At 42.4% G+C, this 58,138-nt stretch overlaps 3 protein-coding genes across 4 annotated transcripts; 1 reads left to right on the top strand and 2 right to left on the bottom strand.

Annotated features, from left to right (window-relative positions):
- Nucleotides 1-1,491: 1,491 nt before the first annotated feature.
- On the bottom strand, nt 1,492-8,744 carry LOC124136020 (probable glutathione S-transferase DHAR1, cytosolic). 2 transcript variants are annotated; one of them, XM_046501758.2, is made up of 2 exons: nt 8,696-8,744; nt 1,492-3,306 (listed from the first exon to the last, which is right to left on the bottom strand). In XM_046501758.2, exons 1-2 carry the CDS (start codon nt 8,728-8,730, stop codon nt 2,604-2,606), a joined length of 738 nt encoding a protein of 245 aa, XP_046357714.2. In that variant the 5' UTR covers nt 8,731-8,744; the 3' UTR covers nt 1,492-2,603. The 2 variants fall into 2 exon arrangements, with proteins under 2 accessions (XP_046357714.2, XP_048244641.1); XM_048388684.1 differs by lacking the exon at nt 8,696-8,744 and adding an exon at nt 8,520-8,682.
- Nucleotides 8,745-12,622: 3,878 nt separating this feature from the next.
- LOC124136021 (1-deoxyxylulose-5-phosphate synthase YajO-like) lies at nt 12,623-31,855 on the top strand. Its single transcript, XM_046501759.2, has 8 exons — nt 12,623-12,820; nt 17,582-17,724; nt 19,252-19,405; nt 23,390-23,563; nt 25,025-25,122; nt 27,665-27,837; nt 28,812-28,951; nt 30,089-31,855. The coding sequence occupies exons 1-8, from the start codon at nt 12,713-12,715 to the stop codon at nt 30,212-30,214; spliced, it is 1,116 nt and encodes a 371-aa protein (XP_046357715.2). The 5' UTR covers nt 12,623-12,712; the 3' UTR covers nt 30,215-31,855.
- An 11,533-nt stretch (nt 31,856-43,388) lies between these two features.
- On the bottom strand, nt 43,389-49,128 carry LOC124136022 (chitinase-like protein PB1E7.04c). The gene is made up of 3 exons (XM_046501760.2): nt 49,077-49,128; nt 45,345-46,594; nt 43,389-44,860 (listed from the first exon to the last, which is right to left on the bottom strand). Exons 1-3 carry the CDS (start codon nt 49,117-49,119, stop codon nt 44,006-44,008), a joined length of 2,148 nt encoding a protein of 715 aa, XP_046357716.2. The 5' UTR covers nt 49,120-49,128; the 3' UTR covers nt 43,389-44,005.
- Nucleotides 49,129-58,138: the final 9,010 nt, after the last annotated feature.

Genomic DNA, 58,138 nt, shown 5'->3' with positions numbered 1-58,138 from the left:
TCCAGTGATTGATACCATGAGCATCGATCCAATGGGGATACGATGACATGCATCAACCAAATCAGCGAACCTGACAACCCGATCCCGTTAGTTAGTCGCCTCTTCCAACAAGCATAGATTGATTTACCTTAATTCTTCATAACAAAGTTTCAGCTGCATGGAGGTATGACTCCATTATGCACATCTGAGATTGAAATAAAGTCAACAAAAAGCAGTAAAATCAGTCAACATGAACAATAATAACAAACAGCACTTCTTAAGGTTATGGATTTATTTAAATTCACATTTGTATAATCATATGAGGTGAGGTGAGGTGAGGTGAGGTGAGGTGAGGTGAGATGAAATTGGGGTTAATGTCGCGTCCAAGATTATTGCACTTATATAGCGACGTGCATGGGTTTGTGTGTGTGTGTGTGTGTGTGTGTGGCTGCTTAAATTGTACTAGTCCGGACTGATGCCGATTTATAGTGCTAGCTCACTGAGATACCATGCCGCAGTTTAACGTGAGTACCCCACTCAGACACAGTATACTGACTCCGAGCCGACCAGTCCTTGTTTTAGCCCCTTAATGCCGAGTGCCAGTCAGGGTAACAACAAGAACCATCTTTTAACGACGCGGCCGGGGATCGAACCCCGACCTTCCGCTCTCCGGGCGGACGCTCTACCACTAGACCACGGAGGCGGTCTATAATCATATGAAAACATTTGAAAACAATCATTCTTTTCAAGTTATCAAATGGAAGCTTTCAAGTGTTTCTAACATAAAGACAACCAGACAACATGTTCTTTTCAATAGTTTACATTTTCCACAAGACGTGTTGCATAACATGTTAAAATATCTCCCAACTGAGAACAGAAGAACTCCCAAATGATTTTGTCCTAATATGAGTGAGTGAGTTGGGTTTAACGCTGCTTTTAACATTGTTCCAGTTATATCAGGGCATGTCAGCTTAATGTGGGAGGAAAGCCCGAAGTGATGCAGGTCTCAGACGTTTACCACTTCGGTGAAACCCTAGAGCACGGTATGGTGCTGACAAACCTAGAAACATAATTAGGGTGAACCAGGATTCGAACCCACAATCATAGGTTTCTGGGGCGCCCAGGGGACACAAATCTGCACAGCGAATCGCGGCGCCTTAGATGCCTGGGCCACCCCTGCACCCCCCATTATGAAGGCAGCACTAGCTTTGGAATCTCTGCTTATCCCTGCACATGTGTAATCTCTACTGAGTTATGATCTCTCTGAGGTGTCTGATGCATAACCTAGGAGGTGAGGTGAAATTGGGTTTAACGTCGTCCAAGATTATAGCACTTATATAGCGATGTGCATGCAGTGTATGTGTGTGTGTGTGGCTGCTTGTACTAGTCCTGACTGATGCCGATTTATAGTGCTAGCTCACTGAGATACCATCCCGCAGTTTAACATGAATACACCACTCAGACACAGTATACTGACTCCGAGCTGACCAGTCTTTGTTTTAGCCCCTTAATGCTGAGCGCCAGACAGGGTAACAACAAGTACCATCTTTTAACATCTTTTGGTATGACGTGGTCGGGGATCGAACCCCGGACCTTCCGCTCTCCGGGCGGACGCTCTACCACTAGACAACGGAGACAATACCAAGGAGGCCCCTGAATTACCATTAACAGTTAATTACAGCTGGATGTATCAAATGTTTTTGTTCGTTAGTTTATACTAACTTAAGTTCAAGATATTGGCCTTTGTATTATTATGATATCCTAGCATGCACAAGTTTGTATTGTTACTCTCAACAAATGACAGCATTTTATTTCAGCTGGCACTTGAATTTTTTTTTCAACTTTGTAACTTAAACCAATGTAAATTGAAGCGTTTTTTCACAATGTATCTGATATTATCCAATCCTCTGTACTATAGGCCTCATTGCCAGGCTTGTAATGCAAAAAATAGCAGCTTCAAGACACATGGTCACATGGAAATTCTTCTGTTAATTTTTTTCCCAACACACAGAAATCACAGATGCTTGTTCGAATGCTATGCTCATCTGTACCGAGAATTTAAATTTAGTGAGTGAGTATGGCTTTACGCCGTATTAGCAATCTCCAGCAATATGACAGCAGGGGGCACCAGAAATGGGCTTCACACATTGTACCCACCCGAGAATTTATAAGCCTCTACACTGATCATGCTGATTGGGTGATCAGAAAGTTCATCTTAGGCGGAATCCGATCCAGGTGTCCTCATACATTCACACCGTAAATCTGAGTACAGGATCTGATATTAATGCGATTGGTGTTGATGCATGACCTTACAAGAATCAACATCATTGGTTTCAGGCACTATTATAGTAATAATTGAGTGAGTGAGTACGGTTTTACGCCGCTTTTAGCAATATTCCAGCAATATCACGGCGGGGGACACCAGAAATGGGCTTCACACATTGTACCCATGTCGGGAATTGAACCCGGGTCTTCGGCGTGACGAGCGAACGCTTTAACCACTAGGCTACCCGACCGCCCAGTAATAATTGAAGCTAAATGTACCGTTTATATCATATGGAGATATTGCTACATGTTTGGACTTTCAAAGGCTGCTTTGTCAGAAAACAAATACTCCAACACAGTTACTTGTTCACTACCATGATATTATGTCTCGACCAGCCCTTAATGATTTCTTCATCTTTAGGGCAGGTTTGTCGGAACACATCTGTATTTTCTCCCTTCCTGATATACTCAAGAAGTGCCACACAGTCCTCGGGGATTTGAAACCCTTGAAAATACTTCCCTGCTACCTGCACATGTCGCAGCTTAGGCAGCACAGAGCAGTCCAGTTCACAGATCCTGTCGCACACTAGAAACGGCCCTTCACAATCTGCACACTTCAAGAAGTCATCTAATGCCCTCAGCTCCTTAGCCAGGTCTTCCTTCAGCTTGGGTATAGACGCTGGGTCGGAATTCTTTAGCAAAGCAGCCAATTTCCCGAACACTCCGCTTGAGGCCTGTACCGCTGGACCACTGTAGTTCTGATGCAGATCTGGAGATGCGAAATTGTCGTGTATGTAACTTGTGATGGCGCCAGAGTCTGCGATCACTTTATTCTTTTCGTGGTCTACAAGTACTGGAACTTTTCCCTCTGGGTTCAGTTTCAGAAAGTCTTCTGTTTTGTTGGTGATGTCTATGGGAATGACTGTGACCAGTTCGGCTGGAATCTTCAGCTGCGTGTACATGTTTGCACGTTGTGAGAATGGACAATCGCCAATACTTATCCCATCACTTCCTGCCTTTACGTACATCTCGAATCTTGTTTTACTCATTGTGCTGAAAACTCTGTAATAACAAAACAGAACTTTCATTAAATCATGACATAAACTAACTAAAGATTATGCTACAGATCCGTGAATAGAATATCTTTGAGGGAAAATTAAAAGTTGTTTATTATTAACATGGAAGGATGTTCATGCTATTCACCACAAATAGGGGAGACCAGGGCACATTGGGTTAGTTGGTTGGTTTGTTGTTTCACGTCTCAATCAGCAATATTCCAGCTATATGACGGCTGTTTGTAAATAATTGAATCTGGACCAGACAATCCAGTGATTGATATCATGATCATCGATCCATGCAGTTGGGATCGATTGACATGCATCAACCAAGTCAGCGAGCCTCAACACCCGATCCCATTAGTCGCCTTTTATGACAAGCATTCCTTTTAAGGCAAGCATGGGTTGCTGAAGACCTATTCTACCCTGGAATCTTCACAGGTCGGGCACATTGGGACATGGTATGCATTTGGACAGGGGGCACATTGAGACATGGTATGCATTGGTCTATTGGGACTGGGGTACAGTGGAATATGGGATACATTTGGACATAGGGTACAGTGGGACATGGGGTACAGTGGGACATGGGGTACAGTTGGACATAGAGAACATTGGGACATGTGACACATTGGGACATGCATGGGTCCTTTGGGACTGGCATACATTGGAACATGGGGTACAGTGGGAAATTTGGCACATTGGACCATGAGTTAATGAGGCACATTGGGACATGCATGGGTCCTTTGGGACTGGCATACATTGGAACATGGGGTACAGTGGGAAATTTGGCACATTGGACCATGAGTTAATGAGTCTTTTGGGACTGGGATACAGTGGGACATGGGCTACAGTGGGACAGATGGGGTACAGTGGGACAGCATGTTTATTCATATATATATATAAAAATTAGCCAAGCTTCAACACAGGAAGTGACATCACGAAAACCATTTTATTTTATTGCGGAACTTTGTATATGTATCAAACACATGCTGAACTGGTGTCTTTTCTTGTTTTGGTATTTGTGAAAAATATATTTTTGTATGTTTCCATGGCAACAAACCGGACTTTGACTCAAATACACAAACATTCGTTTCTGGAGCCTAACTCGGAAACTGTTTGATATGTTATTATGAAACTTTGTATTTGTATCAAACACATGCAAAACTGATGTTTTGGTCAATTTTTATTACATGTTTGAATTGCACATGAATTGTATTACTTTTGTGTTTTCTTGTGACACATAAAAAGGAACATGTTAGGTGTCCCAATCAGCCCACCACGTGTCCAAGTCAGCCCACCAGGTGTCCCAGTCAGCCCACAACGTGTCCCAGTCAGCCCACCACGTGTCCCAATCAGCCCAGCACGTGTCCCAGTCAGCATGTCCCAGTCAGCCCACCACGTGTCCCAGTCAGCCCACCACGTGTCCCAGTCAGCCCACGTGTCCCAGTCAGCCCACCACGTGTCCCAGTCAGCCCACCACGTGTCCCAGTCAGCCCACCATGTGTCCCAGTCAGCCCACCACGTGTCCCAGTCAGCCCACCACGTGTCCCAGTCAGCCCACCATGTGTCCCAGTCAGCCCACCACGTGTCCCAATCAGCCCACCACGTGTCCCAGTCAGCCCACCACGTGTCCCAGTCAGCCCACCACGTGTCCCAGTCAGCCCACCACGTGTCCCAGTCAGCCCACCACGTGTCCCAGTCAGCCCACCACGTGTCCCAGTCAGCATGTCCCAGTCAGCCCACCACGTGTCCCAGTCAGCCCACCATGTGTCCCAGTCAGCCCACCACGTGTCCCAGTCAGCCCACCACGTGTCCCAATCAGCCCACCACGTGTCCCAGTCAGCCCACCAGGTGTCCCAGTCAGCCCACCATGTGTCCCAGTCAGCCAACCACGTGTCCCAGTCAGCCCACCATGTGTCCCAGTCAGCCCACCACGTGTCCCAGTCAGCCCACCACGTGTCCCAGTCAGCCCACCACGTGTCCCAGTCAGCCCAGCACGTGTCCCAGTCAGCCCACCACGTGTCCCAGTCAGCCCACCACGTGTCCCAGTCAGGCCACCATGTGTCCCAGTCAGCCCACCACGTGTCCCAGTCAGCCCACCACGTGTCCCAGTCAGCATGTCCCAGTCAGCCCACCACGTGTCCCAGTCAGCCCACCAGGTGTCCCAGTCAGGCCACCATGTGTCCCAGTCAGCCCACCACGTGTCCCAGTCAGCCCACCACGTGTCCCAGTCAGCCCAGCACGTGTCCCAGTCAGCATGTCCCAGTCAGCATGTCCCAGTCAGCCCACCACGTGTCCCAGTCAGCCCAGCACGTGTCCCAGTCAGCATGTCCCAGTCAGCCCACCACGTGTCCCAGTCAGCCCAGCACGTGTCCCAGTCAGCATGTCCCAGTCAGCCCACCACGTGTCCCAGTCAGCCCAGCACGTGTCCCAGTCAGCATGTCCCAGTCAGCCCACCACGTGTCCCAGTCAGCCCAGCACGTGTCCCAGTCAGCATGTCCCAGTCAGCCCACCACGTGTCCCAGTCAGCCCACCACGTGTCCCAGTCAGCCCACCACGTGTCCCAGTCAGCCCAGCACGTGTCCCAGTCAGCATGTCCCAGTCAGCCCACCACGTGTCCCAGTCAGCCCAGCACGTGTCCCAGTCAGCATGTCCCAGTCAGCCCACCACGTGTCCCAGTCAGCCCAGCACGTGTCCCAGTCAGCATGTCCCAGTCAGCCCACCACGTGTCCCAGTCAGCCCAGCACGTGTCCCAGTCAGCATGTCCCAGTCAGCCCACCACGTGTCCCAGTCAGCCCACCACGTGTCCCAGTCAGCCCACCACGTGTCCCAGTCAGCCCACCATGTGTCCCAGTCAGTCCTCCACATGTCCCAATGAACCCCAAGGCGGGGTAGGTTAAATTCAACTCTTCAATTTTTCAGGTTTTTATCAGATTCGCATGCAGTCAGCATGTCCCAGTCAGCATGTCCCAGTCAGCCCACCACGTGTCCCAGTCAGCCCAGCACGTGTCCCAGTCAGCATGTCCCAGTCAGCCCACCACGTGTCCCAGTCAGCCCAGCACGTGTCCCAGTCAGCATGTCCCAGTCAGCCCACCACGTGTCCCAGTCAGCCCAGCACGTGTCCCAGTCAGCATGTCCCAGTCAGCCCACCACGTGTCCCAGTCAGCCCAGCACGTGTCCCAGTCAGCATGTCCCAGTCAGCCCACCACGTGTCCCAGTCAGCCCACCACGTGTCCCAGTCAGCCCACCACGTGTCCCAGTCAGCCCACCATGTGTCCCAGTCAGTCCTCCACATGTCCCAATGAACCCCAAGGCGGGGTAGGTTAAATTCAACTCTTCAATTTTTCAGGTTTTTATCAGATTCGCATGCATTCAATATGAAAAAGATTGGCATAACAGATTATCATGAACATGCACTGGGTCAAGTTCTTATTTCTGATAGAAAATAAGAAAAATAGTATAAGGTCCCAATGTGCCCCGGTCTCCCCCACTATACAGGCCTCAATTTGCGACTAAAATGGTCGGCAATGCGACCTTAATTTCAATTTGTCTACTGTCTGAAATTCAGAGGTAGCCAAATGACTACCTTGAAAAATATCTTGTGGCGACTAAATTCTATTGCTACACAGCAATAGACACAAAAATAAACATGTCTGCTACTAATTGTACTCGCAAATAATTCCTCCTAAAGTCAACAATCAACCGAAATGCATAAATATTGATGTAATTAGTATTATATTTTAGTCGATGGTTTATTGGATAAGCAAGGATGTACCTATATAATCTTACATAAATTGCATCGTTGTTCGAGTCACAAATAACAATACTCAAGTACAGTTTCCCCTAATATACAAGACTTATACATGTAATAGTTATTTGATAAAAGATAATTTCAAATGCATTTTGGTACCTACAATATTGGCTTGTCTTCTTGATTTTACCACTGGCTACCTGGAAAAAAATACTTGTAGCCATATGGCTACTTGGTAAAAATTTAAACTTTGAGGCCTGCTAATTTATGTAGTGGCTGTTGAGACAGTGGCAAAAAACAAACTCTAATCAGACTATAGTGTTTGGAAATCACTATGCATCAATTATAACTGTGAGGCAAATGACAGATAATTTTCAACTTTTCTCCAAACAGACTCTCCATCTGATATCCCATTGTCCCACATTTGACATTGCTACTGGACCGCCTCCGTGGTTTAGTGGTTGAGCGACCACCTGGAGAGCGGAAGGCCTGGGGTTCAATCTCTGGCTCCGTCATACCAAAAGGTGTTAAAACGTGGTACTTGTTGTTACCCTGCCTGATGCTTGGCATTTAGGGGCTAAAACAAGGAGTGGTCGGCTCAGAGACAGTATACTGTGCCTGAGTTCATGTTAAACTGCTGCATGGTATTTAAGTTGGCTAGTACTATAAAATCAGCATTAGTCTGGAGTATTACAGGCAGCCATACACACAAAGTGCATGCACGTCTCTATATATGTGCAATAATACTGGACGTGAGGTAAATCCCCATTTCACCTCACATTGCTATTGACATCTGTTCAAGTTAGTCAACATCATCCAGACATTTGGCAGGGAAGTCAGGCAGGATAAGTTTCCATTCGAAGTGATAACTGTGTTCAATAAAATATTGTTCCCAACACAGTGTCTGTGTTCAAGCAGATCACGTTCAATGCCATGCTGGCACACATAGGCCCACGTTCTGTGAAGATCCGGGGAAGAATAGGTCTTCAGCAACCCATGCTTGCCATAAAAGGCCAACTTTGCTTATTGTAAGAGGTGACTAACAGGATCGTGTGGTCAGGCTTGCTGACTTGTTTGATGCATGTCATCGTATCCCAATAGCGTAGATGGATGCTCATGATGTCAGTCACTGGATTGTCTGGTCCAGACTCGATTATTTACAGACCGCCGTCATATAGCTGGAATATTAATGAGTGCCTCTGTAAACAACAAACAAACAAACAAAACCTAGTACCTCGACCCATCAACTGCCCCAGACTCCTCAGCACATTACCCATGTGTTAAGTTATTGAAACTTCTCCTCTCATCGTCAAAGACTCCACCGTAGAACGGCGTCGTTGCACAAAACAACCATAGCGCTACGACTGTCGTAAGTCTATGTTAAGGTATGGGAGTAGCGATCGCCTTAGCGCTAAGATAAGCAAAATGCCGGTAGGCTTGTGGCCTTCGGCGACGAGAACCTAGCGTACATTTGGCGGAGTTGCACTTGCAGTCAGTCGGGGTTCTGCCACTGTTATCTGCCATCTACAGGCGTGTCACTACCTTTAGAACACCATCTCGTCATGCAGACCTATCAGTGACATGTGACAGCTACATCGCGCCTATATCCATGTCTACACTATCACAGTCACCCAAAACTTCTTACCTGAAGACTTGTCGAACCTGTCTAACAAGGGACATTCCCTCAGCTTGAATCAAGGGAGGAGTTGTTTTTTATGAAAGAATATAAACTCTTTTACACAGGTTGGGATCGATGAAGTTAACTCTATGAGAGAAAATCACATAATGTCTTTAAAATAAATTATTAAACAACTAACACTGTTTAAATGATGCTATCGGTTTAAATTGTGAACTATGTGTATTTATGGTTACAGATACCTCCCTCACCAACAGTCCCTAGAGTTATGTCCCTCTATGTGCTGAGAAACCAAGCTCCCTCCCAGCGCGTGACACCTTCGTTTCTCTCTCCGCGAACGGGCTATCGCTGTGAGGAGCTTGTAGAGAAACGTCCATAAAATGTTTTCAGCAGCGTGTACAGCGTTTCGGAGACTTTATAGCGGTGAGGTGAGGCACGGACTGCTTATACAAGTCCGTGGGTGAGGTGAAATGGCGTTTTACGTCGTGTCCAAGAGTATTGCACTTATATAGCGACGTGCATGCACGTGTGTGTTCGGACTGATGCTCATTTAAGTGCTAGATACCGAAATACCATGCCGCAGTTTAACATGAAGACCGCAGGCAGACACAGTATACTGACTCCGAGCCGACCAGTCCTTGTTTTAGAACCTCAATGCCGAGCGCCAGGCAGGGCAACAAGTACCATCTTTTAGCGTCTTGGACGCGGCCTGGGATCGAACCCCGGACCTTCTGCTCTCCGGGCGGACGCTCTACCACTAGACCACGGAGGCGGTCCTTTTTTCGGTAAATTGGCTCTGAGCGTACATTATGAATGAAAAATGGCCACAAACCTTTTCATTGACACATTTCTTTATTCATATTTAAGTAATCAACCTGTTTTTGAATAAAATACAAGATGATCTATCGCTTTTGATCTGTTTACGGAACAACAGGGCTATTAAGACCGATAACAAACATCAACATCAACAAGCTTTAAAAATATTTACTCGTGTTTTAATAATGATGATTCTTTTAATAGAATCCGACCTTGGCTATATCGGACAAGTCCATTTTATGAACAGGGGGTTACATTTGGTATTTCCTACATATTCTCACAATCATCAGGTCGACCTTATCTCCCAATACCGATTGTCATATCTTTCCCACTTTTCGATGCGATCGTTCCGCCACTGCTTTTATCTGCGTTGCGCAGCTAAATCTATGGGGAACAACTCACTAGACGCTTCCCTCTCAAATATAACGTCGTCCAATATACGACGTAATGAAGTTGCGAGCACATGTTTGAATCTCCAAAAACGATGTCATGATAGAACAATGTTTTTTCGTTAAATAAACCACTCTTCGTTGTTCATTGTTCTTTGGGATTTATCACGTAGCTATTTTATATTTTACGATAAAAAACTCCCATTCGTCGTATATTTCTTATGTATAACACATACAGTTACTCTCTTCAATTTCAGCAAGGAGACAACATACGTCCAAGAATAGAAGCTGCATATTTTGTTTACATCTGGTCGCCGCGACAGCTTTATTTCCCGCTATTGGAAGTGTTGCTTGGCTGTTTGTTGTTTAAGCTTTATTTGTTTGTTGTTGTTTAACGCCCTACTCAGCAATATAACAGCTATATGACGGCGGCCTGTAAATAATCGAGTCTGGACCAGGCAATCCAGTGATTGACATCATGAGCATCGATCTGGAATACGATGACATGCACAAACCAAGTCAGCGAGCCTTACCACACGATCTCGTTAGTCGCGTCTTACGAAAAGCATGGGTTGCTGAAGACCTATTCTCTACCCGGGTCTTCACTGGTCAGTTTGTTGTTGTTTAACGCCACACTAAGCAATATTCCAGGTATATGACCGCGGTCTGTAAATAATCGAGTCTGGACCAGACAATACAGTGATTGACATCGATCTGCGCAATTGGGGTACGAAGCAATGCATACATTTGGGAGCCTGATCACTCGATCCCGTTAGTCGCCTCTTAGCATTTTTGATTTGCTGTTTTACGAATTCTTTTATCAAAACCTGATACAAACAAACAAACAAACCAAAAAACCCACCACCAACAACAACAAAACAAACAAAAACAAACAACAACAACCCCGATACAACTGTGTAGTAGGGGGTGGACTTAATACACGCCTACATGGAGTTTTGATGTTTTCTCCTTATATCATAGACATTACCGTGAGCACGTAACACCGGAAATACCATGTCAACAACTCCGTACTGAAGTACGCATTTTAATCCTGTTGTTACACTGTCTGGTTATAAAACGTGTTCATTGTATATCTGGACTTATGTTTGTAATCTATTCTAACAATTTTATTCAAAATATCCTTCGAAAATCCGGCATAGAATAGGTCTTCAGCAACCCATGCTTGCCGTAAAAGGCGACTATGGTAGTCGTTAGAGGCGACTAACGGGATCGGGTGGTCAGGCTCGTTGTCTTGGTAGAAGCATGTCATCAATCCCAATTGCGTGGATCGATGCTCATGATGTCAATCACTGGATTGTCTGGTCCTGACTCGATTATTTACAGACCGCCGTCATATAGCTGGATTATTGCTGAGTGCGGCGTAAAACAACAAACCAACCAACCAAAATGTCCTTCAATATTGACGCCTTGAAACGAAATTTTGCTGACAGAGAATAGATACATATATAATAAATGCCATGCTTTGACTCTATAAAATTCATATTTGTTGTAGTATGACTATTATGTGTCAACCTATTTCACTATCTAAATATAGGGGCGGTCGGGTAGCCTAGTGGTTAAAGCGTTAGCTCGTCACGCCGAAGATCCGGGTTCGATTCCCGACATGGGTACAATGTGTGAAGCCCATTTCTGGTGTCCCCCGCCGTGATATTGCTGGAATATTGCTAAAAGCGGCGTAAAACCTCACCCACTCACTCACTCACTATCTAAATATTGCAAGTACGCGGGACGCCCTTAACGGTGACTCACCAAACTGTTCCATACGTGAAGAATATCCGACAATATTACAACGTGCTTCGCTAATGGTGATTATTATTTCAAATATGCTCTAGCTATAGTAAACGGTGCAACTAAAATAACAAGATATTGAAGTGTGTATCCCGGGCTGGTTGTTTGGGATATCTGTCCTTCAAACACAGGAGTCCATCAGTGGGTCCACAACACTTTATTTGTGACGTAATAAACACAACATTTATACAATCATGATTATGGTAACGAGACAGACATGGCCAGGCAGCATCCCAGAGGCGTCAGAGAGCCAACCTGCCTAGCCGCTGTCCGAGGTTCAAGTCTCGACTGACAGAAAGTATTCTTCAACCAGTCAAATAACCGACCTACGGAAACCTTTTAGGGCCATTTGTTTTTTATATTTTTTTCAATACTAACTTGAAATTTCAAGATACTAAGTTGGAATTTCAAGAAACTAAGTTGAAATTTCAAGATACTGTCTCGAAATTTCAAGATACTAAGTTGAAATTTCAAGATACTATCTTAAAATTTCAAAATACTAAGTTGAAATTTCAAGATATTAAGTTGAAATTTCAAGATAGTTAGTTGAAATTTCAATTTAGTATCTTGAAATTTCAACTTAATATATTGAAATGTCAAGATTGTATCGAAAAAATTAAAAAAAAACAAATGGCCCTAAAATACGGAAGCCTTTTAGCGCCATTTCCAAAAAAATTCATATCCCTATTAACTGGAAATTTCAACTTAGTATCTTGAATTTTCAACTTAATATCTTGAAATTTCAACTTCTGTATCCTGAAATTTCAACTTAGTTTCTTGACATTTCAACTTAGTATCTTGAAATTTCAAGATAGTATCGAAAAATTAAAAAAGAATGGCCCTAAAAGGCTTCCGTAGATCTCTCTGCTCATCCATATTTCGTTATCTTCTCCTTTAGCGGATATAAAAGAGTTGACTCCCTTCCCAATACACTTTGTACTCTAGTTTTCTGACAGCTGGACGTGTGCTGCGTTGCGTTATTTTTACTTTTTGTCTTCAACCATAGTTCGTGATGGCGGCGGTACCAGAAGAATCCAAAGTGGTTTACAACTTTCTGGGCAAGTCTGGACTAAAAGTGGCAAATATATGCCTTGGGACAATGACCTTTGGAGATAACAACGTATGTAAACCTATTATATGCTACATGTTAAAATATTGTATTATTTTACCTGCACTGATAGCTTATGTTAATTAAAATAATCCATTTATTTTCAGTTTAGTAGATTTTGATACCCACCTCTCAGCATAGAGAAATTGAAATAATGGTGCACGTGTGTGTATCATGGTTTTGATTTTTTTAATAGGAGTGGTCGTAGTAACGAAGGAGACATCCTTGCATTACACCTGATTACAGCAAACGAGTACTTTTGCGGCAGGTCAAGGCTATCGAGGCTATCAGGGCCCAGATGCACTTCAGCGGTATAAATACGCACTATGTGATATATGCATGCACGGGGTGTGATGCATTCGTGACTAATGTGTTATTCCGGGACAAGCCGAATAGCGACTCGTGCCCATCTCATGGCAATTTTTGCACCGGGTTCCGTCTTCGCGCAAACGGACATACCTAAAGCAATTGTCAACTCGTTTCGTAATGGTTCACATATTTTTCCCTATATATTATATATATATTTCAGATGCAATTTAAAGCACATCTGGACATGCGAAATTATACAGTATGATTGAACACATTTAAATTTGTCTTGGGTATATTTTTAGATGCAAGACATATGTAAAATCAAAAATTATTTGCGAGGGATTCTTTGACGAACAACTTGAAATCATACGCACATTCTGACTGGTTTGTCGTATTTTCGCACATAACATTCAACGACAGGGGGACGAGTCTTCTTGCAGGTTACCAGTTGAAGGAAACGCCTACCCCATGCGAATTCACATTGATATAAGATTAAAAGGTAGAGACTGATGGTCCATAGGTCATTGTTTGGATGTGGGTGTGGGTGGGGAGGCTGGTGGGTGTGGTTTTGGCTGTAGAGACTGTTTTGTGTGTGTGTGCGTGTGTGCGTGTGTGTGTGTGTGTGTGTGTGTGTGTGTGCGTGTGTGTGTGTGTGTGTGTGTGTGTGTGTGTGTGTGTGTGTGTTTAGGGAGGTTGGTGGGTGTGGTTTGTGTTGTGCTCGGATGGGAACAAGAGGGTTGGCAGTAATTTAGAACAGAGTATTCTGACAGTCGCTGCTTCCGAACATACACTGCAGAAATGTATACGTTCACTGCACACAGGAAAACCAGCAAAGAACATTAACTTCGTTTTATTTAAAAAAAACCCCGCACAGCTAGATTTACCCCGCAAATGATGAAACAAATCGGCCTCTAAACAAATCCATGTGACAGATTATAGATTACCTAACTGGGTCAAGGTCAATAAGCTTTTAATATGTGAGTGTCGTCTCGAAGGCTAGTGGCTGTATTCATCATCATGATTAAGCCACCTGACCTATATTGTTATCATCCGAGATAACAGGAGCATGTTTGCATGCCAAAACAGCCTGAAGACTTCACGGTGAACGTCCAAGACATATCGCCTTATCCGTACTTCGAGACATGAATTGTACTTTGGTGAAGAGTCACTGAAGACCCGTGAAGATCCGGGGTAGAATATATCTTCAGCAACCCATGCTTGCCGTAAAAGCCGACTAAGCTTGTCGTAAGAGGCGACTAAATATGATCGGGTGGTCAGGCTCGCTGACTAAGACTTGTAATCGTAATTATCCTAATTGTGTTGATCGATGCTCATGATGTCAATGTAAGTGCGGCGTTAAACAACAACAAAAAACAACAACCCAAAAACATTAGTGAAACGAGTAGAAACAAAGTCAGGGTGAATCACACAGATTCGAATCTACGATCATAGGTTTCGGGCATGTCTGGGGCGGTCGGGTAGCCTAGTGGTTAAAGCGTTCTCCCGTCACGCCGAACACCCGGGTTCGATTCCCGACATGGGTACAATGTGTGAAGCCCATTTCTGGTGCCCCTCGCTGTGTAAAACCATGCTCACTCGGGCACGTCTGTTATTGTGAGCCACGATGGATTTATCGTTGCATGTACGGAGGAATTCGAAGATGTGGGGGTCTTACAATTAAACCCTGTTTACTCGAACTCCATGTACTCAATATATTGTTCAATCCATTTATGTATACTGGTGAAATATCGGCGTCCCGCTTGTCTCGAATAACGGATATCTCGACATTTGGGAATTCGAGTTGACGTTATTACACTATTCTTCACGGTAATCAACTCAGCCCTTCATAAGGGCTTAAGATTCGTTTGGGGGCACGGGTGGCCGAGTTCCCATAATTCGCTGTGAAGAGTTGCATGCCTTGGGTATGCCAGAAACCTATGATCGTGGATTCGAATCCCGGTGTGTCCTAATCATGGTTCTTGGTTTGTCAGCACCACACACTCGTGTGCTTTACTGACCTGGAAGGCGTTTGAGACCTGCATCACTTTGTACTCTCCTCCCACATCGATATCAAGCTGTCGCGCAGTGATATAACTGGAATACCACACAAAGTGGCTCTAAAACACCTTGCTCACTCACACATGAAGAGGGGGCACGGGTGGCCCAGTCGTCCAAGGCGCCGCGATTCGCTGTGCAGAGTTGCCTCCCAGAAGCGCCAGAAACCTATGCTTGTGGGTTCGAATCCCGGTTTGCCCCGATTATGTTTCTAGGTTTATCAGCACCATACCCGTGCTCGTGGGTTTCACCGAAGTGGAAAACGTCTGAGACCTGCATCACTTCGGGCTTTCCTCCCACATTAAGCTGACACGCCGCGATATAACTGGAATACTGTTAAACGCGGCGTTAAACCCAACTCACTCACTCACTCACTCACTCATGAAGATTTGTTTACAAGGGGAGACAAGCCAATAGGCATCGTTGGACTTTTGTTAGTTGGAGGTCACTCGCTGAACTTTGGATATTGGTCGTGGTCTTCTAGCAAGGACGATGCTGATTCGAGATATGTTTGAAATATGAAAGCAATATTAAAATATAGGTATCATTCTTATTTATATATTTTAAGCTGTGTGAAAAGGTAAGAATTTATTAATACCATCAAAGAAATACAAATTTATACTTGTCTAATGTCCACCGAATTTTGGAACATTCAAGTGAACAAAGAAATGTAAAACTTGCTACTTTATTGCACTCGCGGCCCGGATGGCTAGTGGTTTAAATCTGCACATTTCAATGCCTAAGTTCCGCGGGGCCGTGGGGCGATAAGGTAGCCTAGTGGTTACGTCGGTCGTCACGTTGAAGACCCGGGTTCGATTCCCGACATGGGTACAATGTGTGAAGCCCATTTCTTGTGTCCCCCGCCGTGATATTGCTGGAATATTGCTAAAAGCGGCGTAAAACCGTATTCACTCCGCGGGGCCGCATGTAACAGAAGCTTAACCATGTTCCTGTTGTTAAGCCTGGGAATCGTGTAAAGGATATATCAGCGATATTGCAAATAAGAATTTAAGAAGATGTATAGACCAATCCTATACGACGTTCTTAAACGACACTTGTCTGTGGAAGGTGGTGGTGAGGTGGAATGGGTTTTTAACGTCGCGTCCAAGATTATTGCACTTATATAGCGACGTGGATGCACGTGTATGTGTGGCTGCTTGTACTAGTCCGGACTGATGCCGATTTATAGTGCTAGCCCACTGAGATACCATGCCGCAGTTTAACATGAATACCCCATTCAGACACAGTATACTGACTCCGAGCCGACCAGTCCTTGTTTTAGCCCCTTAATGCCGAGCGCCAGACAGGGTAACAACAAGTAAGTTCTTTTAACATCTTTTCGTATGTCGCGGCCGGGGATCGAACCGCTCTCCGGGCGGACGCTCTACCACTAGACCACGAAGGCGGTCCTTGTCTGTTGAAAATAAGGACATGTACGTTAACCTGAACATCAGTTATAATGGCATGAAGGCGAATTCTAAACGCAATGATTATATACAACTGAGTGAATATCATTAATGAGGGGAAGTGGGGTGAAATTGGGTTTAACGTCACGTCCAAGATTATTGCACTTATTGCGACGTGCATGCACGTGTGTGTCGACTGATGCCGATTAATAGTGCTAGCTCCTTAGCCCCTTAACGCCGAGCGCCAGAAGGGTAACAACAAGTACCATCTTTTGGTATGACGCGGCCTGGGATCGAAACCCCTGACCTTCCGCTCTCCGGGCGGACGCTCTACCACTAGACCACGGAGGCGGTCTCTATCATTAATGAAATAGAACTTAGTTCACCTGTCAGTTAAAACTCGTGCGAACTTAGTTTCCTCTTCGTTAACTCGCCCGTCAGACGACCTTTTTAATCCTCTATTGTACTACCAGATGAACACGCTTCATGGGTTTGCTTATCTTTAACAGACTGAGGTGAGACTTGCTGTGTTGTTTTAAAAGTCGAAAGGTCTTATTTGAATTGAATGGCTCTGAATATTCTTTGTTTACTCCAACCCTGCATAGAAGCTTTTAGCATCCAGTAACTGGAGTGGAGTCTTGAGTCCCTGGTGAAGCTGATCTTTCAATCTCTCCAGACGGTTTTCAGACTCTCTGTAGACTCTCCTGCGGTTGAGCGCAGCTGCTTCAAAATCAATCAATCTATGTACTCGATTACTCAGGAGGTGTTGTGCTCGTTATGTTGTGTATATGTTTATTTATGGTGTATTAAATGTCTAGGAATGGTTAATATGCAGATGTTGTCCTTCATTATCCAAAAAGGCAAGTTTCCTGGAGACAGGTAATGTCTGCAACATGCGTCAGTTTGGGCTTACCTCCCACTTTAAGCTACAACACCTTGATAGAACTTATACAACTGTTTCAAGTTACCGAACCAACGACCCCCAACTCTTCTTTCGCTTCAGCTCGGCATGTGGGGTCAGACAAGCGAGGAGTTAGCTCACCAGATCCTTGACAGATACGTGGAATGGGGCGGCAACTTCATCGACACCGCAGACGCCTATTCCAGCGGCAAGTCGGAGTCGATATTGGGCAGCTGGATCAAGAAGTTAGTAGACTGTTGAGAGAGTTTCTGTGATACAGCTTGAGTAGGAAATCGCATTTGCAAGTTACTAGCATGTAGGTGACACCCAAATTGGCATTACTGATTAGCCTGCTGGTAGGTAACGGAAAGACCCGAGTGGTGACGATTTGATTGCTCTTTTTCATTAGCCAAAACAGGAATCCCAGAAATCCATACAACGCAGGTGTACTTTCTCTCAGTGGGTATGGTCACAAGGTGTTCACTCTGCGGGTATTCCAGGTCAGAATAGGCCCCAAATTCCTCATACCAGTACCTCATACCAGTACCTCATACCAGTACCTCATATCAGTACCTCATACCAGTGCATCATATCAGTACCTCATATCAGTACCTCATACCAGTACCTCATAACAGTACCTCATACCAGTACCTCATATCAGTACCTCATACCAGTACCTCATAACAGTACCTCATACCAGTACCTCATATCAGTACCTCATATCAGTACCTCATACCAGTACCTCATACCAGTACCTCAGATCAGTACCTCATATCAGTACCTCAGACCAGTACCTCATATCATGACCTCATACCAGTACCTCATATCATGACCTCATACCAGTACCTCATACCAGTACCTCAGACCAGTACCTCATACCAGTATCTCATACCAGTACCTCATATCAGTACCTCAGACCAGTACCTCATATCAGTACCTCATACCAGTACCTCATACCAGTACCTCAGACCAGTACCTCATACCAGTACCTCATACCAGTACCTCATATCATGACCTCAGACCAGTACCTCATACCAGTACCTGAGACCAGTACCTCATATCAGTACCTCATACCAGTACCTCATATCAGTACCTCATACCAGTACCTCAGACCAATACCTCATATCAGTACCTCAAACCAGTACCTCATACCAGTACCTCAGACCAGTACCTCATATCAGTACCTCATAAGAGTACCTCATACCAGTACCTCAGACCAGTACCTCAGACCAGTATCTCATACGAGTACCTCAGACCAGTACCTCATATCAGTACCTCATACCAGTACCTCATACCAGTACCTCAGACCAGTACCTCATACCAGTACCTCAGACCAGTACCTCAGACCAGTACCTCATATCAGTACCTCATACCAGTACCTCATACCAGTACCTCATACCAGTACCTCAGACCAGTACCTCAGACCAGTACCTCATATCAGTACCTCAGACCAGTACCTCATACCAGTACCTTCACTTGGTATTGTCATTGTGTAATCGTTCCAGATGTATCAAGAAATATGCATATACTGTCACTCACACACTCATTCACCAAAACGCACACAATCAATCAATCCTACCACCCACCTAATACTGACTCACTCACCAAACCCACCCCGACTCACTCAATCACTCACTCACCAAACCCACCACTCACTCACTCACTCACTCACCCAACCAAACAACCCCCCACTCACTCACTCAGTCACTCACTCAGTCACTCACTCAGTCACTCACTCACTCACTCACTCACTCACTCACTCGCTGTTTCAGACAAGAGAGGGAAAGGTTTGTGATCGCCACCAAAGTGAGGTTCCCCGTGTCTGCAAGCAACCCGAACAGTGTTGGTCTAAGTCGACGCCACATCGTGGAAGGCATCCAGACCAGTCTTGAGAGGCTTCAGACCGACTACGTGGATCTGTTTCAGGTAAGACGGTGTCAGGTATATGTCCAGTCAACCTCGGAAGAAACAAAGTCGGATTAACTGAACCTACGAACCGCCATAATGAAAAACGTCATTATTAATGGGAACACGGGGATAATTGTTATATCCGAGTCTCTCACAAGGAGTGAGTGAGTATGGTTTTACGCCGCTTTTAGCAATATTCCAGCAATATCACGGCGGGGGACCAGAAATAGGTTCAAACATTGTACCCATGTCGGGAATCGGGAGAACGCTTTAACCACTAGGCTACCCGACCGCCCCAGACGTTCCCGAAACCTACGCCGCACTCAGACAATCCGGTGATTGACATCATAAGTATCGATCCACACAATTAGGATACGATGACATGCATCAGCGAGCCTGACCATGACACTACCAACACCTAAATTCTTGAGCAAAACGCTAATTTCGACGACGATAAACACGTTGTCTTCCATCTCGCTGGTGAAGAAGAAATCGTGATTCATCGCTAAACGACATTCGTCTCCAGTTTCTCAAATTCCAATTCCAAGGCTGTAACGTATGGCACCAACCACTGTCGATGGATCTGTTGCAAAACAGGGACGATAACTGGTCTTGTGGGTCGGATTCCAGCGTCGCGAAGATGGTTCCTGACAGTCTGGTCCGATTTCCTCCTCAAACCAGGAATGCGTCCTGCAGTCTCCGTTGCTGTGGCATTGCGGTCGGTTCTCGGACGGTCCGTAGTGGAACTGTGTATCGGCCCCAAAGCCGGCAAATGGTGCCGTGGTGGACGTTCCAGTGGCGTGCACGCAACAGAAGACTGCGATTCCCCTCTTTGGATACGTCCTGTGGCGATGTTCCGATCGGCAACACTGAGTCTCGGCAATTTCGAACTTGAAAAATGTTGACAATTGATTGAAAAGTTATTGACTTATGCTTGCCTTTTTATAGCCACTACGACGAGTTACAAATGACATAACTTGCACGTGCATTTATCTTTACTGTTTTCCTCCATGACATTTTAGAACAAGTCTGAAAACAATGCCGTTTAAGACATTGCAAATCGACATGCATTGTCGAATATAAGGTCACTTGATTATATACAGACCGCCGTCATATAGCTGGAATATTACTGAGTGCGGCGTTAAACAACAAACCAACCGACAAACTCTCTTCGGAGTTGATTCTATATGAATTATTATTACCAACATTTTCGAATAACATATATCCAATTTAAATACCGACTTTTTTGTGTAGTCAGGTTCAAAGAACTACATACTACCTGTGCGTTTCTTATTTTGAAAATTGTATGCCTTGATGGGCGACAAGGAGGTCGTCGTAGTGGGTCATTCATCCCAAGTTGTTAGCCGAGGCTATCAAACTAGATAATGGTGCCAGGCTTTACATCGAAACTTCTCCACATGCAATAAATATAGAATACTAAACGAGCTCCCGTGTAATACCAATTTTATGAAACGAGTGAATAGTTGTGGTATCTGACGAGCGAAAGCGAGTCAGATACCACAACTATTCACGAGTTTCATAAAATTGGTTTTACACGGGAGCGAGTTTAGTATTTTATTTATTACTTGCAATTTATAACGTTTTTTTAATTATACTGTTGAGTATGAATTGGCTGACACCTACATGATCCAGGACATAGTCAAATTGAGTTTAACAGAATAATACTTCAAACACGTCAAAAGTTGAAACGTATGAATTTCATACCATGCAACGGGTCTACCTTTAGAATTCACAAAGTTATCGTAGGGCTAAGACTTTCGCATCTCACATACTTTAACTTAGACCAACGACTGTCGTTGCGCTACAATACGATCGCCTTGTGGAACGGGCCTTGCACCTCAAAGTTTTCGATAACGTCACAATACCCGATGACGTAATTTGTGGAATTTTGATGCAAGATCCATCGGCGAAACAATGCCATGTGACGTCAGCCTAGCAACAAGGTTGCTGGGGTCATCGAGTGTGCATAAGCTCCTCTCAGTGATCTATCAACTCCACACGCAATGTCGTTGAATAAGCCAAGAGATGTTGAGAGCTTTCAATATTTGTTCGTGAAACGTGTTCCGAGAGTACATAAGCACGCGTTTTGGTATTACACAATGTGTAATAAAGCTATATGTTTATTAAACGGGTGATCTCTTCACGGGCAAGTAATAAATCACAAGTTGTTATCCATAAAGTCGTCCGTTTTGTAATCAACTCTCCAACTTATAGAATGCCAATCGAGCAGTTATTAAGAGTGAGCTTAACAAACCTAACAAACTTACAAACACTGCAACTAACATAGGTCACATCATCACATAGAAGCGCAGCGTTAGCACTTTTATATACGAATGAGGCCGGGGGGGGGGGGGGGGGGGGGGGGGTCGCTCAAGGGTCGCTCCCTCAATCTGAATCTTGTCACATTGGGCACAAGGGCTGTGACGTGTCCAAATCTATTGTTTCAGCTCAGACAGTAACTATTTTGATACATGTATCAAACGAGCTGATCATGCCTACACGGAAGTTGACTGAAGCGTCATCTTTACTCAAACATATGCAAGTAAAAAAGAATGCGTGCATCGTCAGACAGAGCATAAGCGACTTGTAGTGTAACCACTGAGCTATAGTGAGTTATTGTCATTAAACAATGTATCACATGACAAACCACGGGACCGGGTAGTCCTGTGGGTACCCGGGTCCTGCACATGCTCCACCCGACCCGAGTACCCGAGTTACCCGTCCCAGCCCTATTGGGATCACGAGCATAGCCTGTAACGAACGTTGCCTTAAAAGCGTATCACAAAATTCCCCACAATTCACATACTGGTTTCTCATTGAACTGCAGATGACAACCATCGATTAAGTTTTCCTTAAGTTTGTCGTGTGGGATAATGGTGTACAAAGATGAAAATCAATTTTTTGTTTTGATCTTGGTTCTTATTGACATTCAAATTCAAGCAAATCGTTTGAGCTTTTGAGAATCCACTATACGGGCAGCGAAGGTCACGAACTAATTTCCCGCAGAGTGAAGGTTACGGATGGCCCAGGGGTCTGAGACGGCACCGAGCGCGGCATTGATTTACAGCACTTGGGGATGCCAGAAAACCTGTGCTCGTTGGTGCGAAACTTGGTTCGAATCGATTTGTGTCTAGGTTTGTCAGCACCATACATACATGCTAACTCACTCGCACACTCACTCTCTTCGGAGTTGACCCGTGAAGATTCCGGGATAGAATAGGTGTTCAGCAACCCATGCTTGCCGTAAAAGGCGACTATGCGTGTCGTAAAGGCGACTAACGGGATCGGGTGGTCAGGCTCGCTGAATTGGTACATACATGTCATCTATCCCAATTGCGTGGATCGATGCTCATGATATCAATCGCTACATTGTCTGGTCCAGACTTGATTATATACAGACCGCCGTCATATAGCTGGAATATTGCTGAGTGCGGCGTTAAACAACAAACCAACCGACAAACTCTCTTCGGAGTTGATTCTATATGAATTATCAATTTCCAGATTCATAGCCCAGAAAAGCATTTTAAAGAGGCTGTGTGGACACTGTTGTAGTTCCATGTACCTCTAAATGCCTATATTTTAAACATAATGGAAATTGCAATAGCCCACGAACCAAATTAAATGTTTTAAATTATTTCTAGAAATTAGTTGAAATACACGTGGCAATAATTAAAGTTGCACCTGTGTATTTGAGCAAAAAACAAGAAACACCTTTGAGCAAAGAAAACTTTGAATTTTCTGGACATATGGGGCTTAACCATCAACATCTAAATATGTATATTTAAAAATAGATATAAGATTGTTTGATACGGAGCCAATTACATCTTCATAACGGTATTTGGAAATGCACTGTAAATATAAACAGAACATAAACATAATTTTCGGTGCACCCGTCATTGTGCTGTAACATTACGAGCGATGTAAAGCGTGAGAGTGCACCTTCTGGGGCGTAGTTATGACGTTGCAGTTGTGACGTTGCAGATGCACCTTTGGGACGACGCCACCCCCGTGGAGGAGACTGTGCGGACGCTAGACGACCTGGTCCGTTGTGGCAAGGTCCGGTACATTGGGGCCAGCAACATGCTTGGCTGGCAGATGCAGCGCCTGGTCGACCTCACCCAGATGATGGGGACAAGCCCCTTCATCAGTTTACAGGTAGGTGCCATATCACCACAGACAGGTGCCATGTCACCATTGGCATACACAGAGGTGCTGGATCAAATATTCCTATAATAGAATGGGCATGGTTGGCTCTGTTGTTAGGGGCTCCTTCGTTTGCCGTGCTGAGTCAGGATCCGCTGACCCTGGTTGGGTCAGTTTAATATTGTAGAAAACTCCAGAGTGACGTTTACACCTTGGTGAACCTTGGGTTCTGTGTTGACAAACCCGAAAAAAATAATTGGTTGCAATCTAGGATTTGAACCCATGCCTCCGGATCACAACTGATCAGCCGAAGGGGCAACCGTGCCAACCAATTCCAAGAATGAGTAAGTGAGTGAGTTTGATTTTACGCCGTTTTTAGCAATATTCCAGCAATATCACGGCGGGGTACACCAGAAATGGGCTTCACACATTGTACCAATGTTGGGAATCGAACCCGGGTCTTCGGCGTGACGAGCGAACGCTTTAACCACCAGGCTACCCGACCGCCCCTAATTCCAAGAAGATACAATTGGTGTTGTTTAATGGGCACTCGCCTCTGGCTAATTGCAGTCTCAGTACGTTTGATCAACGTTTAAAACCTACTTTGTCTTCTAACTAGAAGTTTTGTTTTAAATACACTCATGACAAAGTTTCAAGACCAAGACATCGAGACCTAAACTGAACATGGGAACAGAGTCCCCCTTTAAGTATAACATGTACTAGTTTAAATTGATAAAATAAATAGAGGTTATCACGCGAGTGTGTTTTGGGATGGTAAATATCCGGCATTAGGAATAAACATTGTATGTAGCGAGCCTTGCCGAGCTTTTACTTGCCTTTCGCGGCAATCCATCAGTCTGTCCGCTAGAGTAACTGCCCTTTGTCAAAGGGAAGCTACTCTTACCCTAGTCTATGAGACGTCACGGCCACGTTCAGACGCTGTTGACAGTCGCCTGTCCTGCAATAATGTTAAAAAGTGCAATCAGATATACACAGAGCGACAAAACGAAACAAGGTAACAATTCAAAATATTTCGGCCAAATTCAACTATTTTTATTTGTGGAAAGGTTTCAAGGCGCAGAGGTCTACAAGCACAGATATGGCTACTGATCCCGCTTGGCTAGGCCTTGTGCCCTCGCAAAATTGTTTCGAAATTTATATCTCCAAAGTTGCCAAAACTTCTAAAATGCCTTAGCTACGTCACAGCTAGACACTGATTTAAGTATATTAGACTGTTCTTTTGATAATGATAGTAGTTTATCCAGATTCCCGATGGTAAATTCTGACTCGAATGCCAAATGACAAGGGCGACGCCATGTTTGTTTATAAACACTGAAAGTAGTCCCTACTTCACCTTTGATATTTGCATCTCTATCCGCATATGACCCAACGGATATCGTTTTTATCCGTTGGCTTTATCCTGCCGAGAAACCTACCCATTATATGATGAAATGATTTATTTGTGTTCTATAGCAACAATACAGTCTAGTGAGCCGGGATTCAGAGCTCGAGGCTTTCCAAGTGTGTAAGGCCAACGGTTTGGGTGTTCTACCATGGAGTCCCTTAAAGGCGTAAGTTGATCGAACGGCGCATTATTCAGGAGTGAGTGAGTGAGTGAGTGAGTGAGTTGGGTTTAACGCCGCTTTTAACATTATTCCAGTTATATCACGGCGTGCCAGCTTAATGTGCGAGGAAAGCCCGAAGTGACGCAGGTCTCAGACGTTTATCACTTCGGTGAAACCAACGAGCACGGGTTGGTGCTGACAAACCTAGAAACATAATTGGGGCGAACCGGGATTCGAACCCACAATCATAGGTTTCTGGCGTGTCCAAGGGACGCAACTCTGCACAGCGAATCGCGGCGCCTTAGACGACTGGGCCACCCGTGCCCCCATTATTCAGGAGACACGATGACCGAACTCTGTATATAACCTACAATAATGCCTAGAATCCCATTCCCCTTACACGCATAGACACCCTCGATCTGTATCGTCAGGACTCACACTAACCCTTGGATCCTTTCCCGTGGTTCTCGCTATCTCAAATTGCCAGCCTTTCACTGGCTATGATACTAGATCTAGAGGACCAATCAGAATGGGAGTTACACACCAGCCTCAATGTTGGTGAGTGAGTGAGTATGGTTTAACGCCGCTTGTAGCAATATTCCAGCGATCACGGCGGGGGACACCTTAAATGGGCTTCACACATTGTACCCACGTCGGGATTCGAACCCGGGTCTTCGGCGTGACGAGCGAACGCTTTAACCACTAGGCTACCCGACCGCCCCGCCTCAATGTTGGGTTGGCCAGTCCCATTGATTATGATCATGTTCACGAGAAATGAAACATTTAAAAACGGGCTGACATACAATAGAACGCACTTGTAAATATCTTATTGTTGACAAGAATGTCTTCATGTCTATTTAAAACAATGCTAGTGCTAATATTTTGGTATTAGGTATATATGTATACATGCTATTTTGTCAAATATTTTCAAAACCTCATTGATCTATTTTGGTATTATATACACAAAGAAAAAAGTTAAGCACACCCATATTTCTGAACCATGACAAATGGCAAAAAATCATGGCATGGGATGACAGACCACAGGAGCTGGGCGATACCAATGTCATCGGATAGAACAAACATTTGACAACAAATAAAGAAGCTATTGGTGAGTTGTGATTGAAATTTACTGACAAACACATCATGGTAACACAGGTACTGTTTTTGACCTTAGACAATACCTCCAAAAAAAGTATGGAGCTGCAGGATTAAGTAAACGAGTTACGTTGGATGTTTCATGTGAAAATGTTCCTTAAAGTCTCTACTTGACATGACACGTGAAACAGATCAGGAGCGGGTATAACGGCCACGTGCCCGGATGACGCATTCCACCCTACGTCTCATGGCTCCAGTCAGACGTTGGATCTATTGATGGGTCAACAACCACTCCTGAAGCAATGCTGCTTCCAATTGGCGTAAATCTTGTACAGGACGATCTCGTGCCTGTATATATATCATACATGTTCAAGGGGGTTTAAATCTTGGCTCATTGCAATCCGTTATTGCACTGGCCCTCATGTAATCCACGACTACATGCGAACGATGAGGCCTGGCATTGTCATCCATGTACTGAGGTCGAGTAGCAAGAGGGTGGTTGTCAAAATGAGGAACGACGACTGGCCTCAAAACGTCCCGGTTGTACTAAGCCCCTGTTAAGTTGACCCTTATGGTGACCAAATCCAACCTGCAATCATGAGAGATACACCCCAAACCATCACCGAGCCCCCGCCGTATACAACCGTAGGTTTAATATTCCTGGGGGCGTAGGCCGTTTTTAACGTTTGGATATACTGCTTTTAGAGATACTCGAGGGTAGCATGCTGCACGGACATACCATGCATGGCGCGTGAGCTTTCGTAAAGCATGACTCATTACATCATCTCGAGAAAACAATTCTTGCCGTAATTGTATCTTTCATGACTGTTACAAATATTGGGACCAAACAATAATGAGATATATTAGTGTGGGCTTAGCGTTTTTCTTTGTGTACATATAAATGTAATACTATTAAAAATTATCAAAAATATTTAAATGTTTTGGTATTGTATTTAAATCAAATACAAAAAATACACAACTTTCAAATGTGTTTTCTTTTCAAAAGTTCTTTAAATATGTTGGTATTGTATTTAAAGTTGATGGTATCAAATACAAAACACAAATAGTATATTGTGCTATTGTTGTACTTCAAATTACTTTCAAAAATATTAAGGCATTAAACATAAATACAATACAACATAATAAGTTCGAAAACTCGTTCAAACATTTTCGTATAACTACTGTACAATCAAATATTTTCAAAGCTCGTTTGCATACTTTGATATTGAATACACGACACTTTTCGTAGCTCTGCAACGTCGTAACAAAGAATAAAAGAAGCTGCTATCCATACAAAATGTCATGTACTCGTGTTCTTCCAACTTATAAATGCCTATCAAAGACCTCATATTTTGGTATTGTATATAAATGTGATATAATCAACTGTTATTCTGTTAAATACTTTCAAAAGTTCGTTTAAAAAAGTGATGTCTTTTTGGATGTCTATTTTCAGAGGTCTACTGACGGGCAAGTACAAGCGTGATTCTCGTCCCAAGGAAGGCAGAATAGGCTGGGCTGCGGAGAAGGGGCAGGCAGCCCAGGCATGGCCCGCGTGGGACTCTCTTCTCCAGGATGACCAGATTTGGAACACCTTGGACACATTGGAGGACATTGCGAAGAAACATGGTGATCACACGCGACATTTATAACTGAACATAGATCTTTATCGTCATACTTCAATTAGCACGACAATAATTCTGTCCTAGAATTTAGAGTCCTGAAAGGGTTGAGTACATGTTAGTGTCAATGTCATGGCATGTTAAATATTTCATGCACTTGAACTTTTCGGAGAATGTGGAGACTCCCAAACACTGCAGCCTTCTACATTACCCAGATTGTCAGAAGGGCTGTATTCCTGGTAGAAAGCCCGGGTACTCTCCCAATGTCAGTCAACAGATTGGGTGAGTGAGTTGGGTTTAACGCCGCCATATCGCGGCGTGTCAGCTTAATGTGGGAGGAAAGCCCGAAGTGATGCGGGTCTCAGACTTTTACCACTTCGGTGAAACCCACGAGCATGGGTATGGTGCTGACAAACCTAGAAACATAATTGGGGCGAACCGGGATATTTCGAACCCACAATCATAGGTGTCTGGCGTGCCCAAGGGACGCAACTCTGCACAGCGAATCGCGGCGCCATTAGACGACTGGGCCACCCGTGCCCCCCAACAGATTGGGAGGTACCAAACCTAAGGCACCGAGAACAATGGGGAGTCGGACAACTTGGTACTTGTGATGCAAGCGTGACATTTCGAAAGTGAGGTCCGCATATTTGCCATGTTTTTCCTGATTTTTGTCAATCACTTTGGTGTCAAAAGGGACAGAAAATTCAATAATATAATCGATTTCATTGGATTAAGGCAAAAGGACAAGATCAGGTTTGTTGGCCTGGATACATCTGAGGCTGTATACGGGCACATTCCAAAGAATTTTGTATTGCTCATTTTCCATCACGCCCTATACATATTCTGCGTCGTACTATATATTATCATTATTATTTACAAATTAAAATAAATAATGCAGAAAAGAGGGTTTGGGTATTATTATTATTATGATGATGATGATGATGATGATGTAGTAATGATATATCTGTTAAATTCCAGGCAAGTCCATTGCCCAAGTGTCTCTTCGGTGGGTTCTCCAGAAGGACATCGTGCCGTCGGTTCTCATAGGGACAACCAAGACGAGCCAGCTGGACGACAACATGGGCGCCGCGAACGGATGGAAACTGTCACCCGAGGACGTACGTACATGTACCAGCCGATTTCTGTCTCAAGAGACATGTATACGAAGTATAATAGCCCAAAACGTCTATGATTCATTCGTACATATCTATCTGTCTCAGCCTCAAATAGCCGACTATCCACTGGATGATGAGCTTAATTTTGAAATTGTCATCACACATAAAGGTAGGCACAGCATCACGTTTCGAGTGCCGGCTATGTGTAACAAAAACACAGGGAACTATACAAATTTTACTAAAATATTTGTTTGCTTTACGAGATTCAAAATTCAATACGACGTACTTACTTCAAGTCTTCTAACCTTTAAGTATGACTCCATGACTATTTTTATTTTTGGATGATAGTGGTTTATCAATGCTCGGCCAGTGATTATTATCAACAATCAATTTAAATGCAATTTCAAACACCATTAATCAAAATGGTAATATCCGAAATGGTCCTTTGAATATGTCGTTCTCAACAGGACATGACATCGGGATATGAATGAATAAGTTAGTATGGGTTAACGCCACTTTACACTATGAAAAGTTGATATACACAAAGCCCATCTTCCCGAGGCAGGGGAGTTAACTGACTTTAAAAGTCCAGTTTCCACCCTTGCCGAACTAGGTTTGAATTACTGGGCTCGATCGTTGCGCCACCAGTGGCTATTGCCAATTATGTCCCTTCTAAGCCTCTCCTATGGACCAATAAGATTCCACCTCTCGCGTTTGCTTCACACAAAGTGGTGGCGCTCAGTCAGGACGATCTGATCGATAATCAAGATCTATTTTGTGATACAACGGGTCTTACATCGCGAAATGCATCAAATCACGTGAGCACCTTGATTAAATACATAAAAAGATTTGTATAATATCTGCTGACAACGAGTTGACGGTGCACATGCTTTGCAAATCCTGCAATCGATCGAAATCTGCACGACAGTTTACGAACCGGATTTCGATTTCGGTGCGCGATTTTGATTGGACTATGCATAGACTCGTTAGTCCGGACAAAATGTAACTCCATAATACCAGCCTAGTTTGGCAAGGCTGGAAACTGGACTTTTATAGTCAGTTAACTCTCTTGCCTCTGGAAGATGGCACAAAGTCACGTGACTCTGCTTTCTGATGCTGTGAAATTTCCTTCTTTTGCAGATGGCAGCCCTTGATGCAGTTTCGGCGCCCAAACTTCCTTATCCATACGAGTTCAACACTCGTCTGAACAAAGGCCGAAGCAACCCGTTCGTTCCAACGTACTCCGTACAGAACAGTTCCGGGTAGTCATTCTTCTACCCAGGACAAGAAATCGCAATATAAGGCTGCTTCACAATAAAGAAAATATTTTGCTGTAGAACAAAGACAATATGAACAGCAAGGAAAACGGTTGATATATTTTCACAAACAAGATCAGACAGCTAAACCCAAATAACCATGACAAAATGATGCTTGATTGGAATTAATTCGAGTGTCTTAAGCGATGTTAAAACAGACATGGTCAGACAGAAATGTACGATTGTAATAGTTTAAGGGCGTGGCATTTGAACGGGGTATTTGGATCGGATTTACATCTTGGTAGAATCACAAGGAATGTGTCCACAAAGAGGGTTGTTATGACGATCAAGACGCTTACATGTTATGTTAGTAAGTTGGGGTTGACGTTTAATTTTATTCTGGTAATTTACAAACCGTCGGTATTTTATGTGGTGGCAAGAGCTACTCTCCAGGTAAACTAATGGGCAAAAGAAAATATACAACTGAACATTAGATTTGACCAAAACATGACAAGTCTCACCAAAACGAACTGGGCTGAACAGTGACGATACTCCGTCTCAAACGCATCACCATCGAATAGTCATTTCTTGTTTGTCTCATTTTTGTCACCATCAAACTTGGGTGTAGACTTTCTTTAGCCCGGCAGTTAAGCTGTATGTTTGTTTCCAGTTACCATGGAGATCTACCTAGTATCATCTGTTCCGAGAACGAGGGGCTCTCAGAAAAACAAATCATTGCCAACTTTAGTAGTCAGAACTATCTTTCTTGCAACATTTTTTTATTGTTTATTTGCTGTTTAACGCCACATCCAGCTATTTGACGGCGGTCTGTAAATAATCGATTCTAGACCAGACAACCCAGTGATTGCCAGCATGAGTATCGATCCACAGAATTGGAAAATGGTCTGGCCATGAGGCCTATAGTACAGGGGTTGGGATACTATTAGATACATTGTGAAAAAACGCTTCAATTTACATTGGTTTTGGAATTTCTAAGTTTAAACATTTTTTTTCAAGCTAGCTGAAATGAAATGCTGTCATCTGTTGAGAGTAACAATACAAACTTTTGCATGCTAGGATATCATAATTATTCAAGGGCAAAAAGATCTTGACCTTAAGTTAGTATAAGCTGGACATAAAGCTAGTGCATGGTATTCATCATCTAAGTCTTCTTTACAGAAATTGCATAGACTGTCAGCAAAGACATGGTGACTAGAATTTTTATATTTTTGTATTCGATGATAGATATTTTTCAGGTTGTAGTAGGGATTTGTAGATGCGGTATAAATATAGCCTTGGTGAATTAGATATACGATCTGACCATTCTTGCATAAACAAATCTCTTGTAATAAAACATCACAGTCCCCGCCCGATGGCATCATATATTTCCAAAGCAATAACTAAACAATGTATATTTTACAAATGAAACCAATTTATATAACCCAATTCATCATATTTACATAGCATGAAATAGCAATGCTTTGGATATTTACCCAGTTCACATGATATATCAGTATTTGAAGAAGTATATTTACAATATTCAGTATGTATAATTTTAATGCTTTTTCTTACACCATATTCTTCTGTACACCATAGTTCCGCACCATATATACCAATAAAGGTAAAATTTTACAATAAAATATTAAAAATATGTATGAACATTTAGTCTGGATATTTGAACTTCAATCTTTGAATAGGTACTAAAGTACTCATGGAAATGAAAAAACCCTGTTTTGCTTGATTTAATAATCGACACAAAGCATTACGTAGATGTAAATGCGAAATAACAAAACAACTTGAAAAGTACTAGTCTGGATTTGCTAGTTTTATCTCAGTGCTCAATACAAAATGTACTTTACAGGAGGTAATTTGTCGGCACTTTCAACATTAAAAACAAACAAACTAAGTCCAAAGTGACATGGCAGAAACAGGCTATAGGCATTATGCAAATTAGCCTGGAAAAAAAGTAATCAAAACAACAATAAAAATAACAGCTTTGTTTATGTACAAAATAATAATGCCATGTAAGTTGTTGTTTGAGAAGGGAATATGTTACTTTTACGTTCTGATATTTTGACGATGATTCACTATACAACAATGCCACTCACAAATCACTAACCACTGACAAATCACATACTCGTGGGTTTCAAGCACCTGTTTTCACCTGTCGTCAAGGTGTCATAGGTCATGGACATTCACTTTGATCTACTAACACCTGGTTATGCTCAGTTTCACAATAGTCTGTTTTGTTAATATTTTTACACACTTTTACGTGTAAAAAGACATAAAAACCTTTGATACGCTGTATTTGTGCCAATGCCCAATTAGTACTAATTGAGTTGTTTGAATATTTATATATTTTGTATATTAACTGCATTTATTTAAAATCTGAGATCGAAAAAACAGTTTTTTTTCCATTTCCGTGAGTACTTTAGAGCCTTGTTTGCCTGTTCAGTGGATGTAACATGCTTGTGTAAATATATTGTTACACACCAAGATATTTATAGTATGACATCACTTCAATCCGTTCACCCTTAATATACCATTTTTCATGTTGTGATAGAGGCCCTCAATTTTAAAAAAACCCATAACTTTACTCATATTCATTACCAGTGATCGATCATAGCTATAAACAATATAATCCTTTTCAATGATCGTTTCATATTGAGTGAGTGAGTTGGGTTTAACGCCGCTTTTAACAGTATTCCAGTTATATCACGGCGTGTCAGCTTAATGTGGGAGGAAATATATATATATATTCCGAGTCTGCTTCGTTGCTGTTTGGAGGTATATATACTCTTCAAATAAAAGAAACTTGACTATGACTTTCAAAATGTGATATAATGCGATTGTTTCAAAATAGGACACGGAAACCATAATTGAAACACTGTTTGAAGATCAATGTACACAATGTTCAAAACATTAATCGTGTCACCTAGACAGACACACGTACACGATACAGTTAATGTCGCGGGGTACAGAAAATGTCAGTATCGGTTGTGCCCTCCACGTGCATCAATCACCGCTTGACACCGACGACCCATAGATGCAATCAAGTTGTCAATAACATGCTGTTGGATGTGCTGCCATTCATGCTGAAGTGCATCAAGAAGCGCCGGAAGTTTTTGGGGCAGTGGATTCCTTCTGCGAACCCGTCGATCCAACTCGTCCCACAGATGCTCAATCGGGGACAAATCTGGTGACCGGGCTGGCCAAGGAAATGTCTGGATGTTATTGTGCTGTAAAAAGTCCTGACAAACACGTGTAATATGCGGTCGAGCGTTGTCCTGCTGGAACTGTCCGCCATAAACGTTGACGTGAGGAAGAACGTAAGGCTGTAGGATCAAGTCTCTGTAACGCACACCTGTCAATGCACCTGCCACATGCACGAGAGGCGTCCTACCACCCTGATGAATTCCGGACCATACCATGACACTCGCCGCCAAATGGGACAACCTGCTGCACACAGTTGGGGCGTAACATTCACCCCGACGTCTGTAGACACGTGCGCGCCCATCAGAACGTGTGAGTAGGAAACGGGACTCGTCAGTAAACAGTACATTTCTCCACCTTACACGTGCCCATCTAACCCTCTATTGGCACCAAAGCAGACGGTCCGCCAGTTGACGTGGGGTCAATACATGACGTCGAACAGGTCTTCGTGCAAAAAGTCCAGCCTCCCTCAGTCTGTTGCGTACCGTTTGATCTGATATTCTGCGTACCCCAGGGATCTGTGTGGTTGTAGACGTGGCTGTGGTAGTGCGGTCTCGGAGGTGTCGCAGCCGGATGTAATGATCTTGTGCTTGGGTTGTCACCCTTGGCCTTCCGGACCTTGGTCTGTCGTCAACTCTGTTGGTGTTGTTGTATCGGGTCCACAGTGCGGAGATTGTCTGTCTGGATACGCCAAAGTGCCTGGCCACTCCTTGCTGAGTTACTCAAGCTTGTAATCTCCCAATGGCGTTGTTCCGTTGAGCTGCATTCAGTCTTGGCAATCTGTCACCGCCTCTACTGCCGTTATAAGGACTGTATGAACAGCCGTTGATGTGGATTTTTATACCCATTCAGCAGGGGGGCCTGCATGCCCAAATGCAGGATCCTGTGCAGCACGTTTTTTACAGGCGGCTGCGTTTGGATGAAGCTGTAAAATTGATCCACAAACGCTACGTTTATGTGCTTTGCATGTGTTTTCGCGAATTATAGACATATCATCTTTCTGTTTGACTTATTTGGTTCTCATTTAATGTAATTATTTAGATATTTGGGAAAAAGTGTTTTTACATCTATGTCAAGTTTCATTTTTTGAAGAGTATATATCTATAAATCCTAGTATACATGTTTTAGCAAAGAGATCTGGCACATAGAAAAAGACACAGTCCTCCCACACTTATGCATTCTCCTGAAGTGTTCGTATAAGCCATCCTTAATATAAACAGCGATACCCCCACGATATCTACCTTTCAAATGAAGTTTCATTCGGGTGCAATGAAATATAGAGTAACCAGGAAATAGATCCTAAGAATGTGTCATTTTTAGCCCATATCTCGAGCAGAGCAAAGAAATGTTTATTTAAGATGGATTTTAGTTCTGTGTTTTTCTTGGGAGTACAGTCAATTGATATTATAATAGGGGACAGAAAAACCTTGTGTTGTGAAGACGGTTTTTAATTCGTTGTATGTTTTGTTGTTGTTGGTTTGTTGTTTTACGCCGCACTCAGCAATATTCCAGCTATATGACGGCGGTCTGTAAATAATCGAATCTGGGCCAGACAATCCAGTGATTGACATGAACATCGATCCACGCAATTGGGATCGATGACATGTATCAACCAAGTCAGCGAGCCTGACCACCCGATCCCGTTATTCGCCTTTTACGACAAGCATAGTCGCCTTTTACGGCAAGTATGGGTTGCTGAAGACCTATTCTACCCCATTCGTCACCACTCGCCCCTTTCCATAACCTGGAAGAAGACTCGTCCCCCTATCGATGAATGTTATGTACGAAAATACGACAAACCAATCAGAATGCGCGTATGATTTCAAGTTCTTCATCAAATAATCCCTCAGAATTTCTTTTTTTATTTTACATATGTCTTGCATCTAAAAATATACCCAAGACAGAGTTAAATTTGTTCAATCATACTGTATAATTCCGCATGTCCCGATGTGCTTTAAATTGCATCTGAAATATATCTAATGTATGGGGAAATATATGTGAACCATTACGCAACGAGTTGACAATTGTTTTGGGTATGCCCGTTTGCGCTAAGACGGAACCCGTTCACAAAAATGGCCACCAGATGGGCACGAGTCGCTATTCGGCTTGTCCCGGAATAACACGAGTTGGTCACGAATGATTCTACACCGGATCTTCACGGGTCTCGTCGTATGTATTCATATGTACTTGTCCTTGGTCAAAGAAGTATTTCGTTGGCCTCGGTCGTTTCCAAAGGTTGTGTTTTCATTCTGTGTCGTCGTGATGGCGTTCCATTGTTTGTCCTCAAGTTCTCTCCCTTTCTCGCTGACCCACACGAATGAGTCTTGTCATTGACAGTGTCATACTTATAAACATGATCAGATACAATGAGGTTAGCAGTATTCTTCACCTATATTTCTGTGTTCTGTATATACCTTCCAAGTTGTTTCCTCGTCTCTCTGATGTTTCTTGTATAGTCATCACCAACTCTATAGGTCATGTTAAATTTCAGCAAAGTTCTTGCTTGCTTTTTCACGTTTTCTTTGAAAGAAGAAAACTTTGCCATGATAGGCCTGGGACTCGTCTTTGTTTGTAATCTATGAAGCCTTTCCAGATAGATGTCATCAACATTATCTAGTTTCAATGTATGTTTCATAAAATTTCTTATTTTATCTTCTATCTTCCCTTGTTTCTGCAGCATCATCATCTATTCCAAAGATTATCATATATGATCTTCTCATCTGTGCTTCAAGCCTAGCCGGGCGGTCGGGTAGCCTAGTGGTTAAAGACCCGGGTTCGATTCCCTACATGGGTACAATGTGTGAAGCCCATTTCTGGTGTCCCCCGCCGTGATATTGCTGGAATAATGCTAAAAGCGGCGTAAAATCAAACTCACTCACATTCAAGCCTAGCCACGGAAGTTTTAAGTTGTTCATTTTCTTTCCATAAGTTGTCATTTTCGAATCGTCCTGTTCGTTTTTCCCTTCATGTATCACTTCCTTCCTATCATCAAATTTTCCCAAAAGTTCGGCCAGGGAGTTTTTTTAATTTAATTCGGCAATTGTTTGTACATCACGAAAGATATCTTTCAACTCTTCATCTGCTTCTGACTCGCCATATGGGGCTGTGTCGACTTGCAATCTCCCTATCCCACATGCAGTCAGTCTTGCTTTAACGGATGTTATGTCCGGGACCCGGGTTAGGCTTGACACTGCCGCTCACAGGAAATTATCGCTTAATTGGTCAACCACACACACAAATGCACTTTAGCACTAATCCCTGTTCCTTCCCACGTTGTGTGCTTAGTCCAATTTTTATCACACATTGTACCCATGTTGGGAATCGAACCCGGGTCTTAGGCGTGACGAACGAACGCTTTAACCTCTAGGCTACCCGACCGCCCCTATCTCCATATTAAGTTTTAAAGCGAAACAGTGCCAGGAAATGTGTTTTTTATAGATGGGCTTCGTTCAATTTCCACACATTCAACAGCCTTTCAGTTCTAGAGTGTTCTATGTAAACATCCAATGGTTATATTCGTATTTATTTCTAGTGTTCCCCGCCGTGATATTGTTGGAATATTGCTAAAAGCGGCGTAAAACCAAACTCACTCACTCACTATATTCGTATTTGCCACGTGATATGGAGATAGGACACTCTGGTTCCAACGTTGGATTGAAGTCACATGCACAAGGTAGGATACTTTTTTCATGTTTCATAATATTAATGAGCTTCTGAACATCTCATGATGATGCAAATATAATCGACAGACAGACAATTTATTCAATAAAAGGCCACTGGCCCAAAATACATACCTATGCAGGAATAGATAAAGCCTGCGCAAAATGACATATTTACAAACTGGGAAAATATACATTATTTACATTTTTTTAATACTTATTCGCAGTGGATTATTTACTATTTACCCTAAGTTGATGAGCTTTGGTAAGAAAAATAGATATCTTGTATCAGTTACCATATGCATCTGAGGAAATAATAGAGATAAAGTTATGCTGGAGGTTAGAGGCAAATATAATTGTTTACATATTGTTACTGACATTTAACAATCACAGTAAATATTGATGTACAGACGTTTTCACATTTCCCTTTTACTTTTATTTCGGAGATGGATTAGTCTGGTTCTAAATTAAAATATTTATCCTCATACATACTGCACAATGGACATACAACATTTATTTAAAATATGACATGAATTTCTTTCATGTTTTCAGGTGTTCTAGCAGCAGGAAATGACACAGATGAGATCGTAGTTCATGTATTCTCTTTCCTGTTACTGGCAGATCTACTTCTAAATGTGTGCAGAACATGTAAACACTTCAACTGTCTCACTCATCAATCACCGAAACTTTTGAAAGATTTTGAATTCCATGGTAGAAATTTGACCTCGTCCCGGCTACATAAACTCTTTTCAAAAGCAAGGTATTTCAAAAGTCTTCAAATCCCATTAACGGTTGTTGATGGTCCAGTATCGGTAACTGACTACATATTTGTGACAGAAGGACTAAAGTGGCTTAATATTAGTGGCAAAGAGTTATCAACTCTTGCCTTTCTGGAACTGCTAAATCTTGAATGCTGCATCCATCTTTGTGATGAAGACTTTTTGATTATCAAATCTTGCTCGAATGTTGAGCACCTGAACGTGAACTACACAAAGGTCACACCGACACGTTTAACTGAAATATTCACTTTCACAAAGAAATGTTTCAAATTGGAGGCATTTGGTATTGAATTCACTCCTGACAACTGTATTGAGTTTCTCAGTGTTGCTTACTTCTCCTCTCTACATTTCTTTGATCTCAGCCTGGAAGATTCTTTTGCCGAAGCAGACTTTCTTTCTTATATAGAGGAAGAGTTTGTTGATTGCCGGTATAGACTTAGAGTCTAAATCATGAATGGAACAATGGATCTAAACAGTTATACCTTTGATTAATGAAGTGGGGGAGTCTGAAGGGCCAGAAGAAATCTTTGAGGTTGAACCTATTATCCAGATGGAATCAAGTGTACCTGGAGCTCTGAACATCCAAGTTGAATCAACTGGATTTGTGTGTGAGCAAATTGCAGAGACAGTGGAAATAGCAACAATGGTGGAGGAGCCTGTAAACAACATCTTATCAGTAGGGCTGCAAGAACCTGAACTTGAGAACTCATCTGGAAGTGAAGACGTGGACGTGAACAACAACACTGTTACTGCAGATCTTCCTGTCAGAGGAAGAAAACGTAAGAGGGATGCTGATTCATGGAGCAAGAACCGGAGAAAGAACAGGAGGCAGGCAGGTGAAAGTCACAAAGGAACTCGGGGACAGGATGTTCCAAAACGGAGTCCAAAGAACACACAGGATTGCCATGAAACCTGCAAGTATAAATGCTCTCAAAACATTGACCCTTCTGAAAGGCAGAACATTTTTTAATCATTTTGGTCTCTTTCTGATGACAAAAAAATACCACTTTTGTAATAAAACTGTCGAAAGGTGTTTGAAAAGGAGGAAAAGAACGGAAAAGAAAGAGCAGGAGGCATTATTCCTTTGCTTACCACTTCTTTCTTAAAGAAGAGAAACTCCGTGTCTGCAAGGACTACTACATGACCCCATTAAACATATCTCAACGCAGGGTGTCTTACTACTTTGAAAAGAAGCATAACACTTCCACAGTAACACCTTGTGAAGGTGACAGGCGCGGGAAACTGACAAAGAACAGAATTTGCATAGAAAATAAGCAATTTATGAGAGATCACATAAACTCCTTCCCTACAGTTGAATCTCATTATTGTAGACAATCCAGCCAAAAGAAGTATCTCGACCAGAGTCTGTCCATTACTCAAATGTACAGACTTTATCTTGAGAAGAGTGAAATTCAAAGTCAAACTCCAGTCAAAGAACATCTCTACCGGACAATATTTAACACTGAGTTCAACCTAGACTTCCACTCCCCGAAGAAGGATAGGTGTGACAGATGTGAGGAGTTCCGTATGAAGGAGAAATACAACTTGTTAGATGACAATTTGAAAGCTGCTCACACTCAACACATTGAATCAAAACAAGCAACCAAGACAGACCGTGACAAGGATCGTCAGGGTAATGATGTTACTGTTTATTTCGATCTTCAAAACGTTATCACCTGTCCTCGGGCAAACATCTCCAGCTTCTTTTACAGGAAAAAAGCTATCAGTTTACAATCTCACAGCTCATTGTAGTCTAAAATTCCACTGGCTATTGTGCCATTTGGCATGAACAACGGGCAGGTCGAGAAGCCAACGAGATAGCGAGTGCTCTTGTCGCTATTCTTGAGCGAATAGATGCTGAACATCACCCAGACACAATAACATTGTGGTCCGATTCATGTGTGCCTCAAAACAGTAATTCGGGTATGGCATTTGCAATGATAGATTTCACTAAATGAACGTCTGTATCTTCAATACAACAGAAGTTTTGTGAGCCAGGACATTCTAGCATACAGGAAGTAGACAACATCCACAGCCACCTTGAAAAACAACTAAGTGCATCTGATGTGTTCAGTCCTCTCGGAGTGATGAAGTCTTCAAGAGGGCAATGAGGAAGCCGATTAGCATCAGTCAGGTGAAGGACAACCAATTCAAAAAGTATCTAGAGGCTTCACGAAACTTAGACTTCAAACATGTTCCTTTTTCCAAGGTGAAGTCATTGAAGTACAGCAACAAAGATCTGTTTGGCTTGGCGTTCAAGAAATCATTTGAGCACGAAGCTGATTTGGAACATGTTTCACTTCGTAAGCGTGAGATGTCAGTGAAAAGAATGTCGTCACCACCAAGAAGTCATACTTCAGTGGTATGGCCATTGAGCAAGCAAGTTTCTGGGATTCCAAAAAATGGCCAAAGAGAAAGCAGCAGACATCAGAGCCATGTTAAAATTTATGACCCCAACGGACAAACGATTTATGAGTGGCCATATTTCATAGGTTGTTACTGAATAAATGTGTCAGTCTGTTCTTTATCAGTTTCCCGCGCCAAAATGAAATGCCCGGTAATAGTCCGGTTGGATAATGATAAAAACAATGTGTGAAGAATAAAATGGTATTTCTGCATTGCAAAAATCATGTGACATTTTGTAGTTTTATATTCATTTTAACATGCATTATATCAAATGTTAGCTCTCTTTATGATCTTTCCATGTGAAGTGTGAAATGCTTAGAAAAAATATAGTGCATTTTAAGTGAATATACTATCTTTGCGTTCCAGCAGTGATTGTCCAATGTTTTAAGCATATGAAATATGTTGACCTGTAAGTATTACAGGAGGTGTACATCACCAAGCAAAACAAGCCCAGAAGTAGGACCATTTCTTGATGGCATTTGACATGATTCCCCTAAAACCGGTGACATATTGTTACTGAGTATTCCTATAATATCAAACAAGTGATAAAACATGTATTTAACAATACATTCGCCTTCATGAAACTCTCCCATATGCTTGCAGATTTGTGAAGTAGACATTGCTTAAAAATTAGCCATTATGGAGGTAAAGAGTGATGTTGTATCGGATCAATATAATACTGTAAACAGGTTGAATGGTGGAACACAAATCTATAAAGCGACAAAACTCTTTTCGTATCCAATAGACATCTCTGCGATTGTACGATTCGGACTGTATCCTGAGACATGTGTTTACGAATCGCTAACAAATGGAAATCATACCAGGTGTTCGCGAAGACCACTGATCAAAGATCAATGACGATCATAGCACCTACAACACGGTTCTTCGCAAAGCTTATTTAGAAAAAATAAGTATTTGAAATTGCCTACTGGTCGGGTTTGTGTAAGATAGTCAAAATCATTGTTTAAAGGTGCTGCTTGTACACCAACCAAAAAGATTTTTTTTAATATGTCATGGTAGAATACACATGTTGACATCGGTAACAACAGGCAATGTTTATTTTTGTGTCATGTGTATAATCATATACAGTACACTCAGTATATAATTTCAGACATATAAAGCCTGTACGTCCAGGAGTACTAGGCTTTCGGGACAATGACATTATATACACTAGAAACATTTAAAATATATACACTTTAACAAACATGTATGAATATAATTCAGATTATTTTGTCCTCTTTTAGACATATTATAGATATGTTGTTATAGTATGCAGCAGGTTGCAATAAATCTTCATTTAAAATATAATCAGTTTATCTAAACTACTTACGTTTAAAAAATCTATGTTAATAGTTTAAGCTTCTTCTAAAAGATAAAACGTATATCATCGTAAAATGTACAATCAATTAAAAGGTGACATTCAACTTCAATACAAGAAATAGCAATATTGTTTGCATTTTTATTTACTCCGAGAAAAAGACAACAATCCTTATTTAGGCTAATTTTGAGTTCTTTGAAGTTATTTAAACCGCATACACATTATACCAGCAGCATAAAATAGAACTGGTTCAACAAATCCTTATATCCAAAATCCAAAAGCATCGTATAATATACCAACCGCACGAATACACTTTGTGCAGAGTGCAGATGGAGCCCAAGGTGTCGAGTTATATAACACTTTCACGGTTTTGTGTACATCAAGATGTCTAGTAAAATTCAATCCAAGGTATTTATAAGAACAATCGTTATTTTCAGATATTACCACTATGATTGGTCCATAATTGATAAATATATAACATATCATTATAACAATTAACCTGTAGTTGTGAATATTTTTCGATCATTTCGTGAAGTATTGGGGATGGCCCAAACGGGTTTGCTTGTTATTTTACTCCTAAATATACATCTTTCCTTGCGGTAAAGGCAATATTTGTCCCCTGAGAGGACAAGATAGTTATCGATCTTAATCTTCTTGCACCACGCGATCTCAGGTCTAAAACTGTACGTTTGTGCTAAAGTGTATAAGTAAAAGAATAGACTCTCTATGTGCAATTGGATCTATCTGCGTGTGGTGTTGGAAGTGAAAAATTAACTTCAGTGATCCAAGATAAGACAGTACAACAGGCCTCGTCATGGAATACGATGAAGGTAAATAAGAAAAAATGAAGTTACTAAATACAGGATACTTGACGTAACTTGTTTAACATGTATATCGAGTGACCACATTAAAAGTTACTTGGTGCCAACTTTTTTAAATGAGATATACATGTCACTTGACAAGAAAGGAACCAGATGTTCTGTTAACTCTCTGATCAAACTCGTAGATTAAAAATAGTTCCCTCACATAAATCGATTTGCATGTTTTCAGATGCTAAAAGTTACAAAGTTACACAAAGTTAAACGTCATAACGATTTGTCAATTTGAACCTTTCATGGTATCGATATGTACCGAATATACATGTTGTATTGATTATGTTCAATACATTTACATTCGCGTGAACTCGCGCTGTGAAGAAAATACTGAAAAACAAACGATCTTGAAAAGGAGAAGAAGCGGGAAAATGTTTGAAACATTTTTTTCTTCCTTGATCTTCAAACATTGTGACCCAAAATATCAATAACATCAATTAGCACTGCAACATGTGTGTTCATGTGAAACACCCTATTGTGCTTACAGACAGGATCGAAACAGGATCGAAACATGGGCTTGGAATTTACTGCATACCAACAACATCACCAAACGCTATATATGTTGAATGTCGGGCTAAAGAAAGATTACACTTGATACTGGACTTGATAATCTGGGCTCACTGACTTGGTTGATGCATGTCATCGTTTCCCAGTTGTTTAGATCGATGCTCATGGTGTCAATTGCGGGATTGTCTGGACCAGACTCGATTATTTACAGATGGCCGGCATATGGCTGGAATATTGTGCCTAGCGCGGCTTTAAGCAAAAAACAAAAAACGCAAAAAAAATAAAAATGTAATTTAACAATTTGCTCTCTCATCACAGAGCAACAATAAGGTTCCAGAACTGTTTGGTAGTAATTCGTGCTTTAAAAAAAACAAAAAAAACAAACGCAAACAACAAAAAACAAAAACAACATTGTCGTGATTTAACAATTTGCTCTCTCATCACAGAGCAACTATAATACCTGAACATTCCTTGTCTGTGTTGTTGAATCATAATATAAAGACATGGTAAATACATGTATGGTTCCAGAACTGTTTGGTAGTAATTCGTAAATATAAGCGACGAAACCCTTTCCTAATACAAGATTCGATTGTACGATTCCGAAAATAACATGAGCCAATATTTGTGATATCATTGTCAAATAGTGATGCTGACTGGTGTTCGTGAACAATTGAGCATATCCTGCTAAATGGTGGCACTCGTCACAAACATGGCTTGTCTTGCAGCAAAGGATTTCCATGACGTCCATGGGGTGTTTGGTTTATGCTAGATTCTGTATGTGGACATTCCCTAATATCAAAATATATTCAGAAAACAAATAATTGTTGACATTCATGGATTTACATTATTCATTTAAGATGATACCCGCAGGCCAGGACAAGTTCATGTTATGACAATGATTTGTTATGTTGTGTGACCCTTCTCTACCTTCAGATGCAGGAAGGAGGCTTAACACTTTGGACCATTGTTGGTAATGGAGCAGTGTGCATTGTGCAGGACAGACGCTTTAACCACAAAGAACTTGGATCCCTACGCAAAACACATACATCAGATGCATCCTCTAAGATGCCTTATTATTCGTGGAATGTCTGCCAGCAACAGAACCACGAAACACAAAGAGAGGCAAGTGCAGCCTGTTACCCCAAACGTCTTCGACGAGGGTCTGTCATCAGGTGCACTGATCTTCCTCCTGATTGCTTTGGATGTACCGTTGGGGAGGATCCGTAGGTGTGCTTGCAGATGCTTCACAAGTATCTCGAGTTCCTGCTGGGTGATATTTTGATGTATACCTTGGTATGCCCCCTGCGAACAATTGTTTGCTGGGTTTTCGTTACCACCAACCGTTGAGCTATCAGTTCCTGATGCGGGTTGGGTTGTATCAATGGTGGGTGTGGTTTCAGCTTTGGTACTTAAAGAAGTAGCACTAGTAGTAGTTGTCATCGGGTTTGGGGTTGTCATCGTTGTGGTTGGTGTAGATGCAGTTGCAGTGGTGGAAGTACTTGCAGATGTCGTGATCGGGCTTGGGGTTGTCATTGTTGTGGTTGCACTAGACGCAGTTGCAGTGGTGGAAGGACTTGCAGATGTCGTCATCGGGCTTGGGGTTGTCATCGTTGTGGTTGCACTAGACGCAGTTGCAGTGGTGGAAGGACTTGCAGATGTCGTCATCGGGCTTGGGGTTGTCATCGTTGTGGTTGCACTAGACGCAGTTGCAGTGGTGGAAGGACTTGCAGATGTCGTGATCGGGCTTGGGGTTGTCATCGTTGTGGTTGCACTAGACGCAGTTGCAGTGGTGGAAGGACTTGCAGATGTCGTGATCGTTGTTTTTGTCGCAGCAGATGGTGCTGTTGTCGACATTGGGCTTGTACTACAATCTGTAACGTTTTCTCTTGAGTGAATCCAATTCTTAAAAGAAAGAAAATTGAAGTTTACACAATTTTGCTGACATGATTCATATATCGATCGTGGAAAACTGTACGAAAGTCTACAAGTTAAGAAAAATGTATTGTTCAAGATCTCCAAGAATTCAAAGGGAACGCACAGGCGGAAAGTATGTTTCATGGCAATGAGGGTGTTTGTTGTTTAACGCCACTCTCAGCAATTTTCAAGCTACCTGGTGGCGGTCTGTAAATTAAGCGAGTCTGGACCAGACAATCCAGTGATTTACATCATGGTCATCGATCCGAGCAATTGAGATCAATGACATGCATCAACCAAGTCAGCGAGCCTGACCACCCGATCCCGTTAGTTGCCTCTTACGACAAGCATAGTCGCCTTTTATGGCAAGCATGGGTTGCTGAAGACCTATTCTACCCCGGATCTTCATGGGTAAAATAAAAAAATTATTCAAGAAAGTGATGACATCAATTGAATAATATCTGTCCCTTACCTCATTAATCGGAGTAAGGTCCATTCCAGCTGCAGAACAGAATGCACCACATGTTTTATTCTTCTGATAAATATATGCAGCAAACGAAGAACTGGCACTTTGTATGACGTAATATTTTTTTGGTAGAAAGATAGAGCCAGATATCAGGTTCGTGTCCTTAACGTCAACCCAGTTCTGAATATCTAGGGATTGTGAGTTTAGCATTAAGCTTGACTTAAAGGACGAGTCAATGACGATAATTAGCCGTCCTCCTGGCACATGTTTGACAGAGTCAGGAAAGCTGAAGCTGTACTGATATTGCCACTGAATGTTGGGACCAACAATCGTCATACATGGATCACGATTTTTTGTAAATGTCACAAACTTGACCACCAGTATTGCTTCATTTGATTTGATCTCAGCAGGAACAGTTGCAGAAATCCTTGTTTCGAACCAGTCCCCTTCTTTTTCTAGGCTGTAAGTTGAACCACCCACATGAACAGTTGTGTTTGGTGTGCTAGCGAGGATGCGATACAGGTCCTCTGCTTTGTTATCTTTTCCTGGGGAGAGAATGGAAATAAAGTGTTTTCCCCATGTAGTAACGGGTGTCATTTGTTCAACAAGATGATCCGCGGTTTTATCAGTGTCCAATTTGGATTTTCTTGCTCCCGCTATCACAGCAATTGGTTCGTTCGAGGACACATACACGCCCGTTAGGTCTTTGTCATTTTGGAACTGGATAACCTCATGCTTTTGTAGGGTTACATTAATTATGGTTGGATTCCGAATGGTGATATTATTATACCTTAATGTAGTCAGGCCAGGAGGGAACTCAATGATTACTTCAGTATTGGCGGAAGAGGCTATCACTGAGAACTGGGTCTTATCACCAAGACTCTGGTATGTCACGACATAGAAACTAAACCCGAACTGATCAACTGGTAGTGCGAGGTAGATATCAATAGAGTTAATTCCAAAGTCGGCAGCAAGAACGTTTACATCGTTATCAGAGATGACGTGCACCACTCTATCTGTTATCCCACTCCCAGACAACTGGATGCCTTGCTCCAGGCAAATGTAACCTCCTTCAGCGCTGGTGATGTTCACGGTATTTGTGTAGTTGATTTTCTGAGAAAGACTGGTAACACGGACAGAGGTAGTATTGAGAATGGTCGTTATAATGATGCACTGCGGTCTTGGACTGCTGTGGTTTAGTACATTTTCTGGAAATGTAACCAGGAATTCCTTCCCGCTGCTGCTGTACCGATGTGCTGCGGTATAAAGAGGTAATTATATGGAAACAGCGAACAACAGTACCAACAGCATCAATCAGCAAACAATTAGTTTACCCCTTTCCAGATCAATAACTGGATATCATTCAAATATTTAATCAAATATGACGTGTCATCATGTAGGAGTCTCTAATTTTCTGGATGTTATCCTCCTCTGACCTTTGACTGCTGTATCTATCTAGTTTACATAAGCAGTGTGTTCCAATTGACTTACCTTCTAAACAGCCTAAAATGTTGAGAATGAATACCATTAAACGATGGTGTCTTATCATTTTGAAATTATACATAGATTTTCATTATCATATATTGGTAGGTTTCTCGGCAGTATAAAACGGATAAAAATTATATGCGTCATATGCGACGAGATGGACTACTTTCAGTGTTTAAAGACAAACATGACGTCGTCCTTGTTTTTTGGCGATCGAGTCAGAATTAATCCTCGGGAATCTTGAGAAACTACAGCGATAATTGCTATCATTTTCAAAAGAATAGTCTAATATACTGAAATTCAGTGTCTAACTGTGACGAAGCTGAAGCAGTTTACAAGTTTGGCAATTTTGGCGCTCTAAATTGCGAAACAATTTAGGGGGGACACTAGCCTAGCGGGATCAGTTTCCATACCAGCGTTTGCAGACCTCTGCGGCTTGGAACCTTTTCCCCAAATTAAAACTGTTGGATTTGGCCGAACAACGTCAAACTTGTTATCTTGGTTCTCTTTGTGGCTGTGTGTACATCTGACTGCACTTTGAAACGTTATGACAGGACATACTCTTAACAAACGTGACGTCTCATCAACTAGGGTTAGAGTAGCCTACCTATTACTGCCGCGAAAGGCAAATAGAAACAATTTATTTTGTCAATTTGTAGTGCCCATATGTAGTTGCGCCACTAAAAAAGAAACAGTTTCAGCTGGAACTATGTTGACTGTTGTGACTGTCCGACTGACACATCAGTTTCCTTCTCACGTAATATATATATTAATGCGCACATTTCAGGAAAACTTGCAATGTGTTGGTAAGAAAAGGAGAATGTCCTACGGCCTCGAACAAGCTTCACGTGCGAAAAAAAATCGCGAGATTTCGGACTTTCTCCTACTTTAAACAAAGTTCGATCAAGTTAATGCATCAAACTAACGTTCAAGTGATGTTCACTGTACTATGCTAGACGATGGGAGGGTGACCGCTCTTGTTTAACTATGGGAGGGGAACCTTTCAAGGAAGACTTTCGGACGATTTAGTACCCCTACTCAAACTATTGGAGTGTTAGCAAATTGATCGCGTCTATCAAACTGTCATTAAAGTTTCACGCAACTTTGTTTTAAATACTAATTAATGCGCACATTTCAGGAAAACTTGCAATATGTAGGTAATGTTTGTGAGAGACAGGATTTTTCGAGCACAGAGTTGATGAATGACATCATATGTAAAAAAGAATAAACACAATGTTTATTCCTAATACAGGATATTTACCATCCCAGAGCGCACTCGCGTGATAACCTTTATATACATTCTCACTGTATTTAGGATTTGCTACTTTATAAGACGAAGTTGTTTAATAAGGAAATGTTCCACTCATATCGTTTACTGTTTATTACAATGCCAACTTACACTTGTTAAAGGGGCGGTCGGGTAGCCTAGTGGTTAAAGCGTTCGCTCGCCACGCCGAAAACCCGGAATATTGCTAAAAACGGCGTAAAACCATACTCACTCACTCACTCACTAAAGTTAAAGTACGTAATCCATATATATATTTTCTGATCTGAGGGACAAGGGATCGTAATGCATTTGTTACAGGGACGATAGTCCTCATCTTCAATATTACATCTACCACACAATATACCTTTTGTTCCATCTTCTATGGCGTGAAACGCAATTTGAGAATACATCAGAGCATAGTAATTTTCATTATTTGTTTTAAATCATAAACGTCATAGATTTACCACTCTCAGATTCCAATGGGCGTAAAGGGAAATAACAAATAACAATGGAAGTTACATGAATCGATCACTGAAAACCACTGATGACACCGGGGCACGGGTGGCCAAGTCGTCTAAGGCGCCGCGATTCGCTGTGCATAGTTGCGTCCCTTAGGCACGCCAGAAACCTATGATTGTGGGTTCGAATCCCGGAAACAGTTATGTTTCTAGGTTTGTCAGCACCATACCCGTGCTCGTGGGTTTCACCGAAGTGGTAAACGTCTAGGACCTGCATCATTTCGGGCTTTCCTCCCACATTAAGCTGACACGCCGCGATATAACTGGAATAATGTTAAAAGCGGCGTTAAAACTAACTCACTCACACCGATGACACCACATGGGCAATGCGCTGATGTTGGTCTAAATTTTATTTACGCCCGTCACATTGAAATGCTGATACATGTTACCCAATATCAAGCAAACCATTGTGACATGAAATCCATTTGAAATGATTTACTGTTATGTCGTAGCAACGTTATGGCTTACCGTTATGTCCCACAACACAGAGGCACGCTAGTAGCAGGAGCATGTTGACGGTCTCGTTGCTTCACGCCGACTAAGTCAGGGCTAACTTGTTTTGTTCTTATTGTCTATACTGAAAGCATACTAATGCATTGCGCCATTACGACGTCAACACTGTATCGGTTTTCTCCTTGATGTATGTGTGCTTCGAAATCAATTGTGTCAGTTTTTCATTTGAAACTCAAAGTGTGACAGGAAAGTTTTCAGTGTTCTATGATAAAATATATAAACTTTAAATAAGTAAACTATAAAATAAAACAATTGATTAAAATAACTCAATCAATTTCATCTGTGGTCTAGGCTTTCAATTTTTATACAATCTATCCATCCTATAGTTTCCTAAATATCACTCAATCGTTGAGTGAGTGAGCGGGGGGAGGAGGGGGGGGGGGGGGGGGGGGGGTTACGGGTGGCCCAGTCGTCTAAGGCGCCGCGATTCGCTGTTTAGAGTTGCGTCCCTTGGCCACGCCAGAAACCTATGATTGTGGGTTCGAATCCCGGTTCGCCCCGATTATGTTTCTAGGTTTGTCAGCACCATACCCATGCTCGTGGGTTTCGCCGAAGTGGTAAACTTCACTTCGGACTTTCCTCCCACATTAAGCTGACAGGCCGTGATATGACTGGAATACTGTTAAAAGCGGCGTTAAACCCAACTCACCCACTCACGTTGAGTGAGGTGAAATGAAGTTTGTATGCATTGTGCTAGTCCAGGCTTACGCTGGTTTTGTAGTGCAAGCCCTCTGAGATACCATGCCGCAGTTTAACATGAAAACCTCACTCGAACAGATTGCACTGGCTTGTGTCATTCCTTTCTGTCGAGTAGGGTAAGAAGTCCCATTGTTTGACGTCTTTTGGCATGATGCAGCTGGGACTGAGCAACCGACCTTCAGCTCCATCTGCTACACCACGGAAGCGGTGTCGTCATGCTTTGACACATTTCTTTTATTAGGAGAAACCAATGTTGGAAGACCCGTGAAGATCCGGGGTAGAATAGGTCTTCAGCAACCAATGCTTGCCGTAAAAGGCGACTATGCTTGCCGTAAAAGGCGACTAACGGGATCGGGTGGTCAGGCTCTCTGACTTTGTTGATGCAGGTCATCGATCCCAATTGCGTGGATCGATGCTCATGATATCAATCACTGGCTTGTCTGGTCCAGACTCGATTATTTACAGACCGCCGTCATATAGCTGGAATATTGCTGAGTGCGGCGATTGAATGCACTTACCTTTAGGCTACCTTACACACTCGCTAATGTGGCAAAGCACACATTCGTCAGTTACAGACATATTTGATGAAGTTTTAATCTAATGTGGGCAGTGGGGTAGTCTAGTGGTTAAAGTGTTCGCTCGTCACGCCGAAGACCCATGGTTGATTGACGATTTGGGGACAACGTCCCATTGCTGGTGTCCACCGCCGTGATATTGCTGGAATACTGCCAAAAGGAGCGTAAAAATCATACTCATTCCCTCAAATTTAATGTCAACATATTGACGCCAATGTTGTTATCTAAGTAGCGTTGAACAGGAGCTAAGTTCAAATGTTGTTATAGAAAGAAAACCATGTGACCATGCTCATCACAATGCTCGCTGATTAAATAAAGCAGGACCCGTGAAGACGCCGGGTTAGAATAGGCCTTCAGCAACCCATACGTGCCGTAAAAGGTGACTATGCTTGTCGTAAAAGGCGACTGACGGGATCGGGTGGTCAGGCTCGCTGACTTGGTTGTTGCATGTCATCGATCCCAATGGCGTGGATCGATGCTCATGATGTCAATCACTGGATTGTCTGGTCCAGACTCGATTATTTACAGACCGCCGTCACATAGCTGGAATATTGCTGAGTGCGGCGTTAAACAACAAACAAACTAAACCAAACCAAACCAAATAAAGCAGAGCAAAAACGCAAGCGGCTTAGCTAAGCAGCTGTGTTACAGTAATATATTGAGAGTAGCTAAAATAACATTTTGACAAGATATTGACAATAGGAAGAGACAGCCATTGAAGTCGACTGCGACCAATTAATCCCTGAGTTTATTAACTCTTTATCAATCTTTATTCATGGTACTTATGAGGCCAAAGGCCTATAGTACATTGTCTGGGGCGTGTTACAAATTCATACATTTTCTCAGTTTCATGGCATGATGAATGAACGTTGATAAATTTCTAATAGTTTCTGTACAATCACAAGTAATTTATTTACAAAATTTGTTACCGTTTGGGTTGCGGTAGAAATAGTTATTTCGATATTTTGCTCTTAAATCTTTATACACTGGACATACACATAAAAAGCGACATTCATCTTAAAGACAATCAATTTTACAAATCCTACAAAGTCTATGTTCTCTTGCAATACCTTCATATCTGCCTGTTTCAATAAATAGATCATGTGAGCCACAACGAAATCGAGAAAGAGCTGTTCTAAACTTATGTGAATTTACACTTAATAGATAAGGTTCTAGTATAATAGTAGTCTTAAATGTAGTGTAGTAATTTGCTTTTATGAGTTAATAAGCTGGACTGGGTTAAATAACGAGAAATAGACACAGAGGGCCTATCCCTAAAATAATTTTAATTGACCATAAAACAAACGAGAACGTCTGGATATCAAACTAGTCCGATCGACTGAAGACTCTGACTGCGCGAGGAATTTCTGATATTCCCCAAAAGCTAGATAATCACGGGAAGGTTTGTTATCCTCGGATTACCAGAAAAACTGAGTACAAAATCCCTAGCCGATACGTTTAGCTCAAAACAACCAGAGTAATTCAGTACTAGGTCAGACGTACCCTGCAATCACTAACATGTACTAACAAAACCAGGGCGGTCGGGTAGTCTAGTGGTTAAAGCGTTCCCTCGTCACGCCGAAGACCCGGGTTCGATTCCCGACATGGGTACAATGTTTGAAGCCCATTTCTGGTGTCCCCCGCCGTGATATTGCTGGAATATTGCTAAAAGCGGCGTAAAACCATACACACTCACTAAAAGATTGTCACTTCAGGATAAATTCATTGTTAGATTTCTCCCAAACAATAGTACAATGTGTGAAGCCCATGTCTGGTGTCCCCCGCCGTGATATTGCTGGAATATTGCTAAAAGCGGCGTAAAACCATACTCACTCACTCACTCACTTACAAAACCTGTGTATCAGGGGTTCGAGTCACTAATGCCTACGTCCACTTTTGCCTACAGTAACTATTGCCTACAAAAAAATAAAGCAGTGTGGAATAATGCCTACACAATGAAAACAACATACCCATGCTAGGAATGAACTCTTCCAATATTAGATTTCTTTGAGAATCCAGAGATCCACATATGTCAGACTCCTTCAGAAGCTAGAGGAGACAGTGCTGCAGATCACAGGAGCTCCTCTACAGCCACAAGTAAGACGGACTGACTTTGAAGTTGCTGTGATGCGAGCTGTCGAGGAGGAGTTGCCTGGTACAGACACCAGGGGATGCTTCTTCCACTATACGCAGGCAAAAAAGGTTTTACGACACAGTCACATAAAAAATTGACAAACGGTACGTTTGTGTTGCAACTGTACTGTCCCATAAGAACACTGTTGTCTACATCTTGTAACAAAGATCTTAGAAACAAGTGCACAGATTAACAGCCATCATCAGGGCTACATTACAGCATAAACTTCAAAACAGGATGAAACACGTCAAATTGTGAATTTTCAGAATATTGGCCTCAAACACCACAACGCATGAAAATAAAAAAACATCACTGTTTTGAACAGCAACACATTTGAGTTCATGTCATATTGATTTGAACATGTCAGTAACATATAATCAACACACACAAGCACGCGCACGCACGCACAGACACACACAGACACACGGCCTACCAAACTTGGACCGCCTCCGTGGTCTAGAGGTAGAACGTCTGCCCGGAGAGCGGAAGGTCCGGGGTTTAATCCCCGGCTGCGTCATACTACGTTAAAGGATGGTACTTGTTGTTACCCTGTCTGGCGCACGGCATTAAGGGGCTAAAACAAGGACTGTTCGGCTCGGAGTCAGTATATTGTGTCTGAGTGGGATATTCATGTTAAACTGCGGCATGGTATCTCAGTGAGCTAGCACTTTAAATCGGCATCAGTCCGGACTCGTAAGAGGCGACTAACGGGATCGGGTGGTCAGGCTCGCTGACTTGGTTGATACATGTCATCGATCCCAATTGCGTGGTTCGATGCTGATGATAGCAATCACTGGATTGTCTGGTCCAGACTCGATTATTTACAGACCGTCATCATATAGCCTGAATATTGCTGAGTGCGGCGTAAAACAATAAACAACCAACCAACTTCAAACATATAGACTACATTGACGTTTTTTAATGATAATATTACACACTTACATTTTTATACAAATTGTGTGAGCACAGAGTGCTACAAGAAGGGCAGGATGTTTTACCCTTTTCGCAAACACATGGTGTCATCATTGATTTCCATTCATATAATTGTCCCCACTGTTTTACCGTTTTCCCGCAATGGATTCTGTTTCAGCAGATGGTCGAGACCTATTGTTCACTGGAGTTGAGGTTTTGAATTTAACTATTCATAAAACCGCGTGTCAGCATTATGTGGGCAGAAATCCAAAGTCACAAAGGTCGGAGGCTGTCAACAGAAGCATGTGAATAGCGCTTCCAGAACTATAGGGTGATAATAGCAATCAAACATTACCTTACCTTCTTTATGGATGGAGTAATAAGTGCTTCAATTAGTCATTTTCAACAACGAAACACCACGAGCCAGTGAAGAAGCCATCTTTAAATTTTCACTCGCCCTCCCGATCAATGCACAGGCGGAGAGGTCATTTCCATTGGCCAACGATTTCGTTACTTCTGATTGTAAACATTGGGATAAAAGATCGTAAGAGAAGCGTGTATAGCGCTTACACAACTATGGGATGATAATAGCAATCAAACAATACGAAACCGCCTTTCCTGGTGAAAATATAAATGCTTCAATTAGTTAAGTACCCAGACAATAAACCAGATGTGAGTTAGTGTTGACATTAATGAATCTCCATACGTTTTTGATGGGATTGGACCATAAAGAGCAAAAATCGGTACTGGATAGTTTACGTCTATTAGTCACTTGTTTATGTGTCACGTTTCACTGTTGTGTTCAAGGATCTCACCGTTTTGTCCGACAAAGCAGTGAGTGAGTGAGCATGGTTTTACGCCGCTTTGAGCAATATTCCAGCAATATCACGGCGGGAGACACCAGAAATGGGCTTCACACATTGTACCCATGTCGGGAATCGAACCCGGGTCTTCGGCATGACGAGCGAACGCTTTAACCACTAGGCTACCCGATCGCCCCCTGACAAAACAGAGGCACATTAGTAGAAGGAGCATGTTGGCACTCTCGCTGCTTCTTACCACTCAAAAATCTTTTCTTTTTGGTCTTCTGGAACAAATCGATAATATGGGCGGGATCATCTAAAGGGAAATTCAAGAACATTTTATTCTTGTCTTATTAATATACTTTTCACAAAATAGTTATTACCGCTTGATATAAATCAATCAATCTTATCCGAGCTGAATGGGCCAACTCCACTGACACTTTCGACTTTTTTGAAAACTTAAAAAATATTAACTTACACTTTAAGATGAAGACCCATTAAAAATATCCGTTCGATGTGGTTAAGAATCTAGTAATTGCTTCGCACTTAAATTGTCAACACAGGCTTTTAATATGTTTCAAAGACGCCTTTTAAGCCTTTTTATTAATGTTTGCATACTTAATTTGAAGGATTCTGTTATTGTCTGCAATACAGCAAATCGTTAACGTGTATCTGGTTTCTGCCCTAATCTACATATAAAGAAGAACGAGACACAGCAGGTATTTCGCATCGGAAGCGGAACAATAGGATACAATCATCAATCGAGCATACAGATAAAATGTTTACGACCTTATCGATAAACATACTTTCAAAGAAGGTGGGGATATTCGAAAATAACAGATTATGACAGAAATGTAAGGCGATTTTGAGTGATGGTTGTGGATTGATAAAAAAGAAGAGCCTGAACTAGGTTTAACATGACAATCAACAGAACATGTTGGCGGTGTATTGCAAACAATCAACAAAGGCATGAATACAGTGAGTGAGTGAGTTGGGTTTAACGCCGCTTTTGACAGTGTTCCAGTTATATCGCGGCGTGTCGGCTTAATGTGGAAGGAAAGCCCGAAGTGATGCGGGTCTCAGACGTTTACCACTTCGGTGAAACCCACGAGCATGGGTATGGTGCTGACAAATCTAGAAACATAATCGGGGCGATCAGGGATTCGAACCAACAATATAGGTTTCTGGTGTGCCCAAGGGACGCAACTCTGAACAGCGAATCGCGGCGCCTTAGACGACTGGGCCACCCGTGCCTCCTACAAGAATACAGTGATCACGTGACATCAATTACACTTATCGATCGGTTTGAATGATTTAGTGTTCCTTATCGAAAGCAAAGTCGTCAGTAACGAATCCTGTAGGATTTGGCATGGTTAGATAGATAACCTTTATATGGATATATAGAATACTAAACGAGCTCCCGTGTAATACCAATTTTATGAAACGAGTGAATAGTTGTGGTATTTGACGAGCGAAAGCGAGTCAGATACCACAACTATTCGCGAGTTTCATAAAATTGGTATTCTCGGAACACGTTTCACGAACAAATATTGAAAGCTCTCAACATCCCTTGGCTTATGCAACGACATTGCGTGGGGAGTTGATAGATCACTGAGAGGAGCTTATACACACTCGATGACCCCAGCAACCTTGTTGCTAGGCTGACGTCAAATGGCATTGTTTCGCCGATGGATTAGAATTCACACAATTATCGTAGGGCTAAGACTATCGCAACTCACATACTTTAACTTAGACTAACTACTGCAGTTGCGCTACAATACCATCGCCTTGTGATACTTATCACATACAAAATGATACTTATCTTCATGTACGTTAACGCTTCTCGCCCTGACAATAATCACAGTATCTAAGAGTTTTGATAATGTTATCAAATGTGATATCGTCAAACTTCTATTTTTAACTTGTGACTCGATATTCTTATCATTGTTACATATTTCCGTAGACCCCGTGGTAGTATATTGAGATATAGTTCATAACCAAAAGTTACTTTTAGATTTCTGTACAACATCAACATTCTACTATTATTGAGATCTGAGTTCCAGTTCGAATAACAAGCAAACGTAACTGGAGACAAGTTCTAACCCAGAAACCCAGGGTGAGTGAGGTGAAATGGGGTTTCCCCCATTATATAGCGACGTGCATGCACGTGTGTGTGGCTGCTTGTACTAGTCTGAACTGATGCCGATTTATAGTGCCAGCCCACTGAGATACCATGTGCAGTTTAACACGAATAGCCCACTCAGACACAGTATACTGGCTCCGAGCCGACCAGTCCTTGTTTTAGCCCCTCAATGCCGAGCGCCAGACAGGGTAACAACAACTACCATATTTTATCGTCTTTTGGTATGACGCGGTCGGGGATCGACCCCGGACCTTCCGCTCTCCGGGCGGACACTCTACCTCTAGACCACGGAGGCTCTAGGCGGTCGTCAGAAACTTAGGGTACCGGTGGTATAGTAATTATACTTATGACACATTCCATGTGACTTTTGCGTTTTTATTCTGTTTACTATGCCAAAACCTATTTCTACGGAATTTTCGCGAAAAAGACGATCACAATGCGAGACATGTATTTAAGCTAGTCTACAGCTGTAGCCTTGGCGTGTCATGGATACGATCTGATACTTATCCTCATGTCGATAGTGGGGACGTGTTGGGAACGCATTGCAAACGCTAACGAAGCAGCAAAAAAACTGACAAACACGACATATCATCACGTGAATTATAGATCAGTGCAGCTCATTCGTGACCAACTCGCTATATTCCGGGACAAGTCGAATAGCGACTCGTGCCCCCGCGTAGTCATTTTTGCGATTGGGTTCTGTCTAAGCGCAAACGGGCATAGCTAAAGGATTTGTCAACTCGTTGCGTAATGATTCACGTATATTTCCTCCATATATCATATATATTCCAGATGATATTGAAAACACATCGGGACTAACAGTATCATACAGTACGATTGGACACACTTAACTGTATCTCTGGTATATTTTTAAATGCAAGACATATGTAAAATAAAAAAATATTCCTCAGGGATTCTTTGACCGAAGTACATGAAGTCCTACGCGCATTCTGATTGGTTTGTCGTACGTTCGCACATGACAGTCACTGGTTGGGGTACGACGAGTCTTCTTGCAGGTTACGGAAAGGGGCGAGTGGTGACGAATGCAGTGCAGCTGTCATTCGATGTCCTTGAGCTAAAGCGTGTTAATGAGCAGATTAGCGGCAATACTAAAAAAACGTGGAGGTAGAAAACAGGAGTGAAAATAACATGCATCCCCTTTATCTTCGGTAAAGCTACACAATGGAATGTTTTGGCAGATAATCGTCATTTTCTGACTTTGATGTTTTTTATTGATATTTAACAAAAAGTTGAGAGAATTACGAGGAACATCACACGTGACGGTGAGAGTATAGTGAGTCGACACTTTCATGAAATCATTTTCACTTCACGGATTCGACCGTCCAAAGGCAAAAGCTATAATAAGAAGACCGCCTCCGTGGTCTAGTGGTAGAGCGTCCGCCCGCTGAGCGGAAGGTAGGGGGTTCGATTCACGGTCGCGTCATACCAAAAGACGTTAAAAGATGGTACTTGTTGTTACCCTGTCTGGCGCTCGGCATTAAGGGGCTAAAACAAGGACTGGTCGGCTCGGAGTCGGTATACTGTGTCTGAGTGGGATATTCATGTTAAACTGCGGCATGGTATCTCAGTGAGCTTGCACTATAAATCGGCATCAGTCCGGACTAGTACAAGCAGCCACACAAACACACACACGTACATGCACGTCGCTATATAAGTGCAATAATCTTGGACGCGACGTTAAACCCCATTTCACCTCACCTCACCTATAATTTTTTTAAAAGTTAACCATG

This window comes from Haliotis rufescens, unplaced genomic scaffold (assembly GCF_023055435.1).
Source record: "Haliotis rufescens isolate VD_foot unplaced genomic scaffold, xgHalRufe1.0.p SCAF_76, whole genome shotgun sequence".
NCBI lineage: Eukaryota > Metazoa > Mollusca > Gastropoda > Lepetellida > Haliotidae > Haliotis > Haliotis rufescens.
Note: the sequence above shows the minus strand (reverse complement) of the source record. Positions and strands in the feature narration are given on the sequence as shown.

Coding starts and splice junctions, on each gene's coding strand:
- LOC124136020 (XM_046501758.2), bottom strand. CDS start 8,730: ATGTCCCTTGTTAGACAGGTTCGACAAGTCTTCAG. Junction 3,307..8,695: donor CAGGTTCGACAAGTCTTCAG/GTAAGAAGTTTT, acceptor TTGTTATTACAG/AGTTTTCAGCACAATGAGTA.
- LOC124136021 (XM_046501759.2), top strand. CDS start 12,713: ATGGCGGCGGTACCAGAAGAATCCAAAGTGGTTTACAACTTTCTGGGC. Junction 19,406..23,389: donor ACTACGTGGATCTGTTTCAG/GTAAGACGGTGT, acceptor GTGACGTTGCAG/ATGCACCTTTGGGACGACGC. Junction 27,838..28,811: donor GGACATTGCGAAGAAACATG/GTGATCACACGC, acceptor GTTAAATTCCAG/GCAAGTCCATTGCCCAAGTG.
- LOC124136022 (XM_046501760.2), bottom strand. CDS start 49,119: ATGCTCCTGCTACTAGCGTGCCTCTGTGTTGTGGGACATAACG. Junction 46,595..49,076: donor CTGTGTTGTGGGACATAACG/GTAAGCCATAAC, acceptor TTTATACCGCAG/CACATCGGTACAGCAGCAGC. Junction 44,861..45,344: donor ACCTTACTCCGATTAATGAG/GTAAGGGACAGA, acceptor CTTTCTTTTAAG/AATTGGATTCACTCAAGAGA.